At 34.9% G+C, this 72,089-nt stretch overlaps 2 long non-coding RNA genes and 1 pseudogene across 2 annotated transcripts; 1 reads left to right on the forward strand and 2 right to left on the reverse strand.

Annotated features, from left to right (window-relative positions):
- Positions 1–8,859: 8,859 nt before the first annotated feature.
- LOC148239983 (uncharacterized) lies at positions 8,860–21,195 on the forward strand. Its single transcript, XR_015816199.1, has 2 exons — positions 8,860–9,308; positions 9,578–21,195. It is a non-coding gene; the product is annotated as an uncharacterized LOC148239983 (long non-coding RNA).
- A 43,814-nt stretch (positions 21,196–65,009) lies between these two features.
- LOC148239984 (5S ribosomal RNA) lies at positions 65,010–65,128 on the reverse strand (annotated as a pseudogene).
- Positions 65,129–66,315: 1,187 nt separating this feature from the next.
- On the reverse strand, positions 66,316–70,179 carry LOC148239985 (uncharacterized). The gene is made up of 2 exons (XR_015816486.1): positions 69,709–70,179; positions 66,316–69,638 (listed from the first exon to the last, which is right to left on the reverse strand). It is a non-coding gene; the product is annotated as an uncharacterized LOC148239985 (long non-coding RNA).
- Positions 70,180–72,089: the final 1,910 nt, after the last annotated feature.

Consider the following 72,089-nt stretch of genomic DNA (forward strand, 5'->3'; position numbering starts at 1 on the left):
ATTTGAACTCTTTAAATTTCATGCTTTGATTTCTGAATAAAATTGTTTAAAATTTATTTACAAATTTTATGAAACTAATTTATTTGTTGTTTATTTAATTAAATAATTTTTAAAAAATAATTTTGTAGTTTGTTAAATTGTTTAAATTTTTTTAAAAAAAATTTAGAAAAATGGAGAAAAAAAGGGCAAAAAATTCTTGCAAAAAAGCTCGTTGGAAGGCCTCCTCGTCCCCGCAGACCCAACGCATCGTACATGCACGGCTAGTATGAGACATGCACTTGCGGACACATCCCATTTGCGCAGGGCGAAAGGCATGTGCCTTGCGCGCAGTAGGCTAGGGTTGCACACTTTGCCTCAAATAACAAACATTGCCCCTTGGGCATCATAGCTGCCCCTTAGGGGGTGTGCACTGCCAGTTGGGCTACGTGCCGCCATTGTTTGGGTGGCATGCCTCTGATTTTTGCACTACTGTCACGTCACCATCTTCATATCAGCCATCCATCAGTTGCATTCATCAATTGTTGCAGCGCATCAAGTCACCTTTTTCCTTTCCTCTCTTCTCACAAGATTTTGCCACTTGGTATAAATCTAACAATCTCCATTTTTTATAAATAGGGACCCTTCTTCACCATTTCCTTAACACTCTAGCTTCATTCTTTCATCCACTAAAGAGTTCTAAAAAGAGTGAGAGAGCTAGCTAGAGAGAAGAGGAAGAATTAGAAGAGGGGGTATTATGATCATCCAATAAGAAAGGTTTTAATTTTTTCAAATGAACGATTTGAAGACCTATTGATTCTAACAACTGATTGCAGAGTTGATCGTTCGGACCTTTCAATTCATAGATGTGGATCTCAGACCTATGAATGGGGATATTCTCGAAACTCACAAAGAAAAAAGGAAGTGAGTTAGACAAAAAGAGAAGTAACTTGGACAAAAAAAGAAGTAACTTGGACAAAAAGAAATGAAGTGACTTAGACAAAACTTTTTTGTCAATAATCTCAGACCAATCAATCGAATATTGATTAATACGTAATTGATCGAACACTACTTGAAAACAGCTCTTCTTGGCTCAAGTCCAAGATGGCCCAGCTGCGCTAAGGAAAAGAATAAAAGAAGCATCTAACTCCTTCATGCATGCTCCATTTGGCTCGGGGGGATATAGCTCAGTTGGTAGAGCTCCGCTCTTGCAATTGGGTCGTTGCGATTACGGGTTAGGTGTCTAATTGGACATTGAACCCATTTCATATGATGGGAGTTGTCGGTGTATTGGGCACTGCTCTGTTATGCCCTATTCATGTGATAAATGTTAACGCATGATATTGTATGATTACGAGATGAAGTAACGAAGCATGATGAGTTGTTTTAAGCATGAGAAATAATTATCAATATTGCATGCATGTTCACAAATGATATGTTTCATTAGGCTTTTTATCTCTGAGGGGTTTCTGTTTCTCCCCCATCTAGTCTGAAAAGATGTGAGACGATCGCTCCCTATGAATAACAGTGTATCTTTTGACGAGAGTGGTGATGCGATATAATTATAGGGGTCACCTTATATAAAGTATGGTCGTGACCATAGTTTACATGTAGGACTACTATGGTTGGTATGGTCATGGTCATAAATCGTGTCATGGTTTGGTAAACCATAAATATCTTGTTGGTTTAGTAAGTCACAAATTAGTAATATAATATGAAATGAATTGATCATTCTATATGGGTAGTTGAGAATCTGTATTGCCCTTAGTAGATAGAAGTTAGAATGATTTTGCGCAAAGAATGAAATAAAATAAAAGCATGTCATGATTTGTTTGATTTTTTCTATTTTTAGCAAGATTGATTTGATTGACATGATATGATTTTGACATGACTTGACATGATTGATTTGATGTTTTCTTTAATAAAGTAAATTATTTTCATAATTATTAAAATGAACCACTGACATAATTCCCAATAATAAGTAATTATGGAACTTATTCAAGTTTAAATTATTTTTAAAATCTTAGTGATGTTATTTAAATATTACTTTTTTTACTGAGTATGTAGAACTCACCCATTTCCATATCTCCTCATATGAGGACGATAGTGAGAAACTTATCATTGATCTATCCCTTGAAGCCTTTGAAGATCCCGTAAACTCATGAATCGTTATGAGTGCATATTTTGTCTCACACTCTAATGAGTCCATCTTTTGTAGAGATTTGTAATTAATTTTGTTTTCACCTCAGTACTGTAAGAATGGAGACTCTATTATTTTGTAAGGGATTGTAATATTTTATTCCACTTGATACATTAATCTTATATGCACTTGTATCTAGCACCCTTATACTTTATTTAGTATTTTGATATGTCACACATTCTATTCAAAGTCTTCTTAGTTTTCATTATTTTCTCATTGAAGGTAAGATTTAATTCCCTTGTAATTTTCTACCATTAATTTAAGAGATTTATTTTCTTATAATGTACATGGCCTACTCTATAAATAGGTCTTCAATTCATAATTGCATTCATTCAAGTTTGAGAATAATAAAACTATGAAGTTTTAGTTTTCAACTAGTTAGGTTTTATCAACCTTCTTTTTGAGTGAAAATTAATTTAACTTATCAAGGTAAGTCCTTATCGCGTTTTATCAATTTTCTTTTGAATTGATTTCTAATTTATCAGTTTCATACTTGTATTTTTAATCAATTCAAACTATCCCAATTATCTTGGCTGACATTCACATGCTAAATATAGCTCAAATAGGAAGGATTTGTTGAGGGTTTTATGATTATGAATACTGATGTTACATGCGAGGTTTTTGATCACGTTAATTGATCTTGGGTTCTGTAACCCCAAGTGTCTACCCCATGTCTTATAATAACCCAAAAGAATTGGACGGCTAGAAATGGATCTTGAGATCCAACGGTCCCAATACCCGATATAAATTCCTCTTTTTTTGACTCCTTCAAATAGAAGAAAACCTAAGGGGAATTGAAAGTGGCATGAAAGAGAGATTGACACGAGGAGAGTGAAGGAAGGCCACTCGAGGGAAGAGGGGAGATTGAGGGAACAAAGAGTGAGAGAAGGATAAAGGAAACGAGAGAGAGAGTTGCAAGTAAGGGAGATCGACATGCAAGAAGAGCTAAAAGAGAAGAATAGGAGACGAAGAGATTTGGTTGAGAAAAAAAGATATATTCTCTACTGACGAAGCACCAACATAAAAAAAAGGGAAGACCTTGATTTTGAGCACCCCTTTATGTCTCGGGAGATGAAACCTAATAAAATTTCCTCTTCTAAAAGGTAACCCCTTCATTGAACTCGATTCATTCAAGCTTCCATAAATCTTTAAATAGGCATGCTTGGTTTTCACAGAAGACGTAAAGAGGCGATCAAATTGATGTGAACTTGAGGAGTCTCCACAGTGGGTAAGAGTAGTTTATACTCTAAATCTCTATATCTAAGCTAATATAATTGATTTGATTCATTGCTTGTTATAGGATTGTAATATTTGTTGGATTGGTGTGAATAGTATTGATGGATTATGTGATGAATGAGTGAAGTATGAAATGATTGTTTGGCGATAAAGATGTCAGTTGGGATTAATCTTGAAATGCAAATAGGGTTTTCAGTGAGGAAGGAGCAGGACTGGTCGGACTTGTCGGTCTTTGGGTTGGGCTTAAATCCTAAGTGGGCCAAGCCACTCCCATAGGCTAAGATGTAAATTGAGTAAAAAAAAGATGGTTTAGTAAAATAGGTTTAAAGACAAAAGATAAATATTGGGCCAAAATGTAATGGGCTTTGGTCTAAGTAAGGAGATTTAGTAAAAATGAAGAAAGAAAGAAGGGAAATCTTAGTAAGGTGGGTCGATCCCATAAGAAAGGTTAGAAAACTTTGATGGGCAAAAGAAAAGAAAAGGAAATAAGATAAATGAAGGTGAATATATAAAATAAGATGAAAGAAAAATATATAATAAAATAAAAAGAGTTAAAAATAAAAAATATAGGTGGGTTAAGCCCTACTGGGCCTCCGACCCATTAACAAAAAAAAGAGCAACAAATTCCTTATAGATAGGTTGCAATGGGAAAATATCAAATTCGGCTAAATGGGAAATATTTTATTGGGCCTCTAATCCAAGAACAACTAGAATAGAATACCCACTCACTGGATAATTAATGGTCTAAAGAAATAAAGGCTAGGATTAAAGGCTAATAGCCCAAAAAATTAATTAGCTAACTAAAGAAAAATTGTATTGAGTGAATAATTAAATGTATGTATGATAATGATATTAATGGTAAATAATATATGTAATACATCAAAAATAGAAATTATTGGAATGCATAAAAAATAGAGTGATTTCAAAACTAGAATAACATACTTATGTAAATATAGGAAGGGTGCGAACAATTAAATAGAAATCCTTATTATAGTGAATTACCAAAATTGTTGGTAGATTATGAATTAGTATAATGATTGGAAATATGTACTTTGTGAATTGGAGACTTTTGGAGATAAACATGAGAATAATCTTTTAGTTGATCTTTGAATTAAGATAAATTGGGGGTTAAATTCGATGAATTGTGAATTAATAAAATTAGACTTTTGAAAAGAAGAGAATTGGATTCACACGAAGGTAAAATTAAGGTAATTAAGTAGAAATGTAAAAATATAATATGAAGTAAATTATAATAGAGAATACTCCTGTAGTAAGATTTTATTATCAGAAAGATGTTAATAGACATGCAGTCTAGGATCGGTTAGAAAAAAGATTATGAACTCTATATCATGGACTGTTTATTTCTTCGTAACTATGACAGTAACTTTGACTGTGTCCTTAGGAGACGACGTGAATTATAACTATGATTGTAACTATGACTGTGTCCCTAGGGGACGATGTGAATTGTAAATATGATTGTAACTATGATTGTAACTATAATATCCTGATTTTTTTAAGCATTATTTAATTTATTGAAACCAAAAGAATGAATTAAAAATTATGAGATAAATAAAAAAATATAATAATGAATATATTAAAATATATAAAAATAGAAATAAACCTGCTTAGGGTTCCTAGAGAAGGGAGAGATGCTCGAGCAAAGGAGAGAGAGAGAGGTAACCGAGCCATCGCTCAAGAGAGAGAGAGAGAGAGAGAGAGAGAGAGAGAGAGAGGAAGGTTGTCAATCGAAATAAAAAGTAAAGTGAGAAAATAAAAATTAAAGTTAGAGAAAAATCCTAAATTCTCCGATTGAGAGATAAAGTGATCTTTTAAGTTTAAAACGTTTCCGAACCATTCATTGGAATTAAAAGTTAGAAATTTTGAGAAACTTTAGTTAACATATGAGAATAGAAAATGATAGAAAAAAGAAAATATTTTAAATTATTTACACTATAATTTATATAATAAAATATTATTATATAATATATAAGTATATATATTAATTAATGAAATTATAAATATACATATATTATTCTAAATTAATTAAATTTATACTAAGACTATAATATATACTAATAGATATGAGGAGAGAAAAAATAAGACCACATGAACAATTATGCGAATTAATCAATATTATACGTATAAGGTATAAATTAATATTAATTAATAGATTAATGGGAATATTAATTGATGTGAATAACTAATTAACAAAATTAATTAATATTATAATTAATGTATGAATTAGTTAGTTATATATATAAAGCAGAGAAAGAAGTGGCATACACATTTATATAATATATATCTATATAATTCATAGTTATGTAATTTATATATATATATATATAAGTACATGGCCTAAATGGGGATGAGCTTGCTTGAGTACATAATATAAAATTATATATTATTATTATAGATAAATTAGTTTAGATTATATAATATATATATATATGTATTAAGGAATGCATTACCAAAATTAAGGAATAGCATCCGGGGATGAAGTGGGACATGATGTGACACTAAATTAATAATAATTATGTAACATATAAAAATTAATAAAGCAAGTATTATATATTATATAAATTAAGGTTATATAATATATACATATATGTATAGATATCCACGGAGAGAGAAGGAAGGGCCATAAAGAAAAATAGATAAGGATGAAATGCAGCATGAGGTGGCAGGTACATGGCCAAGCCGTGGCCATGTGGTGTTTGTGAGAGGAAGTGGTTGAGTGAGGTGGCGGAAGGGAGAAGAAAATCATATGGTACCAAGTGTCCCCCATGTCTTCATCTCTTTTTACTCTCCTTCCCTATAAATAAGGAAAGGAATTAAGAGGAAAATCATCAGCAAAAAGAAAGAAAAAGGAGAGGAAGAAGAGAGAGAAACGTGTGAGAAGAGAAGAAAAAAAATCAAGAAAAATATTAATTTGAGAGAAGAAAATTTTGGGAAAATTGTGGAAGAATTTTGGAGAGATTTTTTTTAGGATATTTTGAAAAGAATAATAATTAGGAAATATGGAAGATAGAAAGAAGGAATCACTGCTTAAATAGTAAAAAAAAAAACGAGGTTAAAGCAGAGAAATTTTAAAGGTATAATTTTGGAATTTTTGTAAATTATGAAGTTTTAGTTTTATAATTAATTTGAGAATATAATTAAAATATAATTAGAGTATTATTTGAATAATAAATATATATAAATAATTTAAAATTTTATCTAAAATTAGGAATTGAAATTGAAATTAGAAAAACGACGGAGGTTAAATTTTTGAATTCAGAACGGAGCTGCGATGTGGTTGAGATATAGAGCAATAGTATTTCTTTATACACTTTTGATGTTTCTAAATGTATTTAGAAAATAAATTTTATTATAAAAATGTAAAAGTATTATTTGAACAAAATAAGATTGTGTGCATGTCCATGAGGTTTTTTGAAAATTTATGAAGGTTTTTCTTAATTGATCTTGTTAATTGATATTGTTATATATGTTGATGTTATTTTTGTAATTTAATATATTAGGTTTTAGATTTAAGCATCACATATGAGAAAACTGAATTTTACTGAAATTAATTGGAAATAATCTACCTTAGGGAAAAAGGAAATTTGAAAAGAAATAAAACGAAAGAAATAAGTTAGATAACTAAAATAATTGATATTAAAATATCTAAATAGAAGAAATAATTAAATTAAACTAGACCTAAAAAAATGTATAATAACATGTAAATTAAATAAAGTAGGTTAAAAACATATGCAAGGAAGTTTAGAAATAAGGAAGATTAAAGATAAACAAAACATAGAAATGGAATTTTAGATAAAGATAAATTAAAGGTAAAATTAGTTGAGATAAAATTGGAATAAAATAATTTAGGAAATAGGAAACTAAAAGAAATGAATAAAAGAAATAAAAAGAAATTAGTTGAGATAAATAAATTAACTATTATTAAAAGTTTAAATAAAAATTTAGAAGATTTAATTAAACTAAAGTATAGTATTATTGAAATTAAATATTAATAAAATAAGTTAAAAGGATTTTTATTATTTATGTTGTTATAATTTTATTTACATCGTTTATGTTAATTGAGTTGAATGGTTATTATTGTTAAAGGACTAAAATGGCAATGGAATGCATGAATTGTAAGGGAAAATGGTAAAAGGGTTGGTAGTGATACAGTGCGAGACAGGTATATTATGAAAGAACATTAGAAAGAGAAAATGGGTGAAACAGTAGAGTTAAGTTGAATTAGGTCTAGGATAGCATCAGGGAGTGGGTCTAAAAAGAGAACGAGTAAAATATTTAAAAAAATTTAACTCAATAAATTGCCTAGTCTAAATCTTGTTTATTGATTTTCTTGGAGGGATATTGAGGTTTTTAGGAGAGCCACTGGGTTCTTTAGAATATCTAAGATTTTAAAAAATTTAGGATATCCATCTAAGTATTATCTAAAATTCTGGAAGAATGAGAGTACTACCCTAGATTATGTACAGGATTGCCCATTTGAACCACTCCTACGAGGAAACCTAGACTTTTGTTTCAGTTCTAGTATCATTTAATCCTTATTGCATAGAATAATTGTGATAATTTTTTGTGATCAAGGTGGTTGGAGTTCGTTTAGAAGCTAACCAACCTTGATGAATAATCGGTATTCGTTACTTTGTTTAGTAAATGTTAAGAGAAATCTTTAGAGAGAATGCTTCCCAAGTGGGAAAATAATTTGATTTTCTCCAATTAATCATATTCTACGATAGTACTTCCTAAGTCTAAACACAATTAAAAAGAAGATATGAAATCTAAACAGACATGTTACCAGTATAACTTGGCTCTGATACAATACTTTAGAGGATGGAATTGCACCATCTATCCATTAGGAACCCAATCGAACTCATCATATCTTCGAATCTAGATATTCGACAAGGAAATATTAAATTATAATCATATTAAATCATATCTTCGAGTGATTTTCTTAAAGAATAAAAATTATAATTATCTTCATTTTAGAGAAACTATTATTCAGGTTCTTGGCCAATATAAATTTGGAGGACCAAATTTCTAAAAGAGGAAAGATTGTAATATCCCAATTTTTTCCTAAGTGTTATTTAAATTATCTTTCAATTTCTAATTAAGAGATAAATTTAGAAGATTTTAATATCCACTCTTAATTAAATGTAAATTTAAAAGGTTGTAAATAATAAAATAAATATGAAGAAATTCAAAATCTAGAAATTAAATTAATTAGATTAAGATTTTGAGGGCTTAAATGACTATAAATTAAAATTTTAGGGGCCACTGTAATTAACAAGGGCCTAAATAACCAAAAACTTCTAAAATAGGGCAAAAATGTGATTTGAGGAGAGTTGGACACCTTAACATATGAGGTGGCAAGGCATACCAGATTATTTTGCCACGTGTGCATACATATTGGGTCTTAATGTGACTAAACGGCTAGGAAAGTAGGTACTAAAGAAACCATTTAGGGTTTTCTATCATTTGGAAAGGAGCTGAAATCGGCAGAGAGGGAGAGAGCTGAGTTTGAGCAGGAGAGTGAGAGAGGGAGCAGAGAACGACAATTCGAGAGGAAGGAGGAGAGAGCAGCGGAAGCAGGAACATCACCGATGCACTAGATCAGGAAGAAAAAGATGGCAGCGAAAGGAAAAGAGAGAGATCTGCAAACGTTGTGCAGAGGAAAGAGATAGAGAGAGAAGAAGAAAAAAAAATAAAAAGAAAAAGGCGTGGTGACCTAGCGTGTGTGGCAAAAAATGTGACTCTGTGCATGGCGGTTAGTAGATTTATTCAGATCTGCTTCGGGTACCATGGCACAAATACAAAAAGAAAGGAACCCAAATATGATGAGTTCGAAATTGCAAAGATTTTCCTAACTTCGTTTCTATTTGAAATTCTGGTAAGAGTGAATTGGTATTTCTTTTCTGTAACACCCCAAAACCTTTGTGTTCAAATGTCGTGTTTTTAAACTTCATGTTTTAGTGCATTATGGCCTTCGATGTTAATTTTAAATTTTAGTCAGTATTCAAAATTTATTTTGCTTGGCCTTATTTTAACTTTTAATTTTAAAAATTATTTATTTTTATTTTTAACTATTTTACACTAAAATTATTCGAAAACTTCAAGGGAAACGAAAGAAAATGTAAAACGGAAAATAAATCATTGCAGATTCGCAGAAATGGCCAGCGCGCCAGTGTGCCCGTGAACCCGGACCTGCATCCAAGCTAAACGTGTGTGGCTGTCATGTATTGAACGTGATAGCGCACGCATGCCTGCACACAGGTGCTAGCTGTCACATTGACTTGACAACGCGCTTGTGCAGGCTGTCGCATCAAACGGCCTGCGTGCATTTGCTTGCTGTACAGGCTCTCTTGTCAACCTATAGTGCGTGTGACTCCGTGCATGGTCACTTGTTGTGACGAACTAACCGACGGGCTATCCCGTTGGTCCATGATATCAACCCAGCTAGGGGTGCACAGCCCCCACGGGGAGCGCATGCATGCCACATGTGGTGGCTAGTCGGCCACTTGGCGGACCAACAAGAATTGATTGCCCATGTGATCCAATGGCTCTCGTTCGCCTAGAAAATCTATTTAAAGGGCCTTTTACCTCCTTTTCACTTCTTCTTTCTCCCTTAATTTTTAGAAAAAATTTAGACAAAATTTGGGTGGGACACTAGAAGTTAGGATTTCTACTTACGATTCACGAGTTGCACAATTCTTTACATTCTTTTTTCATAGGACTTCGAAAAGCATTAAAAATTTAATAAGGAATTTCTTAGTATTTTCTTATACATTTTCAAGCAAAGTTCTAGATAATTAATTTGTTACTATCAATTTGTCTTGATACATAAAATTAAATCTTGTTTATAAGCTATACGATACAAATAAATATATGTGGGTAGCTTTCCTTAAAAACAATAATGCATGTTTAATCAAACCTCGATGATATTTGATATATGTGCGGATTTGGTCCTTCGTTTTACCCTTGAGTGATAGTAGAGATGGTTATTTTATTGAGCCTCAGCTCGAGAGGATGATCCGATGGCAAAGTCTCAGTATAAACGCCTCCTTAAACCAGGATATGTTGATTTGACCCCATTAGGTTCTAAATTCATGATTATTGAAATTAGTAAAAAAAGAGAAAAGAATTAAAAATCATTTTGACCATCACTAGGGAGTTTTTGTTTCTGTATCTATATCTATATCTATATCTGAGTCTGTTGGTAAATCAGTCCTTGTGAATGGTACCAATATTTCCTCTAACAAGAATTGATTCGCCATTGATCTGTAGGGGGCCACAATGGCAAAGTACGATCGTGGTTATTAGTCTTATTTGTTTTATAAGAGCCATAATGATGAAGTACGGCATGGTCATTAGTCTTATCTATTATGTAGGGGCCACAATCATGAAGTACGGTCTTGATCATTAGTTTATCTTTGAGATATCTAATATTGAAATGAATTTGTTTGCCCATTCACAGTGGTAGTTGGGGATCCCTTCTGCCTTCAGCTATATAAGTTAGAACGGTTTCACGCGAAGATCTATAAAAGACGTAAATAAAATTTAAACACTTAATGACATGGCTAGAACAATTGATTGATTTCCCATGCTTTAGAAATTTCTCTTGAAATGAGTATGTTTTTCACTATTCCATCATGACATTGTTATGCTTTTAATTAGTTTAACTAATTTCTATTACATTGCTTTGTTGTATCACTGTGCAGTCTTTACTTACTGTTGTAATTTAAATACCGATGTTTCTAATTTAGTTTTAAAGATAAGTAAATCGTTTCTCAATATTTTAAAAGAACATGTTATACGACAAGTCCAAGAGGTAAGTCACTTGATTTTATGATAATGATATACTTTCAAATAAATAACTTTGAAAACCTTGCTAGTGTAGTTTAAATGTTATTTTCCTTAGTGAGTTATTTAGAACTCACCTCAATCCATGCCCCCTCTAGATGATGGAAGTGATGATTCATTCACTGAGTTTCCATTGAAACTTGTTTGGATCTGTTCACTGATCTTTAGGAGGATTTCAAGTGCATTATCTGTCCGCACTTTAATGAAAAACTTTCGTAATGGAAAAAGTGGCTTTCCATAAACTTTTGTGTATATATGTATTTCTGCAGCCATTTTCTTAGCCTCAAATGTAAAATCTGAAACTCAAATTTTTTGTAAGGGATAATATTTTCCATTGCTTATATATTTGTTTATTTTTATGCACTCATATATGTTCTGTTATAAGACTCCCTTTTACCTCATCAGGTATCGGAATGTCACAATTTGTAGAAGAGCATGATTCTTGGAATATACCTTACACTGAGGTCTGAAATGTAGATTTAGAAAAATTAAGAAATTCTTAGAATTAGAAATAATCTTTTTTCAACCTAGCCAACAAACTTTGTTTCTAAACCTTTATCTCCCTTTTGTAAGCAAAATGACTTGAGGGAGACCTCTTGTAAAATAAGTCGAGACCCAGGATGTTCCAGCCCGAGCTGAGTTTACTAAACTATTCTGAGCCATTCAAGGTTTGACCACCATTGTGGGTCACAATCATGCCCATAATGCCAATCAGCCACCTCCTATAAATGACCAACATCCAGTTGACCGAACAATCTCCCAGAACATCTTAGAATTTAGGAGACTAAATCTTCCTTACTTTAATGGTGGGCCTGACCCCATGGCAGTGAAAGCATGGATCATGCATATCAAAAAGCTTTTCTTCATCTTGGAACTCACCGAAGAACATAAGATTCCCTTAATAGCTTTTATATTTAATAGAGAGGCCGAAAATTGGTGGTGTCTCAAGAAAGATGCCTTACCGACTCTGACCATTTAGGATCATTTTATGGATTTTTTTCAAGAACTTTTTCCCAATCTGTGTTTGAGGGAAAAAAAGAAGAAGAATTCAAAGAATTGTGTCAGGGAAGAATGATTGTTAGCCTGTATGCTACTTGGTTTGTCCAGTTATCTTGATTTGCCCTTAAAATTATAGCCACTAAGAGCCAAAAGGCTCAAAATTTTCTGAAGGATCTTAGAGTGGATATCTTTGACCAAGTGGTTATATTGAAACCAAATACCTACACAGAGGTCCTTGAGCATGCCCAATTGGCCGAATGAACTCAACCATGTTGGCTTAGTTGATGGTTTTTAAGTGGAGGATGCTCGAGATAGTTCAAGGTCTCTACTTGATCATTACAGCAAAGGTGCATACCTTTCACAAATTAGAATCCAGCCCACTGATGTGATATTGGATAGCCCAAATTTGATGTTAAGGATGCCAATTTGCATCAAAGAGGAATCCAGCAGGTCCCGACTCAAATAGAAAAGTAAGTTATGGTTTCTTAAATGGGAACGCCCAGAAAAGGAAAGTAATTTCATCTCTAACTATTTTCCTAATTGGGATTATTCTAAGAGATGGACCAAATTTGTCCAAGCCAAAAGGCTTAAGGCCCAAGTAAGATTGATGGGCTTAAAGAATCAAAAGGAATCCAAGCTTTGGGCCCAACTAGAGAAGGCTTCAAGGCTTTATAGCCAAGATGGGCCATGAACCAAGGATGCCGCATCCATCGGCAGCCCACACCAGAGGAAGATGGCCCACATGCGTGCACCAAGTGCATATGCGCTGCATGGTTAGCACGCATGCAGGTTCAGGCCGGGCAATAGCCCTGCCCGCACAGGCCCAAGAGACCTGGGGGCCCTATAAGAAAAGTTAATCACACGCGCAAGGATGTAAAACACACATTTGAGAATAAATTTGAGTCAATTTCTTGAGAGTTTTGGCTTTCTTTCTTTTAGCATTTTTGCTAAAATTAGTTTCTTCAAATTCTTCGAGAAGCATGAGTCTTCAGAAGTCTTGTTGAGCCAAGGAGCGGGGATCAACTTATAGGTAAGTTTGTGACGTTTTTTCTTTCCTTGTTTTATTTTCTTAGTCTTTGTTTTTGGCTTTCCTTTTAGGATTGCGAATTCAATTAGAGGGAATGATTTTATTTTAGGTGGTTATTGTTTCAATATTGCATGCGTTGAGTGGGTTTCAAGAGTAGATTTGATCCTCCCCTGACCCTCCCACGTGATATGGTATCAGAGCAAAAGGCCTAAGCTTAATTTGATATCATCTGGTATTAGAGCTTTGGCTCTTAGAAAATCGAAATCTATCTTTATTTGCTATAGTATATTGTTTTTAAATTAGCATTCAAATTTATTTGATTGTTAATTCGTATTGCATCCTGCTTGAATTCATATCTATCCATTTAATTCAAGTAGTTTGTACTATTATTCAAAATAAAAAAAGGAAATATTATCAAAATACCAAAAATACTCCAATTGCACCACATAAGGCAATTAGCACCTTTGCTTGCATTTTGCATCATAAAAGTAGAATAGCCGCCTAATTGGTGACCAAAAATCCTTTAAGAAATCAAAGGCAAAATACATTGCCTAACTGTTGTGAGTGAAAACTTTTGTTTCTATTCCGCACTCTATCCACATTTAATTTTTGAATTACATTTCTGTAATCTGCATCAACGTTGCATAAAGAAACTTGATCAGTCATAGAGCACAACCAAAAAATTGGGGGTAGTATAGGAAGATATACCTATCAATTATATTCATAAGGATTGATTGAATCCCTATGCATTAGTCTGAATTGTCATTTTTTGTGATCTACATTTTGTTCTTTATTTTACACTTGTTCCATTACATAGCTAAGCGACAAATTGTTACTAGGGTTTTAACACATAAGAAGCACACCATTCCTTTTTCTGTGTGCTTGTTTCTGAGCTTCAGTAGAAATCAGAATCTTTTAGGGTTCTTTATTGTGTCATAAAGACTAACGTGCTGGTTCAAGCGATTCTAATTTTGGACACTCAACTCGACAGACAAAACTATCAATTGAGGGATTACGAGTTAAACACGAGCGAAGGTGAGGGAGAGAATATATTCTTTTCATTAACCTTTCTTAAAGGTACTATACTATGTCTCAATCATTCAAAGATACTCCACTTAGGAGTAATGTCCTTGTTGTTCGAAGAGCTCTCAACATGCAAGTTAAGAGTGAAGACAATGAATAGAGGGAGAACATTTTCCACATGCGATGTCTTGTCAATGATAAGATATGTGGAATGATCATTGATAGTGGTAGTGGTGCTAATGTAGCAAGCACTCTATTCGTGGAAAGAGCAAGGTTGACATGCATCAAGCATCCAAATCGCTATCAGTTACAGTGGTTGAATGAGTGTGCAAAGTCAAAGTTATCGAGTAAGTCATGGTACCGTTCTCCATAAAAAAATATCACAATGAGGTATGTTGTGATATTGTACCTATGCATGCTAGTCGTCTGATACTTGGGAGACCTTGGCAGTTTGATAGACAAGTACAACATTACAGTCACACCAATCGACATTCATTACGTAAGGACGGTCTGAATCATGTCCTTACCCCTTTATCACCAAAAGAGGCACATGAAGATTAGGTCAAAATTAAACAGTCTTTTGATGAATATTCAAGAAGGGTATAAGAGAGAAAGAAGGTTGCAGAGAAAGTCAATGGCCTATTGAGCATAAAGGATGCCCAGCAGACATCTAAAGATGGTCCATTGCAAGAAAAACTAAGAGAAAGAACAAGGGAGTTGCCTGAAGATAAAGACAAAATGTTAAGGAATATTTCTTGTGAAAAGGGAAGTACGATTGTACTTACCTATTGGGAGATTCATTTTGATTTTAACTATTCTTTGCATAGTCATCCTATTTTTCTCTTACAGATAATTACTATGGCGAGTGGGCTACGAAGATTTGATCTAAATCCTGAAGGAATTATGAATCAAGTCGTGACATGCATCAACAACAAAGCGAACATGTTAGGAGGTATGACGTGTTTCCTCCTGTAATCACAAATCGTTTCCTTGATGATGAAGGTCCAGATTCGAGGATGAATCTTTTTGAAGAAAGGGGGGATGATGTGATATTGGATAGCCCAAATTTGGTGTCAAGGATGCCAATCTGCATTAAAAGGAATCCAGCAGGTCCTCACTCAAATAGGAAAGTAAGTTCCGGTTTCTTAAACGGGAATGCCCAGAATAGGAAAGTAATTTCATCCCTAACTATTTTCCTAATTGGAATTATTCTAAGAGATGGACCAAATTTATCCAAGCCAGAAGGCTTAAGGTCCAAGTAAGATTATGGGCTAAAAGAATTAGAAGGAAGTTCAAGCATTGGGCCCAAGTCGATAAGGCCTCAAGGCCTTATGGCTAAAATGGGCCACGACACAAGGATGTCGCACCCGTGGGCAGACCACACCCAAGGAAGATGGCCCACATGCGCACACTAAATGCATATGCGCTGCAAATCCTGCATGCATACAGGTTCAGGCTGAGCAACAACCTCACCGGCATATGCCCAAAAGACCTGTAGGCCTCACATGTGAAATCAGCCACACACGTAGGCCCAAGAGGTCGAACGTACGCCCCATGCAGAAAAACCCACCGATGGCCCAACGGGCCTAAACCCAGCCTGCGACCCCTGCGAGCTTTCTCTCGTGCAACCCTCACGGACCGGCCGACTTGGCGCATTCGGGTAGCCCAAATCGACTTGTCCCTATTTTCTCCTAAATTATTTAAATTATTTTGTTATTTTAAAATCCTTTAAAAAAGGTTTGGGACCCACTTTTTAAAACCTATGTGTAACATCCTAAGTGCTAATTAAGGCAAATGGGTGTTAGATATAGATTCAAAATAACGAGTGCATGATAAAATTTATGCAGTGAAATCAAACCTTAATAAATCTCTAACAAATATATATAATCTTCCAAATATATAGATAAACTAAGGCTGAAAATAGTTACAAAATATAAAACATAAGGGTCATTTCTTTCACTATGCTACTAGAATTCATTAGAGTGTGGGAATAGACATGCACTCAGACTTATAAATTCACGGGATCCTCACAGACTTCCAAGGATAGGTCTGCCTGTGATTCCTCATTTTCTTCCTTATCTGGGGGGGAGGGAGGGCTGGAAAGAGTGAATTCCATATGCTCAGTAAGGAAAATAATATTAAATTAACATCATAAGATTTCAAAAGTTTATTATTTTATCTTATCGTTTAGCTTCCTCGTTTACCTAACTCATCATTAGAAAAAATTATTTATTTGAATATCAAAATAGTACGTTAGCACAGAAAATCAAATATACATATATCATGCCAAATAATAGAGAAAAATCAAATAAATCATGAGATGCACAGATTTTTTGTATCATGCTTCGCGAAGTCGTTACAAACTTTCATCTCTGAGGGCAGATACAGATTTTTAACTACCCAAGTGGAATGACTGGATCAGATACAGATACGACAATTTATTTAGGCCCACTTCCAACTGGCCAAATTATGCTACGATCTATGATCATGGCTGTACCAACCATAGTGGTCCTAATAAATATCTATAATCACGACATTACTTAGCCACGGGCGACCCCTACAGATAGTGCGATACCACTCTCGTTAGAGGGCACGCCATCATCGACTAGAAACAGTCCTCTTGCGTCTTTGCAAACCAGATAGGGGAGGGAGAAACATATACCTCTCAAAGATAAAAAGTCTAATGAGACACTTGATACATTATGCATGTCAATACATATACATTTTGGACCTTACAGGCTTCATTCTACTTTTTTCTTTTTATTTTTCTTTTCCTTTCTTTTTACTTTTACTATTACGAACTACATTTTATATATATAACATGCAAATTCATGAAGTGTCAGTAAACCACATATCATACTTGAAAATCAGAATAATTCGACTCATTTGAATACAGAGGCTTACAAAATAAGCAAAATAATAATTATATTAAATTTATTTATCTAAAAATACTTCTTAGGATGTCAAAAGTAATACTAAATTCCTTATCGAAACCTTGATCTTTTCTTCTTTACTGTTTTCCTTTCTTTCTCTTCTTCTCTCACTAATTTACTATCTCTCTCTCTCTAAACCTTTGAATGGAAGAAATGGAGGTGTAGAGAGGAAGGGAAGGGGAATGGCAATTTATAGAATTTTAGAATTGTTAGATTCGCGCTAAGTGGCAAATTCGGTGAAGAGAGAGGAGAAAAAGATTCTTGGCATGAAAAACGAGGGTGGAAAATTTCCTCCACCGACAGCGGCGGTGCGTCAACCAAGGTAGCGTGGGGCACTGCCCAAGGTGGCAGTGCCTGGCCAGTGCGCTGCAGGCTAGCTTGTAGGCGCACAAGCCTGCTGCTGCGCGCGCAGGGCCTTGACGCACTGGGTGCCGTGTGCGCAAGCCCTAGGTGCACACGGCCTATCCACACAAGCCTACTGCGGGGATGGTGCACGCACAGTGTGCAGTGCCAGTCTCTCCACAAAGTGATGCGCAGACGGCCCGCCTGCACGTGACAGGATGTGCGCGTGGATGGGTCGTGAGAGCTGTGCGCATGTCTCGTGCCTGTGTGCGTGCTTGCATGCGAATGGGATGTGCACGTTGTCTGCACGCCCCATGGTGACTGTGCGCCAATGCATGCATGCATAGTGCCCAGTACTCGCATGGTCAAACTCCTTTCTCGCGAGATTTTTGCCTTGAGTAGGTTTTCTCCCGTTTTGCCATTTTTTGATTTTTTTCCTAAATTTTTCCTTTCAAAATAATTTAAAATAATTTAAAATAATTTAAAATAAAATAAAATAAAAATAAAAATTAATAAAAATAAAATTAATAAAATAAATAAAAATAAAAATATATTACAATTACGAATCTCGAAAAATGTTAAACAACGTAAATTAAATTAAGTTTAAGGTGGCCAAAGGCCTGAATAAATAGAGTTTCTAAATTATTTTAGCACAGTGATGGGCGAGGTGTTACACCATGTGTTAAAATTATTTTTCACATATTTCTTTATAAATTTCTCATGGAATAAATATGAATTTAAATTAAATATTATAACTCTATCCCTTTGGGTTATTTAATTAATTTATTTGGGATAGGATAATTATTTTATTTTGTATTTATCTTGGATTAAAATAGAATATTATCTAGGTTAATATTTTATTATTTATCTCAAGACTTTTGTGCTCATCTAGATTATCCGGGAAATGCTATAAATAGACCATTGCCCCTAAGATATAAAACACATCTTTGAGAATAAATTTGAGTCAATTTCTTGAGAGCTTTGGCTTTCTTTCTTTTAGTATTTTTGCTAAAATTAGTTTCTTCAAGTTTTTCGAGAAGTAGGAGTCTTCAGAACTCTTGTTGAGCCAAGGAGCAAGCATCAACTTATCGGTAAGTCCATTACGTTTTTTCTTTCCTTATTTTATTTTCTTAGTCTTTGTTTTTTGTTTTCCTTTTAGGATTGCAGATTCAATTAGAGGGAGGGGTTTTATTCTAGGTGGTTATTATTTCAATATTGCATGTATTGAGTGGGTTTTAGAAGTAGATTCAATCCTCCCCTAACCTTTTCGCATCACCCATTCTCTTCATGAGAATTTTGGAAGTTAAGTCTGCATATCCTGAAATTTTAAAACACAAAAACAAGTTTGCATTCGAGGAACCTCGTGACTTCAGAATAATTAATGATGGATTGTATAGGTTTCAAGATCGAATATGGGTACTTAGCGATCTCGAGCTCAGATTTGAGGTTCTGAAGGAGGCCCATGCATTTAAGTTGTCTATCCATCCTATAAGTACAAAGATGTATCGAGATTTTAGTTGCCATTTCTGGTGGCCAGGTATGAAGAAGGATACTATTGAATTTGTCTCCCAATGTCTCACCTGCCCAACGATCAAGGCAGAGCATCAGAGACCTAGTGGCCTTCTGCAAGATCTCCCCATCCTAAAATGAAAATTAGAGCATGTGACTATGGATTTTGTCATAGGTTTGCCAAGGACTAGTTCATATCATAATGTTATTTAGGTCATTATGGATAAATTGACCAAATATGCCCATTTTCTTATAGTTAAGACTACTCATTCAACCAGTAAACTAGCCATGTTGTATGTTGGGGAGATTGTCAAACTCTAAGGTGTCCTAGCTTTTGGTGTTTTAGATAGGGATCCTCGTTTTACTTCTCCTTTTTGGAAAGTTTCTAAGAGGCTCTTAGCCCCAGCCTTTACTTCAGCGCTGGTTACCTTCCACAAACTAATGGATAGTCTGAATAAAGCATTTAGACGCTAGAGGATATGTTGTGTGCATGTGTACTAGATATTAGTGGCAATTGGGATCAATATCTCTCCCTTGTCAAGCTTGTGTGCAATAACAACTATCACTCTAATATTAATATGGCTCCATATAAAGCTCTATATAGTAGGCCATGTCGATCCCCAACCTATTAGAATGAAATTGGGAATAAGCATCTCCTTGGAACAAATTACGTTTAAGAGATTATTGACAAAGTTGTCTTCATCCGTAAGAACCTCATTATCGCTCGGAGTCATTAAAAGAATTATGCTGACAATAGAAGGAGGGCTCTAGAATTTGTTGTTGGGGACCATGTATTCCTCGCAGTCTTTCTATATAAGGGAAAAATATGGGTTGAGAAGAGAGGAAAGTTGAGTCCTTGTTTTGTTAGGTCTTTTGAGATTTTAGAGCGTGTAGGCCCCATTTCATATTGTATTGCTTTGCCTCTTGAATTTACTGGCCTACATGATGTTTTTCATGTCTCCATGCCCATGAGGTATCACCATGATCCTTCTCACATCATCCGGCATCAGCAAACTCTTGTCCGTTAAGACATGCCTTATGTAGAATACCTTATTGAGATAATTGATTCAATGGAGAAGGTTATACGGAACGTGAGGATTTTAATGGTCAAGGTGTTATGACAACATCACACTCTAGATGAAGTTACGTGTGAGTTGGAAGATGAAATGCAGAACAAGTATCCCGAGTTGTTTTAAAAACATTTTTTCAAATTTGGAGGACCATATTTTTTGTAAGGTGGGGAAGATATAAAACCCAAAAACCTATGCGTTCAAATGGTGTATTTTTAAACTTCATGTTTTAGTGTGTTGCGGTCTTTGATGTTAATTTTAAATTTTAGTCAGTATTCATAATTTATTTCACTGGGCCTTATCTTAACTTTTAATTTTTAAGAATATTATTTTATTATTTATTTTTATTTTTAATTATTTTGCACTAAAATTATTTAAAAATTTTAGGAAAAATGAAAGGAAATGTAAAATGGAAAAAAAATTGTGCAGAAATACCTCGCGAACCTGCAAGAATGATTTGCGAGCCAGCGAGCCCACGCGCGTGCGCATCCATGTGCCTATGCCCATGAGCCAGCTATGTACACAGGGTTGACACTACGCAGATGTGATAGCGCAAACACATGCCTGTGCGATGCAAAGGCTGTGTTGTTAACCTACAGGGCCCACGACTCTATGCACAGTCACTTGTTGTGACAGACTAACAGACAGACTATCTCATATGTCCATCATGTCAACCTAGCTGGGGCTGCATGGCCACCACGTGGCACGCATGCACGCTGCATGTGGTGGCAAGTCGGCCACTTGGCCGACCGACAATCATTGATCGCCTATGCAATCTGAGTGCTCCCGTTCGCCCAAAAAATCTATTTAAAGGACCTTCCACATCCCTTTCACTTCAACATTCCTTCTTCCTCAATATTTAGAGAAAATTTAGGGAAAATTTGTGTGGGAGACCGGGAGTTAGGATTTTTTCTTTGGTTCATGAGTCACCGAGCAATCCTATCCATCCTTTTTCCATAGGACTTCAAAAATCATTAAAGATTTCGGTAAGGAATTTTTTAGTATTTTCTTGTACATTTACTAGCAAATTTCTAGATAATTAATTTATGATTATTGATTTGTCTTGATGCATGAAATTAAATCTTGTTTAGCAGCTATATGATATGAATGGATATATGTGTGGCTAGTTTTCCTTAAAAACAATAATGCATGTTTAATCGTACCTCGATGATATTTGAATATGTGCAGATTTGTCCCTCTGTTTTACCCTAAGTGATAGTGGAGAGGGTTATTTTATTAAGGCTAAGCTCAAGAGGATGACCCGATGGCAAAATCTGAGTATAAAGGCCTACTTAGGTTGGGATATGTTTATTAGACCCCCACCGAGTTCTAAATTCATGATTATTTATAAATTGAAATTAGTAAGAAAAGAGAAAAGAATTAAAAATCTATTTGACCATTATCACTAGGGGGTTTCTATTTCTATATCTGTATTTGTATTTCAATCTATCAGTGAACCACCCCTTATGAATGGTACTGATATTCCCTTTAACGAGAATGGATTCGTGATTGATCTATAGTGGCCACAATGGCGAAGTGCGATTGTGGTCATTAGTCTTATCTATTCTGTAGGGGCTACAGTGGCAAAGTACGACCATGGTGATTAGTTTATCTCTAAAATATCTGATATTGAAATGAATCTGTTTGCTCTTTCACAGTGGTAGTTGGGAATCCCTTCTGCCCTAAGCTAATATAAGTTAGAACAGTTTTACATGAAGATCTGTAAAAGACATAAATAAAATTTAAACATTTGATGACATGGCTAGAATAGTTGATTGATTTCCTACGCTTTAAAAATTTCTCTTGAAAGGAATATGTTTATCATTGTTTCGTCATGACATTGCTATGCTTTTAGTTGGTTTAACTAGTTTATATTACAATGGCTTGTTGTATTATTGACTCTTTTATGTTACACTAGGCTATCTTTACTTCCTGTTGTAATTTAAATATCGATGTTTTTTATTTGGTTTAATAGAAAAGTAACACTTTTTCAATATTTTAAAAGAACATGTTGTACGACAAGTCCAAGAGGTAAGTCAAATGATTTTATGATAATGATTTGCTTTGAAATAAATAACATTTGAAAACCTTAATAGTGTAGTTTATATACTATTTTTTTTACTGAGTTATTTGGAGCTCACCTCAATCTATGTCCCCCCTTAGATTATGGAAGTGATGATTCGCTTGCTGAGTTGCTCATTTAAGCTCGTTTAGATCCGTTCATGGATCTTTAGGAGGATTTTGAGTGCATTATCTGTCTGAACTCTGATGAAACACTCTTATAATGGAAGAAATGGCTTTTCATAAACTTTTGTGTATATATGTATTTTGGTAACCAACTTTTTGGCATCGGATGTAAAATTTGAAACTTAAATTTTTTGTAAGGGATAATATTTTTTGTTGTATATATATTTGTTTATTTTTATATACTCATATTTTTTCTATTATTAGACGCCCTTTAACCTCACTAGGTATTGGGATGTCACATTTTCAATATATTTTATGTATGTATATATGTGTTTATATAACTATGTGTATGCAGCATGTATTAGATATATGTAGGCATATTTGTATGTTTAGAAAAGTTATATGGTTGGATACATGTGTATGCGAGATTGCATGTATAAAAATTTACTATTATGTATATGTAGGTATGCGAATATATATATATATAAATATGTACACTTGAAGACATATAGGTATTTGTATAAATATATATATATACATGGATAAGGGGTGTTTGTATGAATGTAATTGTAAATAAATGAACCTGTGTGAACATATATATGTGTATGGTTATAAATGAGAGTTTAATATATATGTAGATTCTGGGTGTGTGGTATATACAGTATTATGCGTGTATGTATCTATAAATATGTGTAGGTGGTTGTGTGCAGGAAAATTTATGTATGGGTTGCGCGTATCTATAATATATGTGTGTGTGTGTGTGTGTGTGTCTACACCAAAATATATATAAAAACATATGTATGCATATCAGTAGGTATATGCCGAAAATGCTCCATATGCATTTACATGCATGTTTATAGATATTAAATGTACACCATGTTTGCATATACGTGGTTATATATATATATATGGTAATATGTATATATATAGGTTACTACATGATATCTATATATGTATAACAACGTGAGTATGGAGATGTATAAAAAATATGTATACAGAAAATTTAAGTATGTGTATGTTTTATGTGCATATTTAAGCTTATGTGTATGTATGAATACATGTGTTTGTAGATTTTGCAACTAGGAAAGTATGTATATATATATATATATATATATTTAAACGGTGCATGTATGTGTGTGTGTGTGTTCGTGTATAAGTGTATAATTATAGATAAATAAATCTGCATATAGAGTGAATTAGTGAGTATAAGTATAATGTGTGTGTTTATACTGCACATGTATGTATGTAGGTGATTATATATATATATGTAGGATTGTATAAAGTGTATAATTGCAATGCCTTTAAGAAACTATGGATGTCTAAATGCAATAATGTGTGTATATACATAAGTAAAGTTATGAATATATTAATATGTATGTAAATATAGAGTGTATTCTTTGAATACAAGATAAGTATGAGAGTGAGTGAATGCGACGAGTAGTGGTGCCAAGGGTGACGTATCCATAGACTTCTAATGTGTGTGATGCCAAAACTGCCATGTTAGATGGTGGTGTGGGTGTTTGGAGGCAGCTGGTCATGTTAGGATACGAGACTTGGTGGTAGGTTGGTGTGTGTGATAGTAGAGAAAATCGGAGGTCATAACCTGCGTCTCCTTCTATTACAACAAAAGATACGAATACTGGCTCCGCTTTCATAAAGTGAGGTTATGACCTCCGATTAATGATAAACACTAGTTTCTTAGATTTGATTTTTTGTCATAGGATATTAATAATTATTTATAGATTTGTTTAGGGGACATCAATCGGGAATTGCGATTTGAGCTAAATCTTTGGATTTAGTATGATAACAAGCTATGGTTAAGGTAAGAATTGCAGTACTCCCTTGATCACTTTTAATGAGTTTTCTATATGCATCTAAAAGGTATATTTTGAACAAAAAATAAAAATTGATATAGTTTTGAATGAACTTAGGTGTGTGTGTGGGTTCATGATATTTTGGTTAAATCAAAGGATGCTTTCTTCATTGATTTTATTATTGATGTTATTTATTCTTATATGATGTATGTTATATATATGAATTGTATTGGTTGTATTATTAAATTAAAATGGTTAAATTACTAAAGAATTAAAATGGAAATGGAATGCGTGAATCAAATAGGGAAAATCGTAAATGGATGGTTAGGAGTGCTCAGAGGGACATGTAAGGTTTTATAATGAGAGGGGGAAATGGGGAAAAAAAGTAGATATAAATTAAATTAGGTCTACGATAGCTTAGGGGTTGTGTCTTAAAAGATAATGAGTTAAGTGTCTAATAAAACTTAACTCATCAAGTGGTCTTGTAAATTCGATCCATATGATTTCCTTGTTATTGGTTGGAGCCACTAGGTTATAGGGTTTCGTGTTGGAACTGTGATACAGTTTTTCTTGAGAATCTGTATTGATTGATAGTCATACTGTACCACCCTGCCCATCACTGTCTTAAAATAATTTGGAAACTCTATTTATTCGTACCTATGTAATTTTGATTTATTTTATTTTTATTAATTTTTATTTAATTTTTATTTTATTTTAAATTACTTTATGTATTTTAAATTATTTTATTAAAAGAAAAATTTAGAAAAAAAATCAGAAAGCAGTGAAACTAAAAAAATTGCCTGTGGGAAAAATCCCTCGAGAGGGCAGTTTGCCCATGTGGGTGTTAGGCACTGTGCATGCGGGCATGCCGGCACAGTGGCCACGGGGTGTGCGCACAGTGCGCATGTCCCATCTACACACCAACACGCATGGGACGTGCGCACAGCGGGGCACGTCCCCTCCGCACACACAGGACACACGCATAGTGGCCACATCACCTCACGCACGGACAAGCATCGCACACTGTGTGTGCGCCGTCCGTGCGGCGCCTAGCTCGTCTCGGCCCTGCGCGCGTGCTGGCTGGAGCATTGCCACCTCGAGCAGTGCACAATCGCTGCCAGTGGAGGAGGCCCTCCTCCCTCATTTTTCTTGCCAAACATGTTTTTCTCCTCTCTCTTCACTAAATTTTGCCACTTGGCGTGAATCCAACAGTTTCAAAAGTTTATAAATTGCCCTCCCCTTCCCTTCCTCACCACACTTCCATTTCTTCCATTTTTTAAAGGTTTAAAGAGAGAGAAAAAGAGATAGTAAATTAGTGAGAGAATAAGAGAAAGAAAAGAGAACGGTGAGGGAGAAAATATCAAAGTTTTGGTAAGGAATCTAGTATCTCTTTTGACATTTTAAGGAGTATTTTGAGATAAGCTAATTTAATATGATTGTGATTTTGTATGCTTCTATGTTTAGATGAGTCGAATTGTTCTTGTTTTCAAGCATGCTATGTGAATTGCTGATACTTGATGAATTTGCATGTAATAAATGTAATATGTAATCGGTAAAAGTAAAAAGTATAAAAGAAAAGAAAAAAAAGAGAAAAATGGAATGAAGTCTGTATGGTCCGAAGTGTATCTATATTAACATGCATATTGCATCAAGTACCTCGTTAGACTTTTTATCTCTGAGGGGTATATGTTTCCCCTGCCCTACGGGGTATCTATTTCTCCCTCCCCTATCTGGTCTGAACAGACATAAGAGGATTGCTCCTAGTGGATGACTGTGTGCCCTCTGACGTGAGTGATATTGCATTATCTGTAGGGGTCATCTGTGGCTAAGTAATTTCGTGACTATAAATATCTATTAGGACCACTATAGTTTTTACGGTCGTGGTCATAGATTATATCATTGTTTGGCCAGCTGATAGTGGGTACTTCGTAAATTATTGTGTCTGTATCTGATACAATCATTCCACTTGGGTAGTTAGAAATCTGTATCTATCCTTAAAGATGAAAGTTTGTAACAACTTTACGAAGCATGGCACAAAAATTTGAACATTTAATGATTTATTTGATTTTCTCTATTATCTGGCATGATGTATATTTGATTGTTTGTATTAACGTATCATTTTTTTAACAAATAAATTATTTTTCATAATCTGAGATAGGTAAGCAAGGAATTTAAATTGTAAGATGAAATAACTAACTTTTGAAATCTTATGACGTTAATTTAATACTGTTTTCCTTACTGAAAATATCGAACTCACTCTTTTCATGCCCCTCCAGATGAGGAAGAAAGTGAGGAACCGCAGGCTGACCTACCCTTGGAAGTCTGTGAGTTTACAAGTCTGAGTACATGACTGTTCTCACACTCTGATGAAACCAATAACATAGTGAAAGAAGTGACCCTTATGTTTTATATTTTGTAGCCACTTGTAGCCTCAGTTTATATATGTATTTGGAACATTATATATTTTTATAAGGAATTTGTTATGGTTTCATTCTACTGCATAAATTTTATCATGCACTCATTATTTTGAATCTGTATCTGACACCCATGTGGCTTAATTAGCACTTGGGAAGTCACACATGCTTTATGGCCCATGGGCATGAATGATGGTGGCCGGAGTGACCTTGTGGGATGACAACAGGAGAGATAGTGTGATTGCATGATTTTACGAGAAATATATTATTATTGTTATTGATTGTGCACCCATCCAGAGTTAATTGGTGTCCGTATTGCCTCATTGGAAATAGATGGTAGGGATTGCATGTGTAGGATTGGAAACCTAATTAAAGATATAAATCAACACTAAAAGACTTAAAAATAATGTGAGTCAGAGTTAGTCCCGAGTGTGTGTGTGTTGGAGGATTGCATGTGATTGATTGAATTTGGAATTTGTTATAGCATATTGAAATGTTAAAAGACAGGACATAGTTATTAGGAAACATAAACAAGTAATAGTATTGTGAATTATATGGCATTGAGTGATTATGTTGTTAAATTTTTTTTCGTAATAGAATGAATTGCATTATAATTGTTTTTTACTGAATGTATTAGAAAGGACTCTTAAAATATTAATTTTGGCACGCTAGTGCTACTATTCTTACTGAGTTGACCGGAACTCACCCCAATTTAGGCTTTCTTTTCAGGTTAAAGAACCCGAATAGGATCAGCAGCCAGATGAGGTGTGAGGAGAGTTCCTTAGCTTTGGGATAGAATTGAGGTGGTAGATATTAAAGTAACTTTTTGTTTTAAATTTTTGTAGTTTAAATTGTCTCATGTAATATGATTTCACTCATGATTTTATTTCAAGGGATGTAGTCCACTGCATTTGATAATAATTTCCTGGTCGCTTTATCGTGATATTAATGGTTGACGCCTTACTCCTTGGTACTATGGTCAGGATGTCACAGTTGTATCAGAACATTAAGGTCCAGAAACATCTCTTATACATGAGCCATAGGTTCTTTAGAATATCCAAGATTTTGAAAAATTTAGGACATCCATCTAGATATTATCTAAAATTCTAGGAGAATGAGAGTACCACCCTAGATTGTGTATAGGACTGTCCACTTGAACCACTCTGCAAACCTAGACTTTTGTTTCAGTCCTAGTATCCTGTAATCTTATCGAATAAAATAGATGTGATAAGTTTTGGTGATTAAGGTGGTCGGATTTCGTTAAGAAGCCAACCAAGCTTGATAAAAAATCGGTATCCGTTTTGCTTAGCAAATGCTAAGAGAAATCCTTGGAGAGAATGCTTCCCCAGTGTGAAAATAATTTAATTTTTTTCAATCAATCGTATTTTGTAGTAGTACTTCCTAAGTCTAACCAGAATTAAAATGGAAATGTAAAATCTAAACAAATAGGTTACAGTATAACCTGGCTCTGATATGATACCTTAGAGGATGGAATTGCACCATCTGTCCATCAGGAACCAATCGGACTCATCATATCTTCAAATCTAGATATTTGACAGATAAATCTCCATATAGAGTAAATTAGTAACTATACATTATACTACACATGTATGTATGTAGGTGATTATATATATATAGGATTGTATGAAGCGTATAATTGTGATGCCTTTATAAAACTATGGATGTGTAAATGTAATAATGTGTGTATATACATAGGTAAAGTTATTATGAATATATTAATACATGTATAAATATAGAGTGTATTATTTAGATACGAGATAAATATGTGAGTGAATGAGTGCGGTGCATGGTGGTGCTATGGGCACCAAGGGTGCCGAATCAGCAGACTTCTGATGTGTATGACACTAAAATCATCGTGTTAGGACAGTGGTGTGGGTGTTCGAAGGCAACCAGTCGTGTTGGGATACGTGACTTGATTGCGGGTTGGTGTGTGTGACAATGGAGAAAATCGGATGTTGTAACCTGCATCTCCTTTCGTTACCACAAAAGATACGAATACGAGCTCCACTTCCATAAGATGAGCTGATAGGGTTTCTTTAAAAAACCCAAATGTCCATTAACGATAACCATTAGTTTCTTGTATTTGATTTTTAGTTATAGGATCTTTGGTAATAATTATTTGTAGATTTGTGTAGGTAACATCGATCGAAATTGTGATTCGGTCTTAATCATTGGATTTAGTATGATACCGCATTATGGTTAAGGTAGGAATTGCAGTACTCCCTTCATCACTTTTAATGAGTTTTTTATATGCATCAACAAGGTGTATTTTGAACAAAAAATGAAAATCGATATGGTTTTGAATGAAATTATGTGTGTATGTGGGTTCATGATGTTTTGGTTAAATAAAAGGATGCTTTCCTGATTGATTGTGTTGTTGATGTTACTTTTTCTTACCTAATGTATGTTATATATATGAATTATATTGGTTGTATTATTAAATTAAAATGGTTAAATTACTAAAAAAAATTGAAATGGATATTGGATGCCTGAATTTAAAAAGGAAAAATGGTAAATGGATGGTTAGGAGTGCTTAGAGGGACAGGTACGGTTTTGGAAAGAACATGAGAGGGGGAAATGGGAAAACACAGTAGAGTTAGGTTGAATTATGTAACACACCACTCACAATCGCGCTAAATTTATATCTGGAAACTCCTATTTATTCAGATTTTAAGGCTACTTCAACTCATTTAAATTTATCTCGTAATTTTATATCATATTTCATGATTTAAATTCGTAATTTTAATTTTATTTCAATTTTTATTTATTTATTATTACTATTAATTTATTTTATTTATTTTTAAATAATTTTCAGGAGGAAAAAAAAAAGCAGGAAAACGCACGTAGGATAGGATCGCCCACGCAGGCATCGCATGTTGTGCACGTGCGCGCGCACGTAGCTAGCATAAGATGTGCGCATGTCCCGTTAGCGTCGGGTGCGAGATCGGTCTGCGCGTGGGTCCCATCGCGCACAACAGACCAGTCCACACGCGTCACATTGTGCGCAAATAGGACCAAGCCTCGTGCGGCCTGTGCATGCGTCGTTTGCACAGTAGCCCTGTACGGATAGGCTTGCAACGCGCAGCCGACTTGGGGAGGCGCACTACTACCTCAGGCAATGTGACACTGCCCCTTGGGCACTGTCTTGGGCGGTGTGTCACCACTGCCTTTGATTGAGAGCCACCAGTAGTTAGAGGATTTTTCCTTCATTTTTTGTCCGTCGCATCAAATCACTCATCTTCCATTCAACTTTTTCTCTCTTCACAAAATTTTACCACTTAGTGCAAATCTAACGGTCTCCATTTTCTATAAATAGGGATCTCTTTCTTCCATCATCCAAGAGTTTAGAGAGAGAGGGAGTGATCTAGAGAGAGAAGGAGATGAGAAGAAGAAGAACAGTGTAAGAAAACTTCAAGATTTCGGTAAGGAATTTAATATTTCTTAAAACATCTTAAGGAATATTTTTAGAAATCAAAATTACGAAATTTGAGTTTTATATTTTGCATGATTTATGTTTAATAGTTCCAATAAAATGATTTGTTTTTGATTAAGCATGTTATGTGATTTTATAGGTACTTGATAATTTGTATGTAAATTAAATAATATGAATCTGGTGATAATTTTTTGAAATATATATGTATAAAAAAAAGGGGGAATGAGCCTAAAATGGTCCAAAAAATAAATGTATCTTTATTGACATGCATAATGCATCAAATGTCTTATTAGGTGTTTTATCTCTAAGGGGTTTTTATTTTTTCCTCCCCCATCTGGTCTGGAAAGATTTGAGAGGACTGATCTTTGTGAATGATGGCGTACACTCTGACGAGAGCAGTGACGCAAATGTCTGTTAGGGGTCACCTTTGGCTTAGTACTGTCGTGGTAATAGAATATCTGATAAGACCACTGTAATTGGTACGGTCGTGATCATAGATCGTACTATAGTTTGACAAGCTAGAAATGTGCTGTGAGCAAATTATCATTATATATATCTGATCTGGTTATTCCACAATGGTAGTCAAAATTTCCATATTTGCCCTTAGTAGATGGTCGAAATTACTTTGCGAAGCATGATATGAAAATCCTATTATTTCATGATTTATTTGATTTTCTCTATTGTTACATGATTTGATTTGATTGTTGTGAATATGATATGATGGATTTGATGGTTTCTTTAATAAATAAAATTGATTTCATAAAGTAAGAGAGGACCCTGACGTGACTCAATGGTAAGTATTGATGACATAATTAGTCATGTGACACCTTAGGTGCTAATTAAGGCTAATGGGTGTCAGATATAGATTTAAAATAACGAATGCATGATAAAATTTATGCTGCGAAATCAAACCTTAATAAATCCCTTACAAGTATATATAATGTTTCAAATACATACATATACTGAGGCCGGAAGTGGCTACAAAATACAAAACATAAGGGTCATTTCTTTAACTATGCTACTATAATTCATCAGAGTGCGAAAACAGACACGCACTCAGACTTGTTGATCTACGGGATTCTCATAGACTTCCAAGGGTAGGTCTGCCTGCAGTTCCTCATTTTTTTCCTCATCTAGGGGGGGGGGGAGGGGAGATGAAAAGAGTGAGTTTCATATGGTTAGTAAGGAAAATAATATTAAATTAACATAGAAAATTGTCAAAAGTTTATTATTTTATCTTAGCATTTAGCTTCCTTGTTGACCTAACTCATCATTGGGAAAAATTATTTATTTGAATATCAAAATAGTATTTATTTAAATATCAAAATAGTACGTTAGCATATAAAATCAAATGTATATCATGCCAAATAATAGAGAAAATCAAATAAATCATGAAATGAACAAATTTCTTGTATCATACTTCGCAAAGTTGTTACAAACTTCCATCTCTGAGGGTAGATACAAATTTTCAACTACCCAAGTAGAATGACCAGATCATATAAAGATACAGCAATTTGCTCAGGCCCACTTCTAGCTGGCCAAACTATGGTACGATTTATGACTACAGCCATACGAATCATAGTGGTCCTAACATATATCTATAGTCACGACATTATTTAGTCACAGGTGACCCCTACAGATATTGCGATACCACTCTCGTCAGAGGGCACACTGTCATCCACTAGGAGCAGTTCTCTTACGTCTTTCCAGATCAGATAGGGAATGGAGAAATAGATACCTCAGAGGACAAAGGGAACAGATATTCCTCATATATAAAAAGTCTAACGAGACATTTGATGCAATATGCATGTCAATACAGATACACTTCGGACCATATAAACTTCATTCCACTTTTTCTTTTTTTTTTCTTCTTTTTTTTTTCTATTACTATCACGGACTAAATTTTACATATATTATATGCAAATTCATCAAGTGTCAGTAAACCATATAGCATGCTTAAAAATCATAACAATTCAACTCATTTGAATATAGAGGCATACAAAATAGGTAAAATAATAATCATATTAAATTTATTTATCTAAAAATACTTCTTATGACGTTGAAAATAATACTAGGTTCCTTACCGAAACCTTGATGTTTTCTTCTTCAACGTTTTTCTTTATTTTTCTTCTTCTCTCGCTAATTTACTATCTCTGTCTCTCTAAACCTTTGAAAATGGAAGAAATGGAAGTGTGGAGAGGAAGGGAAGTGGAAGGGCAATTTATAAAATTTCAAAACAATTGAATTTGCGCCAAGTGGTGAAATCTGGTGAAGAGTGAGGAGAAAAAGATTCTTGGGACGAAAAATAAGGGAGGAAAATTTCCTCCCCTAACGGAGGCTGCACATCATCCAAGGTAGTGGCGGTGCACTGCCCGAGGTGGCAGTGCTCGGATGGCGCACTGTAGGCGCATAGGTCTGCTGCCACACGCATAGGGCCTTGGCACACTAGGTGTCGTGCACGCAGCCCTACTGCAAGTAGGCCCCAGGCGTAAAGGGCCTATCCGTAAACACCAGCGTCCTGGTGGGTTACTTCAGTCTCTCCCTATTCTTGGGTGGTAATGGGAGCATGTGACCATGGATTTCATTGTTGGTTCACCAATGACTAGCTCTGCTCATAATGCTATCTGGATAATTCTCGACTAATTGACTAAGTCAGCACACTTCTTGGCTATAAAGACAACTAATTTTCTAATCGATTAGCCAATTTGTATATTCGAGAGATTGTTCGTCTTTATGATATCCCAATATCTATTGTTTCTTATCAAGACTCTCGATTTACTTCCAAATTCTGGTCTAGTTTTCAGGATGCTCTTAGTTCTTGTCTTTCTTGCAGTACTATTTTTCACCCTTAAATTGATGGGCAATATGAAAGAATTATACAGACACTAGAAGACATGTTGAGAGCATGAATTACGAATTTTGGAGGTAGTAGGGATAGACAATTGCCTTTCGTAGAATTTTCCTACAACAACAGTTTTCATTCCGAACGGAGGGGACGTGTGCGCTGTGTGTACGTCCTGTGCATGCATGCAGGTGTGTGGAGGGAACGTGTGTGCTGTGCGCATGTCCCGTGTATGCTAGCGTGCGGATGGGACATGCACACTGTGCGCACACCCCACGGCCACTCATGCGCACACACATAGTGCCTAGTACCCACGTCGGCAAACTACTTTCTCACCGAATTTTTCCCGCGAGTAGGTTTTCTCTCGTTTCGTTGTTTTTCAATTTTTTTCTAAATTTTTATTTGACATAAATTAAAATAATTTAAAATAAAATAAAATAAAAACAAAATTAATAAAATAAATAAAAATAAAAATATATCAAAATTACGAATCTCGAGAAATGTTAAACAACGTAAATTAATTTAAGTTTAAGGCGGCCAAATACTTGAATAAATAGAGTTTCTAAATCATTTTAGCACAGTGATAGGCGGGGTGTTACATCCCTCCCACATAAAAAATTTTGTCCCCAAATTTGTCTCGAATAAGTTTGAATACTTTTTCCTTATTTCGTCCTCCAACTCCCACATCGCTTCTTCCGGGGTCTGATGCTTCCAACGTACCTTCACCATGGAAATCATCTTGTTACGTAAGACCTTATCAGTCCACCCGAGAATTTCCACACGAACCTCCTTATAGGTCATATTGGCTTGTATCTGTACTTCATCACGAGGAATAATATGAGAAGGATAAGGGTGGTACTTCTTGAGCATCGAGACATGAAAAACATCATGCAAACCCACGAACTCCCGGGATAAAGTGAGGCAGTAGGCCACAGGTCCAATGCGCTCGATGATCGAAAAAGGTCCCGCATAACAAGGGCTCAACTTCCGTCTCTTTTCAAACCGCATCTTGCCTTTGTAGGTGTAGACTTTTAGGAAAACTTCATCTCCCACGGCAAACTCTAAGGCTCACCTACGATTATCGATGTAGCTTTTTTGGTGGCTTTGGAAAGTTACCAAATTCTTGCGGATGATTGCGACCTTCTCTGTGATCTCTTAAATGAAGTTTGGTCCTAAGTGGCAGTAGTTCCCGACTTCACTCCAGCAAGTAGGAGAACGATAAGGCCTTCCATACAAACCTTCATACAAGGCCATACTGATGTTTGATGGTAACTATTATTATAAGCGAATTCACAATGAGGAAGATATTCATACCAATTATCACCAAAGTTGAGAACACAAGCACGTAATATGTCTTCTAATGTCTAGATCGTACACTCCGACTGACCATTCGTTTGGGAATGATAAGTGGTGCTGAAGTACAACCCAGACCTCAAAGCTTCTTGGCAGCTGTCTCAAAAGTGAGAAGTGAACCAGGGGTCGTGGTCGAATACAATGGATGAGGGAACATCATAAAGTCAAACAATCTCATCAACATATAGATTGGCTAACTTACTAGTAGAGACTATGGTTCGAATAGGCAGGAAATTGGCAGTCTTGGTCAACCTATCCATAATGACCCAAATGGCATTTCAACCAGAGTAGGTCCTAGTCCATCCGGTGATAAAATTCATAGTCATGTGCTCCCATTTCCACTCAGGGATTGGAAGACGCTGTAGTAAGCCACCGAGTTTCAAATGTTCTACCTTTATTCATTGACAAGTAAGGCATCAAAAGACGTAGTCAACTATATCCTTCTTCATTCCTGACTACCAATATTTTTGTTCCAAGTCCCAGTACATCTTGATATTTTTGGGATGAATAGATAACTTGGAAGCATGGGCGGTTTTGAGTACATTTGTACGTATAGCTTCGGGGACCCAAATTTGGTTCTGAAATCTGAATAATCTGTCATCAAAGATCCTAAAATTAGGAGATTTGTCCGAAGTAAACTTACCCAGGTTCTTGATGAGTTATGGGTCCATGGCCTGTGCTTCCTAGATCTTCATGAAAGATCTGGTAGGGCTTGGATCTGGGAAAAGTAGGTGCCTTGCCGTAATAGTTAAGGCAAAGTGATTGTACAGTGTCTATCATCTTCCAACTGGAGGCCATGGTTTGGGCCAGTACAGTAGGCTCCTGTCAACTTAGAGCATCGATGACTACATTCCCTCTCCCGGGGTGATAAATGATCTGACAATCATAATCCTTCAGAAGATCCATTCAGTGTCTTTACCTCATGTTTAACTCCTGTTGCGAAAAGATGCATTTGAGACTCTTATGGTCAGTGTAGGTTTCAAAAGTCTGACCATACAGGTAATGTCGCCATATCTTCACGACAAAGATAATGGCTGTCAGTTCCAGGTCGTGGGTAGGGTAGTTCTGCTCATGAACTTTGAGCTGTCGAGATCCAAAGGCAACTACTCTACCATATTGCATCAAGACACACCCTAAACTAATATGAGATGCATCATAGTAAACTTGGAATCTACCCTCATTATCCAAGAGGACCAACACAGGGGCAGAGGTGAGACGACACTTTAGTTCTATGAAGCTTTCACTGCATGCATAATTCCAAATGAAGGGTACACCTTTTCTGGTGAGTCGAGTCATGGGGGCAATAATCATGACGAATTCATCAATGAATCGTCAATAGTATCCTGCAAAGCCAAGAAAACTACATACCTCGGCCACATTGGTAGGCAAACTCTACCTGGTCACAGATTCTACCTTAGACGAGTCTACATAAACTCCTTCTCTTGAGATTACATGATCGAGAAAAGAAACTCGATCCAACTAAAAGGAGCACTTACTTAGTTTTGCATATAGTTGGTTTTGGCAGAGAGTTTTCAACACTTCAACTAAAAGCACAATGTGTTCTCTGTGGCTTTTGGAATACACCAGAATGTCATCAATAAAGACGATGATGTACCGATCTAGTGCGTGTTAAAAAACTCGGTTCATTAGTTCCATAAAAGCTGTTGGGGCATTGGTCAATCTGAATGCCATCACCCTGAACTCGTAGAATCCATATCTACACCAAAAGGTAGTTTTTAAAATATCTTCTTCTTTAACTCTCAACTGGTGGTACTCAATTCTGAAATCGATCTTAGAGAAGACCATGGCTCCTTGAAGTTGATTGAAGAGATCGTCGATCCAGGATAAGGGGTACTTTCTTTTAACGGTCACTCAGTTGAGTTTCCTATAGTCCACGTAGAGTCGAAGGTAGACCAAGAAGTTTCATGGAAAATACATCAGGAAAATTACAAATAATTAGCATGGAACACACAACAGGATCAACATCCATATTCCTATTTATTTAATTGTTAGAAAAATGATAACAATAACTTTTATTTCTTTTTTGGGAATCGTAAAGTTACAATTTTATTTTCACAGTCTATTATAGCTCTATATTTTTCCAACTAATCCATTCTTAATATTACATCAAATCCTACAAAATCTAATAGTATCAGGTTTAAACATACCTCTATTCCTGAAGTTTTTATCCTACAGTCTTTATATAGGAAATGAGCCTCTAGTAGTCCTTTAGAGGGAGTTTCCACTACTAGTATTTTTCCTATAGCTTCTGATCTAAATTCTAAGTTACAAACAAATACATAGGAAATAAAGGAGTGAGTTGCACCAGTATCAATCAAGGCCTTAGCAAAAGTATTATGAATAGAAAGTATACCCTAGATGAGATCAGGAGCAGGAAGGACTTCAGATTAATCTAAGTGGTATACTTGACCTTGTGCTATGGGTCGGGCTATATCCTTAAGTTGTTGAGGGTAGTTTTTTATAAGGTGTTCGGTGCTTCCATACTGATAGCAGGCGTTATTGATATGCTGACAGTGTAGGTCACAATGCGAGCAACCACAATGTTGACAAGGTTGGTTAGCTCGGGCAGGTGGAGCTGTAGGTGGGGGCAAGGCAAGAAGAAGGGCAATTCTGGTTTGTTTGTCTGGGGGGTTACTTACTGGGTCAGGTAATTTTTTTCTAAGTTATTGGGGTTGTTGTTGGGTACGAACTCAGGCAAAGCATTTGTGTTTAGCCAAGATAAGATCTTCGACCAACTGGGCATGTTCAAGAACTTCTGCATACAAGTTGGGTCTCAGCATCACGACCCGCTCATAAACTTCAACATGAAGGCCTTTGAGAAACTTTTTAGCTTTTTGACTTCGGGGGTGACCATCAAAGGGGCAAACCTAGACAGTTGAACAAATCAAACTGCATATTGGGCTACAGAAAAGCTTCCTTGGTAGAGGTCCCGGAATTCCTCCTCTTTCTTTTCCCAAACATAAGCAGAGAAGTAATTTTCAAAGAAAGCGTCCATGAAAACTTCCCAAGTAGTAGGGGTAGGCAGGACTTCTTTCTTAAGTCGCCACCAGTGTTCAGCTTCACCATTTAATATGAAGGCTGCAAGAGGGACTTTTTGTTCTTGGGTGAGGTCTAGTACAGAGAAGAACTTTTTTATTTGTAAGATTCAAGTTTTGGCTACTAAAGGATCAGGGCCACCTTCAAAGTGTGGGGGGTTAAGTTTCCTAAACTGTACTATATTGTGGGGGATAGACCGATCTGTGTTTTGGAATTTAGGGATAGGGGGTGGACAAAGGTTGGCCTAGTTTTGTCCTATGGCTGTAGTTAATCCTTAAATGGCTTAGAAAAGTTCTGTAAATTCAGCCCTGGTCGGATGATCTAGGGCTTCAGGTCGTTTAGTGGGCTTTACGGATGGTTTTCCCCACGTCATTCCTATAAAAGAAAGGAAGACACGAGTTGGAGGTTTAATATTTAAAAAGAGGAAATTTATCTTCCCTAGGTACTCTAAAAGGTTTATCTACACTAGGCCTCAGTGCAAGGGATTTATTCTATGAAATTCTGCTCTAATACCACTTGTGACATCCCAGGTGCTAATTAAGACTAATGGGTATCAGATACAGATTCAGAATAACGAGTGCATGATAAATTTATACAACATAATCAAACCTTAACAAATTCCTTATATATATGTGTAATGTTTAAAATACATACATAAACTGAGACGGGAGGTGGCTACAAAATACAAAACATAAGGGCTACTTCTTTCACTATGCTACTGGAATTCATCAGAGTGCGAGAACAGACATACACTCAGACTTGTGGATCCACGAGATCCTCATAGACTTCCAAGGGTAGGTCTACTTATGGTTCCTCATTTTTTTATTCATCTGGGGAGAATGGAAAGAGTGAGTTCTATATGCTCAATAAGGAAAATAGTATTAAATTAACATAGTAAGAATTCAAAAGTTTATTATTTTATCTTACCGTTTAGCTTCCTCGTTTACCTAACTCATCATTAGAAAAAACTATTTATTTGAATATCAAAATAATACGTTAGCACATAAAATCAAATATATATATCATGCCAAATAATAGAGAAAATCAAATAAATCATGAAATGCACAAATTTTTCATGTCATACTTCGTGAAGTCGTTACAAACTTTCATATTTGAGGGCAGATACAAATTTCTAACTACCCAAGTGGAATGATCAGATTATATACAAATACAACAACTTTTAGGCCCACTTCCAACTGGTCAAACCATGATACGATCTATGACCATGACCGTACTAACCATAGTGGTCCTAATAGATATATATAATTACGACATTACTTAGCCATGGGTGACCCACGTAGATAATGTGATACCACTCTCGTCAGAGAGTACGCCATCATCCACTGGGAGCGGTCATCTTATGTCTTTCCAGACCAGATAGGGGAGGGGAAAATAGATACCTCGAAAGGTAAGGAGAACAAATATTCCTCAGAGATAAAAAATCTAACGAGGTACTTGATGTAATATGCATATCAATACAGATACACTTTAAACCATACAGGCTTCATTCCACGTTTCTATTTTTCTTTTTGTTTTCTTTTACTGTTACTATTACGGACTACAGTTTACATATATTACATGTAAATTCATCAAGTGTCAGTAAACCACATAGCATGCTTGAAAATCATAACAATTTGACTCATTTGAATACAGAAGCAAGAAAAATAGGCAAAACAACAATCATATTAAATTCATTTATCTAAAAATACTTCTTAGAACATCAAAAGTAATACTAGATTCTTTACTGAAACCTTGATGCTTTCTTCTTTACCGTTTTCCTTTTTTTCTCTTCTTCTTTCACGAATTTACTATCTCTGTCTTTCTCTCTAAACCTTTAGAAATGGAAGTGTGAAGAGGAAGGGAAGGGGCAGGGCAATTTATAGAATTTCAAAAATCGTTTGATTCACACTAAGTGGTGAAATCTAGTGAACAGAGAGGAAAAAAAGATTCTTGGCATGAAAAATGAGGAAAATTTCCTCTACTGGCAGTGGCGACGCACCTTCCAAGGCCACGACGGTGCACTCCTTGAGGTGGCAGTGCCTGGCTGGCATGCTGCAAGCTAGCCTATAGGGGCACAAGTCTATTGTCGCAGCCACAAGGCCTCAGCGCATAGGGCATCGCGTGTGCAGGCCTACTGCACGCAGGCCCCAAGCACACAAGGCCTGTCCCCGCAGGCCTGCTTCGGGGACAGCGCGTGCACAACGTGTGGCACCAGTCCGTATGTGAAGTGATGCACAGATGGCCCGCCTGCTCTTGATAGGACGCACGCGCAGGTCCTGACCTCTAGCCGTGCGCACGGACGAGACGTGCACACGTGTGTAAGTGCGTGCATGTGGAGGGATGTGCGCGCGGTGCGCACGTCACGTTTGTGCTGGTGTGTGGATGGGATGTGCATGCTGTGCACATGTCCCACGGCCATTGTGCACGCAAGCACGCGTGTACAGTGCTCAGTACCCGCACGGGCAAACCGCTTCCTCGTGGAATTTTTCCCGCGAGCAGGTGTTTTCTCATTTCATCGTTTTTTGACTTTTTTCTAAATTTTTTTTTGAAATAAATTAAAATAACTTAAAATAAAATGAAATAAAAATAAAAATATATCAAAATCATGAATCTCGAGAAATGTTAAACATCATAAATTAATTGAAGTTTAAGGGGACCAAAGGCCTGAATAAATAGAGTTTCCAAATCATTTTAGTACAATGATAAGCTAGTTGTTACAACTCAACTTTAAAATCTTATGATGTTATTTAAATACTATTTTGTTTACTGAGTATGTGGAATTCACCCCTTTCCATGCCCTCCCCCCCAAATAAGGAAGATAGTGAGGAACTGATCGCTAACTTACCCCTTGAAGTCTATGAGGATCCCATGGATGCACAAACCTTGAGTGCATGACTTGTCCCGTACTCTGGTGGTCATCCCACACTCTGATAAGTTTATTCGCATCGTGAAAGAAGTGACATTTTTTTTGTATTTTGATATTTTATCTTTTGTTGCCACTTCTAACCTCAGTTATATATTTGTAATTGGAACTCATATATTTTGGTAAAGAATTTGTAATAATTTGCTCCACTGCATATAAATTTTATCATGCACTCATATCTGTTTCTGTATCTGGCATCCTTATGCCTTAATTAGCATTTGGGATGTCACAAATTATGTATAGGATAGCTTAGGGGTTGTGTTTAAAAAGAAAATTAGTCAAGTATCTAATAAAACTTAACTCACCAAGTGGTCTTGTAAATCCGATCCATCTAATTTCTTTGGAGGGGTATTGGTGTTGTTATTAGTTGGAGCCACTAGGCTATGGGTGCTGGTTACTGGGTTCCGTGTTGGAACTGCAATACAATTTTCCTTGAAAATCTGTATTAATTGCTATTCATGCTCTGGGGCCCATGGGCATGAATGATGGCGATTATAGTGATTTTGTGGGATAACAACCGAAGAGAAAGTGTTATTGCATGATTTTATGGGTAATATATTGTTACTCTTATTAATTGCGCACCCATCCATAGCTAGTTGGTGTTCATATTACCCTAATTGGAAATAGATGGTAGCAGTTGCGCATGTAGGATTGGAAATTGAATCTAATTAAAGATATAAATTAACATTAAAAGACTTAAAAAGAATATGAGTCAGAGTTAGTCTGGGGTGTATGTGTTGGGGGATTGCATGTGATTTACTAAATTTGGAATTTGTTGTGGTATATTGAAATGTTAAAAGACATGACATAGTTATTAGGAAATGGAAATAGGTAATGGTATTGAGAATTGTTTGGAATTGAGTGATTGTATTGTTTAATTGTTTTCTGTAATGGATTGAATTGCATTATAACTGTTTTTCGTTGAATACATTAAAAAGGACTTTCAAAACATTAATTTTGGCACACTAGTACTACTATTCTTACTGGGTTAACTCACCCCAATCCAGGCTTTGTTTTTACGTTAGGGAACTCGAATAGGGTTAACAACCAGATGAGGTGTGAGGAGAGTTCCTTAGCTTTGCGGTAGAGTTGAGGTGGTAGATATTAATGTAATTTTTCGTTTTAAATTTTTGTAGTTTAAATTGTCTCATGTAATATGATTTCACTCATGATTTCATTTCAAATGATGTATGTGATATCGCAAGTGCTAATTAAGGCAATTGGGTACCACATATAGATTCAGAATAACGAGTGCATAATAAAATTTATGCACCGAAATAAAATTATTACAAATTCCTTACAAATATATATGAGTTAGAAATACATATATAAATTGAGGACAGAAGTGGCTACAAAATACAAAATATAAGAGTTACTTCTTTCACTATGCTACTAGACTCATCAGAGTGTGGGAACAGTCATGCACTCAGATTTGTGGATCCACGAGATCTTCATAAACTTCCAGGGGTAGGTCTGCCTATGGTTCCTCACTTTCTTCCTCATATGGGGGGCATGGAAAAAGTGAGTTCCACTCAGTAAAAAACACAATATTAAATTAACATCCTAAGATTTCAAAAGTTAATTAGTTTATCTTACTATTTTGCTTCCTCATTTACCTATTTCACATTATAAAAACTATTTATTTGTTAAAAAAAAACGATACATTAACACAGAAAATCAAACATACATCATGCTAGATAATAGAGAAAATTAAGTAAATCATGAAATGCTCAGATTTCGTGTCATACATTGCGAAGTCGTTAGAACTTCCTTCTCTGAGAGTAGATACAGATTTCTAACTACCCAAGTAGAATGACTATATCACGTACAAATACGACAATTTGCTCAGGCCCATTTACTACTAGCCAAACCATGGTACGATTTATAACTATGGTCGTACCAGCTATAGTGGCCCGAATAGATATCTGTAGTCATGTCATTACTTAGCCACGGTGACCTCTATAGATAGTGCGACACTACTCTCGTCAGAGGGTACGCCATCATCCACTAGGAATGGTTCTCTTATGTCTTTCTAGACTAGCTAGGGGAGGGAAAAACAGATACCCCAAATAGTAAGGAGAATATATATCCCTCAGAGATAAAAAGTCTAATGAGATACTTGATGCAATATACATGTCAATATAGATATACTTCGGACCATATAGGCTTCATTTTACTTTTCTCTTTTTTATTTTTTTTTACTTTTACTGTTACTGATTACATATTATATTTATTATATACAAATTTATCAAGTATTTGTAATTCGCATAGCATGCTTGAAAACAATCATATTAAATTAGTTTATCTAAAAATACTCCTTAAGAAGTCAAAAGATATATTAAATTTCTTACCGAAACCTCAATGATTTCTTCTTCACCATGCTCCTTTCTTTTTCTTCTTCTCTCACTATACTACTATCTTTCTCTCTCTCTCTCTTTTAAAACCTTTGAAAAATGGAAGAATAGAAGTTTGGAGAGGAAGGAAAAAGATAGGGTAATTTATAAAATTTAGGAACTGAAAAATTTACGAACTGGTCAAATCCAGTGAAGAGAGAGGAAAAAAAGATGTTCGGCATGAAAAACGAGAGAAGAGGACCTCCTCTATCAACAGCGATGGTGCGCCACCCAAGGCAGTGGTAGTGCACTATCCGAGGTGGCAGTGCTCCACAGGCCTCCTCCCATTCACGCGTAGGGCCTTGGTGCTGCGCGTGCAAGCCTACTGCATGCAGGCCCCAGGCACATAGGGCCTATCCGCACAGGCCTACTGCGTGGACGACGCGCGCGCACAGTGTGTGGCGTTTGTCTGTGCGCGAGGTGACGCGCAAACGGCCTGATTGCGCGCAACAGTACGCACGTGCTGGTCGTGACCCTGCACCGTGTGCACAGATGGGACGTGCGTGTTGTGCGCACATATCATGGCCACTGTGCGTGCATGTGTGTGCACGCACAGTGCCCAGCACCTACGCTGGCAAACCAGATTTCTTAAGGGATTTTTCCCATAGGAATTTTTTCCGTTTCGTCATTTTTCGATATTTTTTCTAAATTTTCAATTTCAATTTAATTTAGTTAAATTAAAATTATTTAAAATAAAATAAAATAAAATTATTTAAATAAAAATCAACCAAAATTACAAATCACGATAAGTTTAAAGCAACCAAAAAACTTGAATAAATAGAATTTTCAAATTATTTTAGCACAGTGATGGGCAGAGTGTTACAATGTTGTTTGCTGCATTTGATAATAATTTCCTAATGACTTTGTTGTGATATCAATGGTCAGCGCCTTATCCCTTAGTATCAAGGTCGGGATGTCAGAATAAGGTAGTAAAGGATGTACATATGTAACATATATAAATATAGTGTTTAAGAGTCTTGATAATAATCTCATATTGAATATATATCAAAAGAGTATAGTTGTGTTGTATGATAATCAAAGTATTATCTACAAAAAGAAAACTATGTATCATGAGATGTCTAGGGTAATGGTAGCAATCTCTTATTAAGTTTTACTGAATCGGGTAATTAGGTGGGTATTCACTAAAGATTGGGGAGTAAAGTTAAAAAATCTAAAAATAATATTTTTTTTGGTTTTAGAAAACTTAGTACATATGTACTAATATATAATAACACAATAAAATAATTAAATATACACTCGTCCACCTACAAACATATATAAACACAAATTAAAAAAATGTAAAACAAAATAAGAAATGGGTTGACATATAAGAAACAATCATTAAAGTCATTATATAGAAATCTTAATTAGCGCATAAGATAAGATAATATTACAAATAAATAAACAAACACAAATCTAAAAAAGTTGATAATGAAACATAGATCAAAATATAGAAAATGAAATCACCTACCAACATTTCAATACTTTTAAACAATTCACATGAAAAAATAATTAACTGAGATAACACAATTTATTAAACTATACTAGTTCATAATTATGTTAGTTAATTATTAATAAAATCTTTAATGACTATGTTCATATAAAATTCTCTTTTTTTATTGACTAAATCAAAAGAAAATATTGAAGGATTAATAAATATGATAACTCATTAACTTGTCAATTATAAAGTTAGATTTTAAATTTGGTACTTTCAATAAATACACACACAATATGCACAAATATGTATGAATATATAATACATGCATATTAGTGCACACTAAGGCAAAAACATGTAGTCACATACATATAATCATGTCTACTTCTTAAGTTTATATATAAGACTAAGAAAAAAAAAAGACAAATCTAGGGGGAGTTGATTGAAAATCTCTATTAGATTGAAATATTCTATGATAAAATTCCTTTTATGAATGAAAAACTATACATATTTAAACTTTTAATATGCTTATTCTTTGGAATCTAAAAGGAAGAAAATAAAAGTTAAGTAATTAGTGTTGGGATTTTTTCTAGGCGAAGAAAACCTAAATTTTCATTGACTTCACTCTCATCAAAATTAACAAATTAAAGTACTTTTACATAGACTTACATCAAATTCATATTTCTTGAAATTAATCTACCGCTATCTTAAAAATAAATATAAATCAAATCTCCTAAAAGATAAACTTCTATTAATAACATGATTTTTTTTTAAATAAACATGTTATAAATCTAACTAAAGATAAATTCTATTTGAATTCAAACTAATAAATAAAATAACTTATAATTTCTACATTAATCTTCAACACTCTCCCGTAATGTAAAAATTATAATCACTAAATTTATTTTGTTGAAGTATTTCTCTTCAATGTTTCTTATTTGATCTTCATATTTTGAAGCACTTCTCTTCAATTGTTAATGCACTTCTCACCAACCTCCGATTATTGATGTACTTTTCATCAATCTTTAATTATTTCATGTATTTTTCATCAAAACCCTTTGGAGTACTTCTCTCCAAATTTTAAAAAATATATTATTATTCTTCAGAAGCATTTGCTTGATCATTCTTCAAGTTGCAACTTTTTTGTTGTATATGCCCAAATATTTTATAATAAAAATATTGTGATTTACCTTTATGTCAACAACTTTTTTATCATGATTGTTTTTCTTGTATACTTCACATGGTGAATTTTTTTTTTTTTTTTTGATGTTGATGAAGACTTATTTGACATCTTGGCAATGAGGACTCTCTCCATGGGTTTTTTTGTTCTTTTTCTCATTGCTCTTCTCTCTAAATTATTTTTTCACATACTCATAACCAATAAAAGCTCTGATACCATTTGTTGGAATTTTTTCTTGGTGAAGAAAAGATAAATTTCTATTGAGTTCACTTACTCCAAAATTAACAACTTAAAATGCCTTTAAATAGGCTTACATTAAATTTAAATTTTTTAAAAATAATCTATCACTATCTAAGAGATAAATATAAATCAAATCTCCTAAAAGATAAACTCCCACTAATAACATATTTTTTAAAAATAAACATGTTTTAAATCTAACTAAAGATAAATTCTATTTGAATTCAAACTAATAAATAAAATAATTTAAAATTTCTACATTAATCATCAACAATTAGTTAACTTAAAATAACAAAAAGAAATAATAACAATAATCAAATATATTCAGAATAAAATATATTTAGGTTTTAAAAGCTTAATTACCCAAATATCCATGCCGTGTAGATATGGAAGAAATGAACCAAAGATATTTCAGCAATAGGTATAAGCTTTGTTGTGTAAGACACTTGAGATTTCTTCTTGTTTCTATTATCTTCACTATCTCAATCAGAGATGAAAATTATGGTTGATCCTAAAAGTTTTGTTGTTTTGTTGCTGTGAAAAGCAAATGAAATGAAAGAGATGCTTATATAATGTCTCTTTTCAGTTTCTTACATACAAAGGGTTTCAAGATCCTTACACAAATTTGAGATAAGGGTAGAAACATTTATATTTTTTCATTGGCCAATAAAATGAGAAAGTAATATTTTTTATTTGAGTAACTAATTTATAATTTTCCCAATTTGAATTTTTTTCGTTGAGAAAGTAGTTGAGCATATCTAAAAAAAATCTAGTCGACAGTAGTTGAGCATATCTAAAAAAAATCTAGTCGACCATATATAGTCATAGACTGCATTCACCTATTTGGACATAACAGATAAATTTGTATGGTTGAGAAAATTACATATTTACCCCACAATGCTCTCAAAATAAAATTTTAAATCATTGAAATAAATTTAAAAATGGCACATTTCCAATTAGGAAGATATATGAGAAATTGGATTTTATTAAATTTTAACTACCATAAACAAACAAAAAAAATAAATAAAAATATATTTTTCTAAAACAGTTTAATTACCTATCAACTATGTATAAACTATATTATCCTTATAGGTTCATTTAGACCTTTCTTTGTAAATATTTTGTATTATATGGATCAATATTTATAATTGAGATTTTTTTTAATTGGATTACTGTGAACAGTTATTTGTACTCTTATATTTTCCAAAATTAATGTACGATTTTCTAGATATAATTCTAAATATTTTTTATATATAAGTAATTGTAAAAATACAGGTGTGATGTATGAAAACCATGGGCTTGTCTATACATGCATAGTTTTAACTAACAGTTTTAGAGTTGCTCTTGTATTTGCTCTAATAATTAATCTTTTACCTATTGGAATGCTTTGACCTATTTTAGTACCAATTTATACAATTGTATTTTCACCATGAATAGAAATATGGGGAAAGATTTGAATATTTTCATTATTTATGAAAAGCAAAATTTAAATTTAAAAAAAAAATAATAATTATGTACCTCTTTTCTATCTTTACAAATTTTATATTGGTCTTATATATTTAACAAAAGAAAAACTATACACATGTTTTCTATCTTTATAAATTTAATTTGATATCACTCCTGTAAACTTCAACAAAGTTAGAATTTATAGTTATTCAAAATAAAGGATTACACTAAGTGAGTCAAATCTTTCCCACATTCATATATATATATAACAAGTTGTTTCATCATCGTTATTGTTATTTGTTTTATTATTACTATAATTATTATGCAAAGAAAAATAATGTGATAACAAGACATCATTCAAGGAAAACATAAACATTAAAATTCAAAAGAAAAAGAAAACTAACAGATTAGTAAAGCAACATAAAAAGACAAAAAAAAGAAGTAAAAGAAGAAAGAGGAAAACAAAAAAAGAAGGTAGAGTTGGGCCAAAACTAGTCTACTTTTTTTTCTTTCTCAACCTCTTTTAACCTCATTTTCTTTATTCATTTTCTATTCTTTCGGCCCAAAACTAGTCGTACTTTTTTTTTACTCTTTCATTTTTTCTTTCCTTTCTTCTTATCTATAATTTTTAAACAATCCTCTTTCATTTTTTTTCTTATTGTGCTTTCTTTTTTTCTTCTTCTCCCAACCCATTTCATGGCCTAACACCAATACGATGTAGTTTCATCAAGTCAAAGAAAAGAAACCTAAGGGATACAAAATACAAAAAAAGAATTGGGAGAGAGGACTAGAAAAATAAAACAAAAAATAAAAGAGGAATAAGATAAAAAGGGAAGAAGAAGAAAGGAAAAAATAGAGGAGAAACTCTAAACTTACAAAAGCTCGATCAAAAATAAAAAATTTGAAATGGATTCCAATCTAATTTTCATTAGGTAAAATCAAATCTTGAATCTTATTATTTATCTTGATTAATGGAACATGTCTTTTTCTTTTACATAAATTCAAGTTTTTGTTCTAGGTATATACACTTCGGGTTAGACTTAGAAATTTCTTTTCTAGAATCAAGATTGTCTTCATATACAGATTATATCGATCCATTTTTCCAATTGAGAAAGAAGTGCTATTCCATGCCCATAACCTGGTAAATTTACACAGTAATATACTAAAATTCAAAAATAATCTATACACCCCTTATTTGGAGCTACAATTCTTGAAGCTCACAAAATGCCTATATTAGATTACTATAACATATTTAAGCCTACTTTATAAAATTAATTCTCAAAAATCACATAAGGTTCTTCAGAGTCTTCCTTTAAAGGTTGGCCATAGTTGAGGTTCTCCTTCTTCTTTACATGCACCATCGTGCATTCTCTCTCTCCGACCTTCTAGTTTTGGGCCTTTTCGCTATACCGCATGCTACACGCATCATACCCGCCTCATCGTGCTCTGTTCCCTCCCCTCTATCTCTTTCTCTCTCCCTGAGCTATTTTTCCTCTTTATAATACCCCACCCATCACTGTGCTAAAATGATTTAAAAACTCTATATACTCAGGCCTTTGGTCACCCTAAATTTAAATTAATTTATACCATTCTTGAGATCCATGATTTTAATATATTTTTATTTTAATTTTATTATTATTTTTATTTTAATATATTTTACATTATTTTATTTTTAAAAAAATTAGAAAAAAATCAAAAAAGGGCGAAATGGAAGGAAACCAGCTCGCGGGAAAAACTCCCACGAGAAAAAAAGGTTTGTCTGCACGGGTGCTCGGCACTGTGCACAAGTGCATGCACGCACAAAGGCTGCAAAGTGTGAACACAGCACGCACGTTCCCTCTGCATGCCAGCAAGCACGGGACCTGCACATAGCGCACACGTCCCATCCCAAGAACGCACGCACGGGAAGTGCTCACAGTGCGCACGTTCCTTCTGGGCACTCGGTGCAGGGTTAGGACTTGCGTGCGTGTCCTGTTGTGCACAGGCGGGTTGTCCGCGTGTCACTTCGCGCACAGACTGGCGCCACACACTATGCACGCACCGTCCCCGCTACAGGCCTTCACGGGCAAGCCCTGTGCGCCTAGGGCCTGCGCAGTAGGCATGGGCGCACAGTGCCTAGTGCGCCAAGGCCCTGCATGTGCGGCAACAGGCCTGTGCACCAGTAGGCTAGCCTGCAGCACACCGCTGCCACCGTTGGAGGAAATTTTCCTCCTTTATTTTTCGTGCCAAGATCTTTTCCTCCTTTCTCTTAACCGAATTTCACCACTTGATGCAAATCCAACAGTTCTAAAATTATATAAAATTTCCTTCCCCTTCATTTCCTCTCCACACTTCCACTTCTTCAATTTTTCAAAGATTTAGAGAGAGAGAGATATATAGTAAAATAGTGAGAGAAAAAAAAGAAAGAAAAACGGTGAATGAGAAAATATCAAAGTTTCGGTAAGGAATCTAGTATTACTTTCGATGGTCAAAGAGTATTTTTAGATAAGCAAATTTAATATGATAGTTATTTTGTCTGTTTTGCATGCCTTTGTATTCAAATGAGTTGAATTGTCTGATTTTCAAGCATGTTGTGTGATTTACTGACACTTGGATGAATTTGCTTGCAATAAATGTAATATATAGTCCATTATAATAAAAGTAAAATAAAAGAAAAAGAAAAAGAAAAAGAAAAAATTAGAATGAAGCTTGTATGGTCCGAAATATATCTTTATTGACATGTATATTGTATCAAGTGTCTCGTTAGACTTTTTATTTCTAAGAGGTATCTGTTTCCCATGCCCTTTGGGGTATCCATTTCTCCCTCCCCTATCTGGTCTAGAAAGACGTAAGAGGACCGCTGCTAGCAGATGATGGCGTGCCCTCTGACGAGTGGTATCGCACTATTTATAGAGGTCACCTATGGCTAAGTAATGTTGTGACTATAGACTGTCTGACAGGATCATTATGGTTGATACGACCGTAGTCATAAATCATACCATGGTTTGGTTAGCCAGAAGTGGGCCTGAGCAAATTTTCGTATTTATGTTTGATATGGTCGTTCCATTTGGGCAGTTAAAAATCTGTATCTGTATCTGCACTCAGAGATGGAAGTTTATAATGACTTCATGAAGCATGACACAAAATATATGAGCATTTCATGATTTATTTGATTTTCTATGCTAAAGTATTATTTTGATTTTTAAATAAATGTTTTTTCCTAATAATGAGTTAAGTAAACGAAGAAGTTAAATGGTAAGATAAAATAATAAACTTTTAAAATCTTATGATGTTAATTTAATACTGTTTTCCTTATTGAGCATATGGAACTTGCTCTTTCCATTCCCTCCCAGATGAGGAAGAAAATGAGAAACTGCAGATAGACCTACCTTTAGAAGTCTATGAGGATCCTATGGATCCATAAGTGTGAGTGGATGTCTGTTCCCCAACTCTAATAAATTCCAGTAGCATAGTGAAAGAAGTGGCCCTTATGTTTTGTATTTTATATCCACTTCTAGTCTCATTGATGTATCTATTAGAACTATATATATGTATCTGTAAAAGATTTGTTAAGGTTTTAATTCCGCTGCATAAATATTATCATGCACTCGTTATTCTGAATCTGTATTTGATACCCATTTGCCTTAACTGACACTTGAGATGTCGCAGGTGGTATCAGAGCAGAATATCACGAAACAAATCCTTTACACTAAGGTCTAGGATAAATAAACCATTTAAAGTACCTAGGAAAGATAAATGTCCTTATTTCAAAGATTAAACCTCCAACTTGTGTCTTCATTTCTTTTGTAGGAATGATGTGAGGAAGACCATCTGTAGAGCGTACTGAACGACTTGAAGCCCCTAATCATCCAACTAGGGCTGTATTTGTTGAACTTTTCTGAGCCGTTCAAGGATTAACTGCAGCCATAGGACAAAACTAGGCTAACCCTTGTCCACCCTACTCCTGAATTCCAAAACCTAGATCGGTCTATCTCTCATAATATAGCGGAGTTTAGGAAACTTAACCCTCCACATTTTGAAGGTGGCCCTGATCCTTTAGTAGCCAAAGCCTGGATCCTACATATAGAAAAACTCTTCTCTATACTAGACCTAACTGAAGAACAAAAGGTCCCTCTTGCAGCCTTTATGTTAAACGGTGAAGCTGACAACTGGTGGTGACTTAAGAAAGAAGTCCTACCTATTCCCACTACCTGGGAAGTTTTCATGGACACTTTCTTTGATAATTTATTCTCTGCTTATGTTTGGAAAAAGAAAGAGGAGGAATTCTAGGACCTCCACAAAGGAAGCTTGTTTGTAGCCCAATATGCAGCTTGATTTATTCAACTGTCTTGGTTTGCCCCTTTGATGGTCAACCTCGAAAGTTGAAAGCCTAGAAAGTTTCTTAAAGGCCTTCGTGCTGACATTTATGATCAAGTCGCGATGCTAAGACCCAGCTTGTATGCAAAAGTTCTTGAACATGCCCAGTTGGCCGAAGATCTTATCTCAGCTGAGCACCAATGCTTTGCTTGAGTTCGAGCCCAACAACTGCCCCAACAGCTTAAAAAGAGATTGCCTGACCCAGTAAGTAACCCCCTAGACAAACGAACCAAAATTGTCCTTCCTCCTGCCTTGCTCCCACCTACAACCCCATCTGCCTAAACTAACCCATCTTGTCAACATTGTGGTCGCCTGCATGGTGACTTGCCTTGTCTGCGTATTAATCATGCCTGCTATTGGTGTAGAAGCACCCAGCACCTTACAAAATATTACCCTTAGTGACCAAAAGATATAGCCCGACCCATAGCACAAGGTCAAATGTACAATTTAGATGAAACTAAAGTCCTTCCTGCTCCTGTTCTCATCCAGGGTATGCTTTTTATTCATAATACTCTTGTCAAGGCTTTAATCGATACTGGTGCAACTCACTCTTTTATTTCTTATGCACTTGCTAGTAAACTAGAATTGAAACCAGAAACTTTACGAAAAACACTAGTAGTGGAAACTCCCTCTAAGGAACTACTAGAGGCTCATTGCGTACATAAGGACTATAAGATAAAGACTTTAGGGATAGAAGTATGTGTAAACTTGATACTATTAGATTTTATAGAATTTGATGTAATATTAGGAATGGATTGGTTGGAAAAGTATAGAGATATAATAGACTGTAAAAATAAAATTGTAACTTTACAATCCCTTAAATAAAAGTTGTTATCATTTTCCTAACAATTGAATAGGAATATGGACGCTGATTCTGCTGTGTGTTCCATACCCATTGTTTGTAATTTTTTTTTATGTATTTCCCATTGAACTCCCTGGTTTACCTCCCCCACATGAGGTAGGGTTCCTGACTGAATTATTGCCTAGAACCTAATCGATCTTGGAGCCCATGTATTGCATGAGTCACACTGAACTAATAGAGTTAGAACATCAACTTTCTGATCTTATCACCCAAAAATTCATTCACCCTAGCCATTCTTATTGGGGCACTCCGGTGTTGTTCGCAAAGAAAAAGGATGGTACCCTCCGACTTTGTATGGACTATAGGGAACTGAATTGAGTGGCTGTAAAAAATAAGTACCCCTTACCCTGGATCGACGATCTCTTCGATCAACTGCAAGGAGTCACGGTCTTCTCTAAGATCGATCTCAGAACTGGGTACCACTAGTTGAGAGTGAAGGAAGAAGATATTCTAAAAATTACCTTTTTGTATAAATACAGATTTACAAATTCAGGGTGATGCCGTTCGGATTTACCAATGCCCCAGCAGCTTTCATGGACTTAATGAATTGAGTTTTCTGGCACGCACTGGATCAATACGTCATCGTCTTTATTGATGACATTCTGGTGTATTCCAAAATCCATGGGGAACATATTGTGCATTTGGCTGAAGTGCTGGAGACCCTTTGCCAAAACCAACTGTATGTGAAACTAAGCAAGTGTTCTTTTTGGTTGGATCGAGTTTCTTTTCTCGGTCATGTAATCTCAAATGAAGGAGTTTCTATAGACCCGTCTAAAGTGGAATCAGTGACTAACTGGAGTTCGCCCACCAATGTGGCTAAGGTACATAGTTTCATTGGCTTGACAGGCTACTACCGATGATTCATTGACTGATTCACCAAAATTGTTGTCCCCATGACTCGACTCACCAGAAAGGGTGCACCTTTCGTCTGGAATTATACATGCAGTGAAAGTTTTATGGAGTTGAAACACCGTCTCACCTCTGCCCCTGTGTTGATCCTCCTGAACAATGAGAGGAGATCCAAGTTTACTGTGATGCATCTCATATTGGTTTGGGGGTGTGTCCTGATGCAGTATGGCCGAGTATTCACCTTTGGATCCTGATAGCTCAAAGTCCACGAGTAGAACTACCCTACCCACGACCTGGAGTGGCAGCCATTATCTTTGCCCTGAAGTTATGGTGACATTACCTGTATGGCCAGATTTTCGAAATCTACACTGACCATAAGAGTATCAAAAATATTTTTTCACAACGGGAGTTAAACATGAGACAAGGAAGTTAGATGGATCTTCTGAAGGATTATGATTGTCAGATCATTTATCACCTCGAGAGAGGGAATATAGTCGCCAATGCCCTAAGTTGACGAGAGCCTACTATGCTAGCCCAAACCATAGCCTCCGGTTGGAAGACGATGGACACCGTGCAATTGCTCCACCTTAACTATTATGGCCAGGGCACCTACTGAGCCCAAATCTGAGCCCTACCGAATCTTTTTATGAAAATCTGGGAAGCACAAGCCACAGACTCGAAACTCATTAAGAGCCTAGGTACGTTTACTTCAGACAAATCTCCTAATTTTAGGATCTCTGGTAATAGATTGTTCAGATTCTAGAACCAAATTTGGGTCCCTGATGCAGTATGCACAAATGTACTCAAGACTGCCCATGCTTCCAAGTTATCCATCCATCTCGGGGGTACCAAGATGTACCGAGACTTGAAGCGATAAAATTGGTTGCCAAGAATGAAGAAGTATATAGTCAACTACATCTCCCGATGCCTTACTTGTCAACGGATAAATGCAGAACATCAAAGACCCAGTGGATTGCTATAGGGTCTTTCGATTCCCGAATGAAAATGGGAGCACGTGACCATGAATTTTTTCAACGGATTGCTTAGGACATGTTTTGGTCAAAATGTCATTTGGGTAATTGTGGATAAGCTGACAAAGACTGACCATTTCCTGTCTTTTCAAACAACGGACTCCACCAGTAAGTTAGCTCGCCTATATGTGGATGAAATTGTTAAACTCCATCGAGTTCCCTCATCTATTGTATCCGACTGTGACCCTCGGCTCACCTCTCACTTTTGGGACAACTTCCAAGAAGCCTTAGGGTATGGGTTGCACTTTAGCACTGCTTATCATCCCCATACGGATGATCAGTCTGAGTGTACGATTCAAACATTGGAAGACGTGTTACGTGCTTATTTTCTCGACTTTGGTGATAACTGGTATGAGCATCTTTCTCTTTGTTATTTCACTCATAATAATAATTACCATTCTAGCATCGGTATAGCCCCGCATAAAGCTTTGTATGGAAGGCCTTGTCGTTCCCTTACTTGCTGGAGTGAAGTCGGGAACTAGTGGCACTTAGGACCAAACCTCATTCAAGAAACCATTGAGAAGGTCGCAATCATCCGCAAGAATTTGGCAACTGCCCAGAGCTGCCAAAAAATCTATGCCAATAATCGTAGGCGACCCTTGGAGTTTTCTGTAGGAGATCAAGTCTTCCTAAAAGTATATCCCTACAAAGGCAAGATGCGATGTGGAAAGAGATGGAAGTTGAGCCCTCGATATATGGGATCTTTTCCTATCATCGAGTGCATTGGACCCGTGGCTTATCACCTCACTCTATCTTAGGAATTCGCGAGTTTACATGATGTCTTTCATGTCTCAATGCTCAAGAAGTACCACCTTGATATTTCTCATGTTATTCCCGTGATGAGGTATAGGTACAGACCGATATGTCCTATGAGGAGGTTCCTGTAGAAATATTCAGGTGGACTGATAAGGTCTTATCTAACGAGACGATTCCTATGGTGAAGTTGAGATGGCAACATCACACCCCAGAAAAAGTATCCAAACTTATTCGAGATAAATTTGGGGACCAAATTTTTTTAGGTGAGAGGGATGTAACACCCGACCCATCACTGTGGTAAAATGATTTAGAAACTCTATTTATTAGGGCCTCTGGCTGCTCTAAATTTAAATTAATTTACGTCATTCTCGATATCCGTAATTTTAATCTATTTTTATTTTTATTTATGTTATTAATTTTACTATTAATTTTATTGTAATTTATTTTACATTATTTTATTTCAAAAGGAAAAATTAGAAAATGGTGAAACGGGAGAAAACCAGCTCTTAGAGAAAAATCTCGCGGGAAAACAAGTTTGCCTGCACAGATGCTGGGCACTATGTGCTCGCGCATGCGCGCATAGTGGTTGCAGGGTGTGCGCATAGCGTGGATGTCCCACCCATACGCCAGCACGCACGGGACGTGCGCACAGTGTGCACATCCCCTTCGCATGCACGCATAAGACATGCGCACAGCGCGCATGACGTGGGGTCAAGACCTGCGCGCACATCTTGTCACATGTAAGCGGGACGTCCATACATCACTTTGCACACGAACTGGTGTCGCACACTGTGCGCATGTCGTTCGCTACAAGCATACACGGACAGGCCCTATGCGCCTGGGGCCTGTGTGCGCGACGCCCAGTACGCCAAGATCCTGCGCATGTGGCAGCAAGCCTGTGCGCCTACAGGCTAGGCTGCAGCACATCGGCCGGGCTCTTCCTCCTCGGGCAGAGCTCCGTTGCTGCCTTGGGTGGTGCGCCGCCGTCGTTGGTGGAGAAAATTTTACTCTCATTTTTTATGCCAAGAATCATTTCTTCTTCTCTCTTCACCAGATTTTGCCACTTAGTGCGAATCTAACGGTTCTGAAATTCTATAGATTTTCCTTCCCCTTCCCTTCCTCTCTATAATTCCATTTCTTCTATTTTTTAAAGATTTAGAGAAAGAGAGATAGATAGTAAAATAGTGAGAGAAGAAAAAAAATGGTGAAGGAGAAAGCATCGAGGTTTTGGTAAGAAATCTAGTATTTTTTTCGATGTCCTAAAGAGTATTTTTAGATAAGCAAATTTAATATTATAGTTATTTTGTTTGTTTTGCATGCCTCTATATTCAAATAAGTCGAATTGTCTGATTTTCAAGCATGTTGTGTAATTTACTAACACTTGATGAATTTACATGCAATAAATGTAATATGTAGTCCATGATAATAAAAATAAAATAAAAGAAAAAGAAAAAAAAAGTGGGTTAAAGCTTGTATGGTCCGAAATGTATCTATATTGACATGTATATTGCATCAAGTATCTCATTAGGCTTTTTATCTTTGAGGGGTATATGTTCCCCTTACCCTTTAGGGTATCTATTTTTTCCTCCCCTATCTGGTCTGGAAGGACGTAAGAGGACCGCTCCCAGTGGATGATGGTGTGCCCTCTGATGAGGGTGGTATCGCACTATCTGTAGGTGTCACTCGTGGCTAAGTAATGTCGTGATTATAGACTATCTGATATGACCACTATGGTTGGTACAGCCGTGGTCATAGATTGTACCAAGGTTTAGCCAGTCAAAAGTGATCCTAAGCAAATTGTTGTATATGTATCTGATCTGGTCATTCCACTTGAGTAGTTAAAAATCTGTATCTGTATCTGCCCTTAAAGATAGAAGTTTGTAACAACTTGATGAAGCATGACACGAAATATATGAGCATTTCATGATTTATTTTATTTTCTCTATTATTTGGCATGATATATGTATATTTGATTTTCTGTCATAACATACTATTTTGATATTCAAATAAATATTTTTCCTAATTATGAGTTAGGTAAACGAGGAAGCTAAACAGTAAGATAAACTAATAAACTTTTGAAATCTTACTATGTTAATTTAATACTGTTTTTTTTACTAAGCATATGGAACTCACTCTTTCGATTCCCCCCAGATAAGGAAGAAAATGAGGAACCGTAGGCAGACCTACCCTTGGAAGTCTATGAGGATCGCGTGGATCCATAAATTTGAATGTATGTCTATTCCCGCACTCTGATGAATTCCAGTAGCATAGTGAAAGAAATGACCCTTATGTTTTGTATTTTGTAGCTATTTATGGCCCCAGTGACGATGTATTTGAACTATATATATGTATTTGTAAACGATTTGTTAAGGTCTTGATTTGGCTGCATAAATATTATCATGCACTTATTATTTTGAATTTATATCTGACACCCAATTACCTTAACTAGTACCTAGAATGTCACACTCTCTTTTCCCGACCCACTTTCTCACTCTAGTCTTTCAGTTCTGTTTCTCTCCCTTTCTAATTTTTTTTTGTTTAATAGGTGGGAGGATAGAGAGCCTTGCACGTCTCTTTTTCTTTCTTCTTCGGCGTATAGGTCTAGGCTTTTTCTTCTTCATCCTCTTTAGTTTTCATAAGTGTTCACGCCTTTGGTTTCCCCCTTTTTTTCTTCTTCTTAATTAAAATGGTGTCCTTTTGGGGTTTTTTCCTTAACGATGTCATTTTGCCCTTTTTTTTTCTCTTGATGCCCAAGTTTGGGTTGGGTTCCGTTTTTTGACCTTAGCCTCGCATAGATGTTATAATCTCCCCTTTTCTATAAATTTGGTTCTCGAAATTTATAGTGACCAAGTGATATAGAAACATCTTAACTAACTTGCCACTGATTTATTCAACATAATGGTAGTGTTATAGCATTTTATTTATATAAGGGAATGTCATCTTAGTTTATGTTGTACTTCCCATTTCATTAATGCCTAATATCTCCCAATGACAACTCAAGTGATTGTTATTACTATTTTAAATTATCTAGAAGTATCCTAACCCATTTGGTCATCATTCTAAAGGGTCACTTAATATACCTCCCATTCTCTATTCTTTACAAGAATGAGTTCTTAATTACTTGAATAATCCCAACACTATGGTATGTTTACCTTCCCTTAAAGTTCATATATCTAGGTGAAAATCATTTGTTATTTGACTTTCAAAAATTAGCTTTGGAAATTTGAAAATATTTTAGTACCGAAACTTCCTCTTCTTTACTAAATTTGTCTGGTACTTAAGTAAGTTACTCTTAGTTGAGTTAAATTGTACTTTCTAATGGTAGTGTTATCAAGGTTTGAATGACTTATAAGGCACCTCAGTACTAGACCGGATTTTTCTTAAAATCCTTTTAAGTAAACAATTATGGAATCCATACTTCTTACTAAAAATTAGTAAGTGTCTTTAATAGAGGGGTCATATAATGGCTTGCCTAAATTTGATTATATTCCTTACCTATTCCATTGCTTTTATGGTTAAGTACTACAACTTTTGCTTCCCAATGTTACAAATAATTATTCTTAGGGATGATATGAAGATATGATTTGCAGGTTTGTCGTATTCCCATTTGTTCCTTGTTGATTTGAAAGACATTCTTTCAGGTGTTAAAATTTTAATTTGAGACTGTCCACTTTAAGGATCCATCTTGATATATTTGTATAATGTACAAATTTTACATTCAAATTTAAGAATAAGGAAATGACATTAAAGTGTTATAAATACTAAGGATTTTATTATTAGAATATCCCATCCCAACTAATGGCTAATAAGGGTTTGATTGGATTAATTCAAGTCATCTGAATTTATTATTAGTCGTACTATGTTTAAAAATTTTACTTTTAGTAAACATTATTTTGTAGTATCCTGATCGAAAGTCGATCTTGTAGAATATTGGGTCTAAAATTATCTTCTCTCTTTTTGAAGTCATGATTGGTGAGATTCAATAAGAATACTTTTGTCATTGGTCGAGAAAATTTAAGGTCTTTCCTAGATGAGAGAGTAGGGAGGTCAGATACTCTCGTGTTGGAATAAGTCTGTAGCAATAACAGGGTTGGTCACATGGTTTCTATTATGCCTAGTTCATTTATATTGATTCTTAGATGGTTCAGAGAGAAAGCTTTCATACATGGTGGTTATGGGTCCATACCACACGTCCGTTGCACACTCTAAATAGTGTTTACTTTGAAGGTTTATCCGGGTATATTGCATCATTTTTTGTGTTACCTTTTGGCATAAAAGAACTATATTCTAAGTCATTATTATATTATTAATGATTTAAGGTTAGAACATGTCATCAGGGTATCCTCTTCTTCCATGGATGGAAATTTAAGTTAGGATGAATAAGGACTTTTAGGGAGAAGAGTTCTAATTAAGCATACTTTAATAATTTGATACAGAAGTTTTTTGTCCATCAAGGATCTGATGATTTAATGCCTAAAGGTTTCTGAAGCAACATTATAACTCCTATCTGACATCTCAATAAGAATTTCGAATGGGTAGGGTATTTGTTCTTCTTAAAGAAAATTCACAAGAAATTATATAACTTATATCAAAGCACCAAATAATTATTTGGTCTCCCAAAATGTTGGCTTTTGAGTCTACTTGTTTTAAGATTTTTTTTTCTTCTTGGTCTCTACTAGATTTAGGAAAGGCTCTTCCATCCCATAAGGAATTAATTGAAAATAAATTATCCATTGACCAAAATATCTCTAATAATATTTATTGCTGAAGATAGCAATATTGGAGCATTAAGAACCTAAGTATTTGCAATAACATTGGTAGGAGATGTAGGAGGCTAAAGCCTATCTCAATTTAGAAAAATATCTTATATGAGTAAAACTCAACTAATATCCATGTGACAAGTAAATCAAGTAAATACATTCCATCAAAGCTCTCTAAAATGAAAACAAAAATGGTCCAGAGCTCTAAACTTTCTATTATGTCATGATCTTGATGTAGATCACGACATAATCGGCAATAACAAACTTTTTGGTCCTTTATTTCACAACATAGCAACTTTATAAGTTGCATTACTAATTACAATCTTACATTTAACCTCCCAATGCAAACTAGGAATTAGATGGGTGATTAAATATGGTTGGTTAAGAAAGAGAAGAATAAACATAAATAACTATGAAGAAAAATAGGTCTATCACTAAACATTGATAAAGACAACTTGAAAGACATGATTCAACAATGGACTAGATAGCATAACTGCTATAAGCAAATTTAATAGTAGCAAGAGCTTTAGCCCAAATATCTTGTATTGGTTCAAAAGTGCATCAAAACAAGTCCTCAAATTATAGCTCGAACTACCTCCTTGAACACATCATCACATTGCTAAAAAGAAATGGTTGGGAACATATCGACATTGTCCAAGATATAGACACTTCCTAAGGTAAAGGTAATTGACCTCAAGGATGAGAGAAGGTTCTTATCTTTTTGAACCTTTAGAATATTACAGTAATTATCTAATTACATAAGAGGGCTCTTCCAAAACCTACTTACTTGGGAGATTTTCCTCCACTTAGGAGAATTTTCTCTCACCAAGGTTGTTCTCCCATTCGAGTGATTTCTTTTCCTCTTGGGAAATTTCCTCCTGCTTGGGGAATACTTTCTCCCTATTTGAGATTCCCTTACCAACTCGAGGGAAATTTATCATCTTTCCCAAAAATTTATTCATTTTCTCCTATTAGGTAATTTCTTCGATATCATTTAAGCTTCATATGGTTTCATATAATATGATAGATTATGGTTGTTGCTTATTCGCCATCTCGAGTTAGCTTTGGAGTGTAGCCCTAAAATTTTGATTCCTAAATTTATCACATTCCGGTTATGAAATTCCTATCTCCTCACACTTTCAAAATTGTAATCTTACTTTCTCATAGTCACAGATGTTTAAGAGGGAGTTCCAAAACATCTCCTAAAGTGCATACTACCTAAGTTATGTTGACTCTCAACCTCATAAGAATCCTATGCCTAATGATATCAGAGATGGTTTCGAAGAACGTGGGCTTTGATATCAATTGTAATGACTCACTTTTTTTATTGAGAAAAGAGCACTATTCTATGCACATAACTTGGTTAATTTATGCAACAATATGCTAAAATTCAAAAATAAACTATATATCCCTTATTCGTAGCTACAATTAATGAGGCTCACAAAATTCCTAAATTACATTACTATAATATATTTAAGTTTACTTTATAAAATAAATTCCCAAAAATCACAAAAAGTTCTTCAGAGTCTTCTTTTGGTCTTTAACATACTTCTAATCTGAACTAATCTGCATTGTGGGAGGTATGAATTGGGATGAGCTTCACGGGCTCAATAAGGAAAAAGGAGAGTGCCCATAACAAAGACATGAATAGACATGTATACACTCCAACACACAAGATTGATAAAACCGATATAAATTTTATTTAAAGCAAAATCTTATCATGAAAGACAATCCAATAATAACTTAATTCCCATACATCACAAATTTCACTTTCACATATCTCAATAACTTCACCATTCACATATTGTTTCTCAAACATCACAATTATTCTGAAATCACATTCATATAAACCAATGATTTCATAGAAATACTACTCAATAACTTCACAACACTTACACTTACACCTATCTAGCATTCTCTTACACTTATCAGTGAGTCACTTATCATTGCACATGTCAACATCACTTTCACTTTGCATTGTTCACTTATTACTTTTTAATTACACTTTCATTTTTAGTTACATTATCGTTATGGTTTATAATTTCTATTTTTACGTCTTTTAAGTGTTTCATCATGCGGTGCCATTTCTGTAGGTATCAATGAGGGCACTAAGGATCCCCTCTACCATGTGGATATATCACTTATCACTTTCCAATGTATCTGAACATGGAACGATTATGCATTGGGTATCACTTATCACTTTTCACATACACTTGAACATGGAACGGTTATGTATGGGACTTCTCAATCACGTTTGGCTGAGGCCATATCAATAGTTAGGGTTCACCAAAATTCACTTGCCGAAATGGCCACACACACACACTCCCCTCTTTGATACCAATTAAATGGATTTCAATGTCTTTTAAATATTCTTATATTATTATTTTGCAACTCAATCCCATTACTTTTACACACCTACACACACAATCTAGATGCTTACATATTTCCACTCATACAAGTATACATTATTTACACTCATACAAGTATACATTATTTACGAAACTCCGATGCATGGTTTAACTTTCACAACTATTCAATCATCAACCAATACACACATATACATGCACACCATTTATATAAACAATTTTGTACATACACATACAACACACACAAAACACCAAACATGTATAGCTTTATTGGAAATTAAAGGACAATCCTGACAATCACAACATCTATATATTCTAACCTATATACACTACATCCATACAGAAGCTCATTCATAATTCATTTACACCAATTCACAAATCATTCATTTGCACATATTCTAATGCTCATACACTAATTTATCCATACATAGAAATCATGTCTATATAAGTGCACATATATCATATCATACATACATACTCGCTGTTACACATTTTTAATTCCATATATTCATAAAGCACTCACACACGATAACATACACACGTTGAGTTTGCTAAAAGCAGGTTATAAAGCTTAAACAATTTATAAAATCTGTAAATAATTTATTTTAAAGAAAATAAAACTTTATAAAAATATGAGCGTCTCTGAATTAGACTAACCCAATCCATTACCTACAATCTGGTTGGAGAACTTATCAACTCCTTATTGGTTCGGGTCTATGATCTTCTCTGAATTTCGATTATCGTTTGAATAATTTACCTCGTTTAAAAATAGATAATTGCGTATTAAATAATGAACAATCTCGAAAATAAACATAACATGAGAAGACGAAGTATTCTCATCTTGGATTCGCAATTTTGATCACCGGAATCACCATATGCAATCGCACATGTCGCCACATGCGTGTCACAAGAATCACCATGTGAGGACACATGCGCTATCACCACCACCATTTGATGCTGCTAGAAACGACATGTGCCGCCTTACACGTGACCACCAGATCACCATGCGCCGCTACAAACAGACCAGAACACATAACAGAACACACCGTAAAATCAAATCTGGCATGGATATGGCAGAATCACGGTGGTGAAAGGCGCAGATGGTTGAAACTGCACCTTGCCATTGCCGCAATTCTCATTCTTCTTTGTACGCACTATCACGCATTCTCTCTCTTTGGCCTTCTAGTTTTGGGCCTATCCATTGTACCACTGTTGTACGCACTAAACCCACCTCACCGTGTTCTGTTTCTTCCCTCTTTTTCTCTCTCTCCCCGAGTTGTTTTCTCTCTATCTTCCTGACCAACTTTCTCACTCTACCTTTTGGCTTTATTTCTCTCCCTTTTTGATTTTCTTCTTTTTTTTATTTTATAGGCAAGAGGATAGAGAGCCCCGCACGCCTCTTATTCCTTCTTCTTCGGCGTGCAGGTCCAAGCTTCTTCTTCTTTATCCTCTTCAGTTCCTAAAGGTGTGTATGTCTCTGGTTGCCCTTTTGTTTCTTCTTCTTCCTAATCAAAACTACATTATTTTACCCTTTTCTTTTCCTTTTGATGCTTAGGTTTGGAGTGAGTTTTGTCTTTGACTTGGGCCTGGCCTGGATGTTACATAGACTTTTGTTAGGTGGTATACCTTTAGGAATCTCTGGTACTTTCAACTTTATGATTGTGTTTTAGATTGAGGACAACATTTTTATGCACACATTTCACATGTTAGGCATAGATGGTGTATTTTATGGCTTTCTATTTAGTGCTATGAATGGTTCCTTAGTAACTTCTATTTTGATCAAGAAAACCACAAAAAATGAATATGCTAATGAAGGTTAAAAATTTGATCAAGAGGAAAAAACTTATAATTAGCTGCTCATGGTTATGTTGGCCAATTGATCTTCTAATATGCTAGTTTCAACAACTCTCGTTCTTTACATTTCTTCTTAACAGCTTGGCCTATAATAGGTATTTGTGTTACTGCTTTAGATATTAGCATTATGGCTTACAGCATAAATGCTTTAATTTCAACCAATCTGTCGTTGATAGTCAAGGTTGTATAATTAATACTTGAGCTGATATTATTAACCGTGCTAACCTTAGTATGAAAATTATGCATGAATGTCATGCTCACAACTTCTATAAGATATAGTGCTCCAACTTAGATTTTACATAAATTGAAAAATTAATAATATACACGTAATTTGATTTTATTCAAATAAAAATGAAGGATATAAAAAAGAATCCACATAATTATTTGGTTATCATTTAAATTTACAACATAAATAAATTATATTCTTGACATATTAAATTTTGATTTCATAAAATTGTTCTTTGTTTGATATAGGAAGTTATATGCCCCTTCTCCTTCCCGTCATTTGTTTGGCTGTGCGCGCACCTCACCCCTGCATCAAATTCTAATATCAAGCAAAATGCCCCGACGCCTCGACTCATGCCCACATGAACGGATCGTGCCGCACCTCATTTTTTGTTGTTCTATTATTTAAGATGCTCGCAAGGATACTCTTATCATGTAATAGGCTTTAATTGAATACACAAAAAATATTAAGCAAAATGCCACGGCGCCATGACTCATGTTTTCGAATGAACCGGCGGACCGTCGCTCCGGTCCTAAAAAATGTTTAACACTCCATCTGCAAAAAAGAAAGGTACAACACGAGAACTTCCAGGAGGTCACCTATCCTAGTACTACTCTCACCCAAGCACGCTTAACTACGGAGTTCTGATGGAATCCGCTAAACTACTGCTGGTATGATCTCAACCGATCTAATTTACACTGCAAAGACATATACCCCTTCACCTTTCCTCTTCCCTCCCGTCGTTTGTTTCACTGTGTGCGTACCTCACCTCTTATTCTAGTTCTAATATCAAGCGAAACGGCCTGACGCCTCGACTCATACCCATATGAACGGATCGCCCGCCGCACTTCGTTTTTCATTGTTTTATTATATAAGGTGCTATAAATGACACTCTTATTACGTGATGGGCTTTAATTGAATGTGAAAAAAATATTAAGCAAAATGTCCTGGCACCGTGACTCACGTTTGTGAATGAACCGACGGACCGTCGCTCTGGTCCCGCGTAACGTTTAACGCCCCATCTGCAAAAAGAAGGGTGCAACACGAGAACTTCCCAAGAGGTCACCTATCCTAGTACTACTCTCGCCAAAGCACGCTTAATTGTGGAGTTCTGATGGGATCCGGTGAACTATTACTGGTATGATCGCACCCGTTCTGTTTTGCGCTGCAAATATATATTTCCCTTCTCCTTCACTCTCCCCTTCTGTCATTTGTTTCTTTGTGCACGCACCTAACCTCTGCTTCTAGTTTTAATATCAAGCGAAATGCTGTGACATCTCGAGTAAAAAAGATAATAATATTAATGAAATCGGTGAATATTCAATGTGCTCAATAAGTATATATAGTAGTAATGCCCTAAACATGCACACCAACATACAATCAAGCAAGCATATAAAACTAATTTTATAACTTTTAATTAAACTGTGATTTTCAACAAGTATTTTAATTGGTTTTTATAGGCTAGTTAAATTTTTTTAGAGTTTACTTTGTATTGAATATGACCCTGAGAATATTTAATTCACACTAACAATTTCCATTCCTAAACATGGTGTTACTAACATAAATAGTGTCATTATGGAATCAAGATTCCCACTACCACATGGATAGGGGCACAAAAATCATGCAATGAATTGACCACAACAATACTTCGCCAGGTGACCCAATCAAAATATGCATCTCAACCACATTTGGAAAAAAATTTATTCACCACCAGTTAAATTTCAACCATGCTGCTCTGATGTATTAAATCCGCTTTAATACTTTTTTGATATAATTTTCAAATTTTTGTCTATTCTTATTTTCTTAAATTCCCTCATCAACTAAATTAACTTATTTTTTTAAAACTCTCCTTATTCTTGTTTCCTTCAATTCACATTTTTAATTAAGATTAAGCTTTTATTTGTTATGTATGTTAATTTAAATTATTTAATTTAAATATTTTATTTAATGTATTGTTTAGTTCATGTATAATTTATGCATTTATTAATTTGAATTTATTTGTCTTATTATTTCGTGTGTAATCAAATTTATTGAATTTTTTATCTAATTTCATTTAATTTCTGTACTTCATTTTATTTAACTCTAGCACTTAATCATTTATTTCTTTATTAAATCCTTTACTTGTGACACTTAAATTAACTAACTCTTAAAGCATAATTTCGTTAATTTGTTCCAGTTAGTTTTTCCTTACACATTTTTTATTCATTTTATTTAGGTTTTTAATTTGTTAATATTACTATTATGTCTAGCACTAGTATATTTTTTATTTATTATTATGATTGTTATTATTTGTATGTGATGCCTCGACGCCAAATAAGACACCAACGTTTAAAAAAACAGACATAAAATAAATATTTATATTGCAGTAAAACTATACATCCAATATGTAGTTTACAAAAGATGACATCCAGAGGCCAAATAAGCTATCTACACTATACAATACAAAATAAAAGATAACCTAAAACAAAATACAAGCCTCAAGTACAAAATAAAATACACTCGGTATCTAGGGAAGGGGGTGGAATTTGGAGGAATTTTAAATATTCAATAAGATAAACAAAAATAGTACAACACATATAAGTTTCAAAACCTTCTTTAATGCATATTTAAAAAAACATAATTTTAGTTTAGTAAACAATTCAAATCAAATGCCACATTCAAAATAAAATAAAAAAGTATCCGTATCCCAAACAAATTCTGTAATACCCTACTCATTACTGTACTAAAATGATTTAGAAACTCTACTTATTCAGATATTTGACTATTTTAAACTTAATTAATTTAGACTATTTAATATTTATCGTAATTTATAATTTTAGTTAATTTTTATTTATTTGATTTTTATTTAAATTTTATTTTAAATAATTTTATTTATTTTATTTTAAATAATTTTAATTTATCTAAATTAAATTGAAAATAAAAATTAAAAAAAAACGAAAAACAACAAATTGGGAAAGAATTGAGAAAAAATTATAGAGTTTTAGAACCGTTGGATTCACGTCAAGTGGCGAAATCTGATGAAGAGAGAGGAGAAAAAGATGTTCAGCACGAAAAATGAGGGAGGAGAGCCTCCTCCACTGGTGACGGTGACGTGCTGCCCTCAGAGGTGGAAATTGTAAAAACTTCGTAAAATATGACACAAAAATCTTAATATTTCATGATTTATTTGATTTTCTCTATTATCTGACATGATATATATTTAATTTTCTGTATTAATGTATTATTTTCTTAATAAATAAATAATTTTTCATAATATGAAATAAGTAAATAAGAAAGTTAAATGGGAAAATAAAATAATTAATTTTTAAAATCTTATAATATTAATTTAATATTATTTTTCTTACTGAAGATATGAAACTTACTCTTTCCATACCCCAAGATGAGGAAGAAAGTGAGAAGCCCTAGCCAGACCTACCATTGGAAGTTTATGAAGATCCTATGAATCCACAAGTATGAGTGCATTAACTGTTCTCGCACTCTGATGAGTCTAGTAGCATAGTGAAAGAAGTGACCCTTATGTTTATAACCACTTCTGAACTCAGTTTATGTATGTATTTAAAACTCATATATATTTATAAGAGATTTGTAATAATTTTATTCCACTGCATAAATTTTATCATGCACTCATTATTTTGAATCTATATCTGACATTTAGTTGCCTTAATTAGCACTTGAGATGTCACAAATTCCATTCTATAACAATCGTCTCAAGAACATTCAATACTATATTCAATGAGTTTACACAACTTACGCACAAAGGACTAAACTCGTCTTCAAAGGACTAAACTCGTCTTTTACCACAGCTTTAATTACTAGTTATTGTCTTAATTAAAACTTTCACTGATTACAAACCTACGCACACAGCTGCCTACACCTATTTTTAGATAGGGCAAATGAATACCAACTTGTCATGGGCTGGTGCGCACGCAATTGTTATCAATCATACAATCACATATATCAATTAGTACTCATGTCTCTCCATAACGCAATCATCCAACCCTTTGAGCCCTAATACATGAATATCAAATTGCTTAGAGTCCCTTAAAACAATTGAATTACAATGTTTCATAAAGGAACCAAAACCAGCACCCATAAAATAGTGGCTCTGAAAAAAATAATCAAATCAAACACCCCTCAAAGAAAATATGGTGAATTGAATTTAGTAGACTCTGTGTTCAATTAAATTTTAATTTCAAAACTTATATAATCTAAAATCTAGACTATATTATAACTTCCTAATTTCATACAGGTTTATATTAATTTTAACAGTAAAAATCTTAATTTTTTTTACTTTTGTTTCACTACTTAAAATGTTTGAATTTTATTATTAATTAAGCTTATTCACCATCTCCGTGTACTCTTAGTTTCTCTTATTTTATCCATCCAATTAATACCTTTTAATCTCAATGAAATCCCCCAATCTATGGATATCATTAGATCCCAAATTTTATCTCAATTAAACCCCCATTTTAAAAATCATAATTTCCCAAATTTTATCCAACTTAAATCCCATATTTTAAATATCACATATTTTTATTTTATCTCAAAATTTCACAATTCTCCATTTTATTATAATTACTTCCCATCCATTTCCTTAAATTTCACAAATTCTAAATTTTACCTCAAATTTTATATTTTAAAATCTCACATGTTTTCCTTTTCTTCTAAGCTTTTCCGTGTCCGAGGGAAAATTTTCTTCCCCCTTGCCCGCACCTGTGTTATGAGAGGTATTGCCCGTGAAGATCCCCTGGCATTCGCCGATGCCTGTCAGATCAGCACGGCGTGTAGAGCTTACTACGATATGCAGCAGACCATGGGACAAATGCGGGGATGCAGAGGCATTCCGCACGCAGCCCCAGTGGACGAATGCGCACTGGCACGCATGACAGTGCCATGTGCGTGTCCGCGCAGCACTCTCGGCACACTCGATGCCTGGCAGTGCTTGCTGCATGTTTTACACAGCCTTGCTATGCCCACACGTTTGCAGGGACATTTTCCAGATTGACGTGGGTGTCCAGCAACGTTTTAGCACGCAACTGCGTGGTGCATCTCAGCATACCCTCTGTAACAGCAGCACCTTGGTGCTGCTTGTCCATAACCGAACCATTTTGAAGTCGTTATCTTTGAATGCATTTTATCTTTTCTTTTTTGAACTCCATTCATCATTATAATCTCGTTAAGTTCATACAACACCAAAATGTCTTTCTTTTAACTAACAAAACAGGTTTTCAGGACACACACACATCCACTTAACATGCAGTGCATTTAATCATCGAATTGCATCTAAAAAATTGCATATCATGCATCAGCATGATTTCAATCTATCTTACCTTAGAAATAAGCGAAACCGAAGCTAATTTGCACGAAGGAATCGTTGGAATTTCAGAAATTCCTCTCTGCAACTCACAGTAGCTATACATGCGGAGTTCAGAGACATTTTTGGGTTATTTTCAGATTTGTAATCTATTTTCTGTTTGGAAACTAATTCCTAACACTTTTAACATGTTATTTTAACATTTGGTTACAATTTTGAACAAGAGAACGAAATAGAAAGGAGTCAAAATGAAGATTAACCACTTACCCGAGTAGAGTCGCCGTTAAGGTGTGGTGATTTCTGTTTTAGTTTCTGAAGCTAGGTACAATAATTTGGAAGCTGGAATTCCTAAACAAGAGTAACCTTAGGACATAAAAGAACTAAAATAAATAATTTAAAAGAATAAGAAACGGCTTACCTCACCAAGAAGAAGAATTTTCCTCCTCGGACACGCACACAGAACACACGTTCTGTTCTGGTGCTCTGTAACCTTTCTGGTTGCAGTTTTGGATTTCTACTTCACACCTAATACACTCTTTTGCCGGTGTTTTCGTTCTGGATTAAAGCAAAACGAAACTTTAAAGAGAAGTGGAGCCTTTTATCTGAATCGACTCAGCATCTCAGCATCTCAGCCATCCAAACACATGCACAACATCACAGCCGTTGATGTGCTGAATGGCTGACACAGCAGAGGAAGATGGCCGCTTCTTTTGACACCAGGCCGATCAGCATAGTAGCTCACCAGGTGGCTTGAGTTCTGGCCACAATCGGGAAGATAAGTGATGTCAAATCAGGAGCAACGATATGCCTCTGAATGCTGATCGGTTGAAGGAGTTCCTCTCCCTCTCAGTGGTAAGTTTTCTTTTTAATTTTAATTTCCTTACCTCTGTTTTATTTCTTTAGGTTTATTGTACATACACCTAGATATATATATATATACCTAATTGAGTACATACAGTTGTATAGTTATATAAATTTTATTCATATTATAAATATATGTATATCCTACCCACATACATATTTAAGGTTAAAGTATGTTTGCACATAGAATTAGGTGGGTTGGTACCAAAACGAAGAAAGAAGAAAGTGGAATCCATGTGTCAATTTGAGAAAAGTGATGGTTATTTGAGATGTGTACTTACATCATCACACGCACACATATATATAATATGATTGTTATTTTGTCTGTTTTGCATGCCTTTGTGTTCAAATGAGTCGAATTGTTCTAATTTTCAAGCATGCTGTGTGAATTACTATCGCTTGATGAATTTTCATGTAATAAATATAATATATAGTCCTTAATAACAAAAGTAAAAGAAAAGAAAAAGAGAAAAGTGGAATGAAGACTGTATGGTCCGAGGTGTATCTGTATTAACATGCATATTGCATCAAGTGTCTCGTTAGGCTTTTTATCTATGAGGGGTATCTGTTCCCCTTGCTCTTCGGGGTATGTGTTTCTCCCTCCCCTATCTGGTTGGGAGAGATGTAAGAGGACCGCTCCTAGTGTATAACAGCATGCCCTCTAACGAAAGTGGTATCGCACTATCTGTAGGGGTGACCCGTGATAAAGTAATATCGTGACTATAGATATCTGTTAGGACCACTATGGTTGATACGACCGTGGTCATAGATCATACCATAGTTTGGCCAAGCAAAAGTGGGCCGGAGCAAATTGCTGTATTTGTATATGATCTAGTCATTCCATTTGGGTAGTTGAAAATCTATATCTGCCATCAGATATGGAAGTTTGTAACGACTTCATGAATCGTGACATGAAAAATCTATGCATTTAATGATTTATTTGATTTTCTCTATTATTGAGCATGATATATATTTGATTTTATGTGCTAATGTACCATTTTCATATTTAAATAAATAGTTTTTATAATGATGAGTTAGGTAAGCATGGAAGCTAAACGGTAAGGTAAAATAATAAACTTTTGAAATCTTATGATGTTAATTTAATATTATTTTTTTTACTGAGCATATGGAACTCACTCTTTCCATGTCCCCACAAATCGGGAAGAAAATGATGAAATGCAAGCCCTACCCTATCAAGTCTACGAAGATCTCATGGATCCACAAATTTGAGTGCATATCTGTTCCTGCACTCTAATGAATTCCAGTAGCATAGTGAAAGAAGTAGCCCTTATGTTTTATATTTTGTAGTCATTTCTGACCTCAGTTTATGTATGTATTTGGAACATTATATATATCTTTAAGGGATTTGTTAAGGTTTGATTCCGCTGCATAAATTTTATCATGCACTCGTTATTCTGAATATGCATCTGACACCCATTTGCCTTAATTAGCACCTGGGATGTCATAAAGGTAGACTAGGTAATTGTTCTATATTTTTTAGGAGTTCACAAGGTTACAACTTTACTTTCGTAATTAATAATTGCTCTATATTTTTTCAAACAAATCTATTACTAGAATAACGTCAAACCCTGAGAAATTCAAGAGTATTAAGTCTACAAATACTTTTATTTCTTTATCTTATAATCTTTATACACATAGTGAGCTTCTAATAATCCCCTAGAGGGAGTCTCTACATTCAATATTTCCATTAATGGTTCAGGTCTAATATCAAATTTGCAAGCACATGCATAAAAGATGAAAGAGTGGATAGCACCTATATCAATCAATGCTTTGGCAAAAGTATCATGAATAGAAAACATACCTTGGATAAGGATAGGAGTGGGGAGGGCACCGGGTTGGTACACACGACCCTGGGCTACAGGTTTGGCCACATCATTCGACTACTAAGGGCAATCCTCTATAAGATGTTGGATGCTT

The sequence above is a fragment of the Carica papaya genome, chromosome 9 (genome assembly GCF_054855325.1).
Source record: "Carica papaya isolate Zhongbai chromosome 9, ASM5485532v1, whole genome shotgun sequence".
In the NCBI taxonomy this organism is placed as follows: Eukaryota; Viridiplantae; Streptophyta; class Magnoliopsida; order Brassicales; family Caricaceae; genus Carica; species Carica papaya.